This window comes from Apium graveolens, chromosome 10 (genome assembly GCF_009905375.1).
Source record: "Apium graveolens cultivar Ventura chromosome 10, ASM990537v1, whole genome shotgun sequence".
In the NCBI taxonomy this organism is placed as follows: Eukaryota; Viridiplantae; Streptophyta; class Magnoliopsida; order Apiales; family Apiaceae; genus Apium; species Apium graveolens.
In genome coordinates, this window is record NC_133656.1 from 145,650,543 (window position 1) to 145,722,631 (window position 72,089).

At 37.7% G+C, this 72,089-nt stretch overlaps 4 protein-coding genes and 1 pseudogene across 4 annotated transcripts; 3 read left to right on the forward strand and 2 right to left on the reverse strand.

Moving 5' to 3' along the window:
* Positions 1–13,525: 13,525 nt before the first annotated feature.
* LOC141691100 (uncharacterized) lies at positions 13,526–14,632 on the reverse strand. Its single transcript, XM_074495843.1, has one exon. The coding sequence runs from the start codon at positions 14,630–14,632 to the stop codon at positions 13,526–13,528; it is 1,107 nt and encodes a 368-aa protein (XP_074351944.1).
* Positions 14,633–15,888: 1,256 nt separating this feature from the next.
* On the reverse strand, positions 15,889–16,221 carry LOC141691102 (uncharacterized). Its single transcript, XM_074495844.1, has one exon. The coding sequence runs from the start codon at positions 16,219–16,221 to the stop codon at positions 15,889–15,891; it is 333 nt and encodes a 110-aa protein (XP_074351945.1).
* A 14,635-nt stretch (positions 16,222–30,856) lies between these two features.
* On the forward strand, positions 30,857–33,620 carry LOC141689033 (uncharacterized). Its single transcript, XM_074493192.1, has 2 exons — positions 30,857–32,242; positions 32,345–33,620. Exons 1-2 carry the CDS (start codon positions 30,949–30,951, stop codon positions 33,517–33,519), a joined length of 2,469 nt encoding a protein of 822 aa, XP_074349293.1. The 5' UTR covers positions 30,857–30,948; the 3' UTR covers positions 33,520–33,620.
* A 6,834-nt stretch (positions 33,621–40,454) lies between these two features.
* Positions 40,455–43,463, forward strand: LOC141693171 (receptor-like protein 9DC3; annotated as a pseudogene).
* A 2,455-nt stretch (positions 43,464–45,918) lies between these two features.
* On the forward strand, positions 45,919–49,904 carry LOC141689322 (uncharacterized). The gene is made up of 3 exons (XM_074493581.1): positions 45,919–46,545; positions 46,690–48,492; positions 48,582–49,904. The coding sequence occupies exons 1-3, from the start codon at positions 45,921–45,923 to the stop codon at positions 49,754–49,756; spliced, it is 3,603 nt and encodes a 1,200-aa protein (XP_074349682.1). The 5' UTR covers positions 45,919–45,920; the 3' UTR covers positions 49,757–49,904.
* Positions 49,905–72,089: the final 22,185 nt, after the last annotated feature.

Below are 72,089 nucleotides of genomic sequence, written 5' to 3' on the forward strand. Positions count from 1 at the left end.
TTTTCAGAGATACCAGAGGGGGTTTTCTTTGATTTGGATTTTTAAATTTTTGATGGTTTAGTAGCTTGGGTAGGCAACTGTTGGGTCATTGACACAGTTGCCATAGCTACACTAGAATTCAAAGAAATCTGTGAGGTTGGAAGAGTAGGGACAGATGAACTTACCTCACTTACTTGAGGTGCTTCCATTACAGGGAAATAGAAGAGTGGCACCTCCTTGTGATGGTTTGCCCTGTTTAAATCTGCAATAATTCTTCTCTCTTGAACCCAACAATCTAATTTGTTGTTTGGGTTCTCAAGCACAATTTCCTCATAGAGGTGGTTAGCTAGCATCATGAAAAATCTAGCATAGTAAATATTTTTACCCCTCTTGTTCAACTCCCCTAATTTAAACCCCAACTCAAACAAAACAAGATCACTAAAATTAAAGAACTTATCTGTAACTAGCATGTAAAGCATGTTAAGCATAGAAATATTGACATAATCAAAATTACTGATTTTACCAGAAAAGACCTTGGTAACTACATCACACATGAAACTCCATTTTTTCCTAAGAACCAACCTCCTAATATCACTTAACTTAGAAGTAGAGAGTGCATAGTTCATGGAATTAAGCATATTAACAATATCAGTATCTGTGTGTGGTGAGGTCACAATATTATCAGGAATTTTGAAACATGCTTTAATAACATCACTATTGATACAGAATTCCTTACCTTTAATCGCGAGTGTGATGGTCTTATCAGTAGAATTGTATGTAGCAGTCGTCCATATCTCTTCAACAACCTCACATAAGATGGTGGGTGATTCTAGCATTGCATAGCTGAGTTTACAGTTCTTCACAAAATCCATCATTTTATGGTAGTCACTTGAATGTTGAATCCCCTTGTTTACTAGAGCCGTGAAGTTGTTCTTCTCATAGATGTATCCAGTTTGTGACATGATCTTGACTACTGGTGCCATTGTTAGAGAGTGGAAATTGCAGAGATAGAGATGATAGTTGCTTTGGAGAAAGAGAGAATTTAGAGCAGACGATTTGAGAATGATAAAAGAAAAGCAATGAAAATGAATTAAGCTTTTATACTATCTCAAAAACAATTGTCAAGAATAATAAAGTAGAATAAAGTAACCAATGAAAATTGCCCAAAATAGCCATTTAAAAATAAACTGTAAAAATTTCACCAATCATCCGTCGTGTTATGCTTATAAACTGTAAGTGTACTCGATGGATAATGTTCAGGAAATTAACGGCTAGGATTCAGACAATTCGACGGATGAGGATAAACTGTTATCCCTCGAGTCATAAAATATTCCAGAAAAATAATTGATTTTATTGACAAAACGTATACCGACGGATGATCAAACTCGGTGGATAATGATCATCCGTCGAGATGTAAATTTTGACTTAGCCAAAGTTTCATCCAAGACTGTAAAATCAATTAAATTTTTGGCTGCAATACAACTTGCAAATTATCTAAAAAGATTTAAGAAAAATTTAGCATACCCAACTCACTTACCAACCTTGAAAAGGTGGATTCATCCAGTGGCTTGGTAAATATATCTGAAGCTGCTTTTCACTTGGAAGAAAATGTAGTTCCACAGTACCATTCATTACATGTTCCCTTATAAAGTGGTACTTGATGTCTATGTGCTTTGTCCTTGAATGATGTACTGGATTTTCAGTGATGGCAATTGCACTTGTGTTATCACAGAAAATGGGGATTCTTTCCACTTGCAGACCATAGTCTAGCAATTGGTTTTTCATCCACAAAATCTGTACACAGCAACTGCTAGTAGCAATATATTCAGCTTCAGCTGTAGAAGTAGAAACTGAATTTTGCATTTTACTAAACCAGGACACAAGCTTGTTTCCTAGAAATTGACAGGTTCCTGTTGTACTTTTTCTATCAATTCTACAACCTACATAATCTGCATCTGAATAACCAGTTAGATTAAAACCAGAATCTCTAGGGTACCAAATGCCAAGTTTTGGTGTTCCCTTGAGATATCTAAATATTCTCTTAATAGCTACTAAGTGAGATTCTCTAGGATCAGCCTGAAATCTAGCACACAAACATGTATCAAGCATTATATCTCGCCTACTAGCTGTTAAGTACAGAAGTGAGCCAACCATGCCCCTATAACTTGAAATATCTACAGACTTTTCAGTAGTGTTTAATTCAAGTTTAGTTGCAGTGGCCATGGGAGTTTTTGCAGATTTGCAATCTATTAGATCAAACTTCTTTAAAAGATCATAAATATATTTAGTTTGACTAATAAATATTCCATCACTAACTTGCTTAACTTGTAAACCAAGAAAGTAAGTTAGTTCTCCCATCATGCTCATTTCATACTTACTTTGCATCAATTTGGCAAACTTTTTGCAAAGTATTTCATCAGTAGAGCCAAAAATAATGTCATCTACATAAATTTGAACAAGTATACTAGAGCCATTAACATTTATAAAGAAAAGAGTTTTGTCTACAGTACCTCTAGTGAAGTGATTCTCTAAAAAAAACTTTGACAAAGTGTCATACCAGGCTCTAGGTGTTTGCCTCAGTCCATAAAGTGCTTTCAAAAGATAATAAACATATTCTGGAAAATTTGGATCTTCAAAACCAGGAGGTTTACTGACATAAAATTCCTCCTCCAAATCTCCATTTAGAAAGGCACTTTTGACATCCATTTGATAGACTTTGAAATTGGCATGGGCTGCATAGGCTAAGAAGATTCTGATGGCTTCAAGTCTTGTAATAGGAGCAAATGTTTCATCAAAATCTATTTCTTCTTGTTGACAATAGCCCTCAGCAACCAATCTAGCTTTGTTCCTGACTACTATGCCATTTTCATCCATCTTGTTTCTGAATACCCATTTGGTGTCTATTGGATTCTTTCCTTTAGGCTTGGGCACAAGCTTCCATACCTTATTCCTCTCAAATTGGTTTAGCTCCTCCTGCATAGCTAAAATCCAATCAGGATCCAACAAAGCTTCTTCTACCTTCTTTGGTTCTTCCTTGGAAAGAAAGCTGCTATATAGACATTCTTCTTGAGTTGCTCTCCTTGTTTGAACTCTAGAAGAAACATCACCAATGATGAGATCAAAGGGGTGATCCTTTGTCCATTTCCTTTGTTGAGGTAGATTAGCTCTAGATGAAGAGTCCTCATTGTTGTCTTGATGTGTGATTGAGTTTTGATTGTTAAAAACTCCTCCCGAGTTAATGGATCTTTGATTTGAGAAAGGGGAGCTTTCTGTAAGTGATCTATTCTGACTTCCAGCTTCTTTTGATGACCCGACGGATAGTGAATTTTGAGTACCAATGGATGAGGCTGGTTGTCTCCCGACGGATAAGGCAGATTGTCTCCCGACGGATAAGGCAGATTGTCTCCCGACGGATGAAGCATTTTGCAACTCGACAGATTTTGAATTTTGTGCTTCATTGGTAGTGGATTTTTCTGCATTATCCTTTGATACTGTTTCTTGATCACTTTCATCATCACTGCCATCATTAACCATCTCCACATTGTCAAATTTGAGGCTCTCATGGTAATCTTCATCTTGCAGTCCTTCAATCTTTTTATCATCAAACACAACATGTATTGATTCCATAACAATGTTGGTTCCTAGATTGTAGACTCTATATGCTTTACCAACAGCATATCCAACAAAAATTCCTTCATCTGCTTTAGCATCAAACTTCCCATTCTGATCAGTTTGATTTCTCAAGATATAGCATTTGCAGCCAAAGACATGAAGAAAATTTAGAGTTGGCTTCTTGTTCTTGAACAATTGATAGGGAGTCATGAATTTTTCTTGTTCTTCCTTTCCACTACTCCATTTTGTTGTGGAGTTCTTGCTGCAGAAAACTCATCCAAAATCTCATTTTCTTCACAAAATGCTCTCATGATAGAGTTCTTGAACTCAGTTCCATTGTCACTCCTGATTCTTCTAATTTTGAAATCAGGATGATTATTGACTTGCCTTATGTGATTGATGATGATTTCACTAGCCTCATCTTTAGACTTTAGGAAATATGTCCAAGAGAACTTTGAGAAATCATCTACAATTACTAGGCAAAATCATTTCCTTGAGATGGACAACACATTGACTGGTCCAAACAAATCCATGTGTAGCAGCTGCAAAGGTTCTTCAATTATTGAATCAAGCTTCTTTCTAAATGATGCTTTAATTTTCTTTCCCTTCTGGCAAGCATCACACAGTCCATCCTTTGAAAACTCCACTTGAGGAATGCCTCTAACCAGTTCTTTGTTTACTAGGTCATTCATGGTCTTGAAGTTTAGATGGGATAGCTTCTTGTGCCATAACCAACTTTCATCCTGACTTACTTTGCTGAGAAGACAAGTAACAAATTCTGCATTTGATGAGTTGAAGTCGGCTAGGTACACATTTCCTTTTCTCACACCAGTGAGAACCACTTTGTTGCTCCTCTTGTTAGTCACAATACAGGCTTCTGAGTTGAAGGTTACTGAGTTGCCTTTATCACAAAGCTGGATGATACTCAACAAATTGTGCTTGAGACCATCCACTAAGGCAACCTCCTCAATGATGACATTGTCTTTTGAAATCAAGCCATATCCCACAGTATAACCCTTGCTGTCATATCCAAAAGTAATACTTGGGCTAGTTCTCTCCTTGAACTTTGTGAGCAGGGTAGAATCACCAGTCATGTGTCTTGAACAACCACTATCCAAGTACCATAGATTCTTTCTGTTTCCCTACACACATCAAAATCAAATCAAGTTGATTTTGGTACCCAAGTTTCCTTGGGTCCTGCCTTGTTCGCTTTCTTTTTATGTTTCTTAGGTTTGATCTCATTTGACTTGGGGATATCAGATTCATCCTTAGTCATTTGCGTTGCACCTTTGAAACCATTCATTACAGCAGAATTATCATGCATATTTTGATTAACAGGGAATGGCATGCTATTAGTAAACATGTTATTCCAGTAAGGCATGCTAAATGGCATTTGTGGCATACTAAATGCAGCATAATAGAGATTAGGTCCAAATGGCATATTAGCAAATTGTGCATTCATATTCTATGAAGACATAGCATTCATAGGCATAGAAGGCATGGCATTTATGTTGGGAAAATGAGGTGGCACAGATAAGGAAGTAGGCATGGCAGTTTTGCAATTAACAGACAAATGATTTACACTACCACACTTGACAGATTTTTCTAGGAGCATATTTATCAGGTGTGTAGTTGTTATGCTTGTTAATTCCTACTTTACCATTTCTATTGTTTTTCTTTTTAGCCTATATTTTAACCTCAATCTTTTCCAGTCTGTCACTCAATTGCTTGACAGTCATATGACCAACATTAGCCTTTTTCTCCTTCTTCACTTGACTGGATTCTCCTGGAACAAAATTCTTGGAAACTGGTCCATATTTCTCATTTAACTTGACAAGTTTGGCTTTACTGACAAGCTTGCTCACATCGATGGATGAGGATTTATATCACTCGACGGATAACCCTTTTTGTTATCCGACAGATGACCCTCATCATCCGTCGAGTCTACATCTATTAGCAATCCTTCCACCAAATTGGATTCCAGCTTCTCCTTGTTTTCTTACAGGCTGCATCACAAAAGGACTCAATACCTTGAACTTTGGTGATTTGAGCATGAACATCTCTAGATGTTTTCCATACCTTAATCACCTCCTGTTCTCGTTCAAGCTGCTTCTTTAAGATCTCTTCTTTCTTCAAGGACTCGGTTAATTCATACTTAGCAATTTTACACTCAATTCTTAATTTTTTAAATTCAATGAACTGAGACTCTAGCACATTATTCCTCTCACTTAAAAACAAATTGTTTTCTTTGATTTTAGCATTTTTCTTAGTAAAAGACTTAAGTGTAACACGCAAATGATATAGTTCTGTAGACATGTCATTTATTGCATCATTACACTCAGCTTTAGATAAATGTGCAAGGTTAGTGGTGATTACCTGATTGCTTGAAGAACTTGTCTCTGTTTCATCAGACTTGGCCATTAGGGCTAGATTAACATAGCTGACATCCTCATCCTCATCCAGACCATCTTCTGCTCAGTCATTCTCTTGTGTAATGAAAGCCCTTTCCTTTTGTTTGAGCAACTCAAAGTATTTCTGTTCATAATCCACAGGCTCAAACTTCTTTTTGCTGGAATCTGTCTTTCTACACTCACTGGCAAAGTGCCCTGCTAAGCCACATTTGAAACATTTGAATTTTGATTTATCCACCATGTTTCTATTTGGCTTAGCTGCTCCAAAGTTCTTTTTGAACTTGAGCTTGGAAAATCTTCTGGAAAGAAATGCTAGATGTTCATCAATATCTTCCATGTCATCTTGGCTCAAAGAATCATCATTTTCTGCTATCATCCTCTTGCCCTTGTTTTCACAGACCTTTGAAGTTGATTTAACAGCTTCCATCTTCATCTCCTTCTCTTTATCTAACTCAGCAACTAGTGCAATGGATCCTCTGTTCTTCTTTCCTCTCTCCATCCTCTCATCTTGCTCTATTTCAAGCTCATAAGTTTTTAGGATGCCATACAGTCTCTCCAGAGTAAACTCCTTGTAATCTTGAGAGTTTCTCAATGAGACTTTCATAGGTTTCCATTCCTTTGGAAGAGATCTAAGGAACTTAAGATTGGAGTCTTTTGTCTGATAGACCCTTCCATGCAACTTCAGAGCATTTAGTAGTTTTTGAAACCTACTAAAGATGTCAGTAAAAGACTCACTTTTTTCACTATGAAAATGCTCATATTGCTGAATAAGTAGCTGCATCTTATTTTCCCTTACTTGCTCAGTGCCATCACATATAATCTGTATAGTATCCCAAACTTCCTTGGCAGTTTTGCAATTGATGATGTTGTCAAACATGTCACCATCAACTCCATTAAACAGGATATTCATGGCCTTCTTATCTTTCCTGACTTGTTCAATATCAGGATCAGACCATTCATGCCTTGGCTTGGGGACAGATGGCTCATTTCCAGTTGCAGCTCTCATTGGTACATGAGGGTCTCTTTCTATGCAATCCACATAGGCCTCATCTTGAGAAAGTAAATGAAGATGCATTTTTACCTTCCAGTGATGATAATTGTCTTTGTCCAGAAAAGGAATCTTGACTCCAACATCCTTCTTGTTCATCTTGCTATTTTGTTGTGATATTTAAACTCTTTGTTTATGAAGAGCTTGCTCTGATACCAATTGTTAGTCCCTAACAATGCAACAAGAATTACAAAAGGGGGGTTGAATGGAATTCTTGAAACTCTTTCACAAAGATATAAAATGTTCTCTCTTAATAATATATAAGAGAATAATATCTTGATGGGTGAATTGATTTGCAAAGTGCAGAATAATATCTTGAAATGAATCAAGACACAAGTAATTAAAAACACAAGTCTTTAAAAACTTTCTTATGGATTTGAATGTATCCACAAGAGATATATATTATATTAAGAGAACTCTGTGTAGCAATTAGCTCACATCTGCTTACAAATTTGAACAACTAAGTTTACAGAGAAATGCTAAGAATACAGCTTACAAATGTTTCTCTGAGAATAATTATCTTGCTCAGTTGCATTTTTTTCTATTTGCTACTTCTTGGTTTATATAACACCAAGATTACAAAGTAATAAGACAAGATAATAAAACAAAAACTATCAAGTCTAATACTGTGCTACTTCATTACTCTATTCCAGCATCTTTGAATATCTTCATAATAGCATGGAAATGGAAATGCTTCTTTGTTCTCTAAAACCCAGTTAAATAGGCTTCCACATTCCATTTGCGTACACTCGACGCATGTGACTTTGTTGTCACTGTCAACAGATGTTTAAATTCTTTATCCGTCGGGTTCATAATCATCCGTCGGGTTGCCTTGTTGATCATCCGTCGAGTGGCATTGTTGTTTATCCGTCGGGTAGCTATCTGGCACTTGACTTCATTTCATTTATGCAGAATTACAAGATATCATCTATGTACAATTAATCAACCTATTCTGCATATCTAGTTAAAGTCAACATGACTTGAGTACTACTACAGAATCTAAACAATGTGTATGCAGAAATGTGCTACAGACTTATTGTTACACAAGCTACTCACTCGATGGATAATAAATCATCATCCGTCGGGACTATATTGAGTCATCCGTTGGGACTATAATCCTTATCCGTCGAGTGCTACATTTTTCACTGAGTAAAATCTACCAAGGTATTTTGTTAATGAAATCATCAAGTTCACAACATATCCACAACACAGCATATGCAGGGTGCAAAATAGACTGGAAAAGCACAAATGGGACATGTCAGTTTCTAGGAAACAAGCTTCTGTCCTGTTTTAGTAAGAAACAAAATTTAGTCTCTACTTCCACAGCTGAGGCTGAATATATTGCTGCTGGTAGTTGTTGTGCACAGATTCTATGGATGAGAGATCAACTATTGGATTATGGTCTACATGTGGAAAAGATTCCTATTTTCTGTGACAACACATGTGCTATTACAATTACTAAAAATCACGTGCAACATTCAAGGACAAAGCGCATCGACATTAACCACTTCATTAGAGAACAAGTAATGAATGGTACTGTAGAACTTCATTTTGTTCCAAGTGAGCAGCAACTTGCAGACATCTTTACCAAGCCACTTGATGAATCAACTTTTACTAGGTTGGTAAATGAGTTAGGTATGCTTAATTACTCTTAAATCAATACCGTTGATGCCTTTGTAGTTTGAAATGCAGTCAGAAATAAGTTTGACTTTATTAAAGTTACAAATCAGGAATTACAAGTTGTCAAATCCTGACATCTAAATCATGATTTTCTAGTTGACAAATCCAAACACCAAAATCAGGATTTGCTAGTTGACAAATCTTGACACCAAAATCAGGATTTGCCAAGGGTAAATACTGATGAAATTTAACGGATAAAAATTATCCGTTGAAAGTTCTTATCCGTTGAAAGTCAAAAATATTTATAGGTATTTTATCCCTCGACGGATAATGGTACCTTGTGTATCCGTCGAACTGCTCCAATCATAGCTGTTACTTCTAAACCCTATATGTCGAATACTTACATTATGTATGTATATGTCGATGGATAACGTTTGGAATTTCTACAGTTTACTTTTTTTAAACGGTTATTTTTGGCAATTATCATTAGATACTTTATTTTACTTTTAGTTATCTATTTGTCTTTTTCCAAGAAATTATAAAAGCCCCTTCCATTTTTACATTTTACTTCTATCTTTCTCTGGATTTATAAAGAAAATTTCACTCTCTTCATCTCCAAAACCCCTCTCTCTCTGTAACTGCATACTAAACAAAAATGGCACCAGTAGTCAAAATCATGTCTCAATCTGGGTTCCTCTATGAGAAAAACAACTTCGTAGAACTTGTGAACAAGAGTGTTGCTTCTGAAGACTTTCACAAGATGATGGACTTTATTAGCAACTGTAAAATTGAAGTACTCTATACTTGAGTCTCCTGTGATTTACTGCGAGGTTGTGGAGCAAGTTTGGATCACAACCATTTTCAACTCTACAGACATGACCATTGCCTTCAGTCTCAAAGGTAATGATTTATGTGTAACTGTGATGAAGTTCAAGCTTGTTTTAAATTTCCTGAGAATAACACATCTGTTCCGCACACAGAACTGATGTGAGTAACATGCTTAAGTCTATGGGTTACTCTCTTGATTCTGCTAATTTAGATGGAATCAGAAGAAAGGGCCTTAGAAAAGAATGGAGCTTTCTCTGTGATTCTTTTATAAAATTATTTTCTGACAAAATAAGTAATTTTGATGCAATTACTTCTTCCATGCTTAATATGTTGTACATGCTCTTGAATGACAAGTATTTTAATTTCAACAATTATGTCATGCTAGAGTTAGGGTATAAGTTAGGAGATATTAATAAAAGACCAAAGAATGTGTATTATGTTAGGTTTCTTATGATGCTAGCTAATCATGTATCTAAAGATCTTTTAATTGAGAACCCAAAAAATAAGCTTGCTTGTTGGATCCAAGAAAAGAGGATGCTTGCTGATTTATGTAGGGACAATCTCAATGATGAAGTGCCTCTTCACTACATGCCAATCATGGAGGCACCTCAGGTAAGTGAGGTAAATGTTCATGTCTCTAACTCTTCCCAATCTACTACTTCTTTGAGTTCAATTGTGGCTATGGAATCTGTGACTGTGACCAAACAGATTCCTACCCAAGCCACTAAACCAAAATCTTTTAAACCAAATCAAAGAAGCCACACTCTAGTTTCTCCCAAAAGAAACTAGTTTTAAAAACTACCACAGCACCTGAGGGGAGTGTGAAGGGGAGTGAGCAAGGTGAGGGAAAGGGTGAAAACCAAATAAGCCCTAAGGATAAGGTGAGAGAGGTTAGTGTGTCCCATCCAAGCCACTCCAAAGTCTCCCAAAAGGTTGTGGTGCTTAATAAGGAAATTAGCACATTACCAGTTGTATCCTCCCAAAAGGATTTGACTGTTGAAATAAGATCTTCTCCAAGAGCACATAACAAAAGAGGTAGGGACTGTAACAACCCAAATCCGGGGTCAAGATTTGGTGTCACTAAACAATCTTTACATAAAACAAAAGAATATTCGATTAACCACTTGAATCCGCATCGTTTACAGGTTATGGTATTAAACAAGAATCTAACCCTTTACACTTACAATAACTAAAATACAAGTGTAGATACCTTTGAACTAATGCTCTTGTCACATTCTTCTAACACCTTCAACCTCTCACATCGGAAATTTCTCTAACTTCTACTGTCTATCAAAGCTATTCACTTTTATCCTTATCTGTTTCTGGCAGAAATAAGAATGTACAAAGCAAGAGTGAGCCAAAAATGCCCAGCAAGTATATAATTTGAGTTTTAAGCATTAATATCAAAAGAAAAACTTCCGGACAAAATCTTAAAACAATTTTAAACAATTCTATTTATTTGAGTGAGTTGAGCGAATAAGCGTTGGTTGTCACCAACCTTTAACCATAAAATCAAAAATGTCAAGCGATTCCCCGATTCATCTCCTAAATCAGAGTTCTGTCCGGTTTTGGAATCATAAAACCTTTCGAGAAAGAATGTCGTTAATGGCGATCAACAATAAATTAGACTGGACACTAGTTCGCATCTATATCCTGCTGATCAGTCAGGATACAGTGCAGATCTATACCTACATGTATAGATCCAGTCGGGTCCCCAGGCACTACGGCCCATCTCAAGGCACCGGTTATGTCCCGACCCTTAGTATTAAGTAAAACTCAATCCCCAAAATATCATTATCCAGCCCGTGGAGTATTTTGATATCAAATCATTTTGAATTCAAAACATCCCAATTCAGGGTTCGCAAATAACCCGAAAGAATGGGTATTTTACCCGAAAGAATGGGTAAAATTTGAGGGTTCCCGTTTATAACGAGCGTCCAACACGAAATTCCCCGATTAATTATTTTCCCATACGAAGAAAGTATTTATATCACAAATATTTCTTTAAATAATTTCTGCAGAAAAGGAAAAATAAGATTAATAAACAATTTCAAGCCAAACAAACACGTGCACCGCAGTCTAACCGGAAACAAAAGGAGCACAGCCGGAAAAACAAATGGAAACGCAAGCAGCAACACAAACAACAGCCCTCAGGGCCCTTACACACACACACCCAAAACACACACACACACATAACGCACACACACGCACAACCAGGGACACCCCACGCACCACCACCCTCACCGGAAACGGAGAGGGGCGGCGGTGGAGCAAGAATAACAAGAAGAAACAGCATGTACACATATATATAATTATATACATGTAATCGAACAAGAATAGGCCGAAGTAATTACCGGAAAACGACCAGAGAAGCAGGGGAAATCGGAGAAGAAAGGGGCGGCGGCGATAGAATAAATAAACGGGGAAACAGAGAAGAGATAAGAGAATATAGGAGGAGAGACAGAGAGGGAAGAAAGAAAGAGAGATTGGGAGAGATTTCAGAGAGAGATTGAGAGAACAGCGAGAGATGAGAGCGAGAGAATTAAGAGAGAAGAATTGGGGTCGCGTAAGGGAAACGGGAAGTACAGGGGTGAATGTTTTTATTATGTATATATATTTTTCTGCTCAACACTTAGCATTTTACTGCCTGCCCGCCCGGTTTCTGACCCGAATCCGATTATTAAACGATATCATTGCAAATCAAAGCACGTCGGAGTAATTCCAAAATATTTTTAAAATTCTCAAAATATTTAAAAGTTAATAAAATAAGATTTTCATGATTTTTGAAACATTCCGGAATTAAATACTGATTTTACAATTAAAGGAAATCAGAAAATCATTTACAGATAAATAATTAATAAAATATTGATTTCTAAATTTTATAAACCCCTAAAAATAATAAATAAAATTATAGAACAACAAAAATAATTTTGGAAACAATTTTAGCATTTATAAGAATAAATATTCAATAAAATTACTTTAAAAAATGAATTACGTTCATACAGCTAGATATTTAATTATAAAATTAATCTCCGCATCCAGCAAATCACAAACAATAAATAATACAGCATCACATAGCTGACAGAACCATCACATATTATACTTGTTTAATAATTCGATAATTATATTTACATATCAGATCCGAAAATAGGTTACTTAGCCGCTAAGTAACAGAAAAGACGATATGATTTTAATACCAAACTTAGATAATTATCAAAACAGAGCTTCCTATAAAATACTTTATACGAAATTAAGGTAATAATGTCTCGCCTTTTGAAAATATGGACTCTTATCGATATATAAAATGATTTGTGTATCGAAAATTTCACCCTAGGACTCGTACAGGTCAAACCGTACCCCGGATCGAAAAAGTCAAAATATGAAAAGTGTTCAGAATTATCAGATTAGGTTAGGAAGGAGTTTTTGGAAGAGTTTCGGGTTGTAAAAACGCAAAAACGATTGAAGTGAGATGATTTCTGATTCCAAAAAGTAATTTTATAATTATGTAAAAATAATCATTATTAATTCTATAAATCCTTATAAAATCATATAATATTCCAAAAATTACCAGAAAAATACCAAAATTATCTAGATTTAATTCTAGATAATTAAAGATTAACATATTTAACTTGTTATCAGAAATACACATCCAAATATTAATATCCATCATCAAATAATTTACCAAATTCACAGAAAAATTACATAATAAATATTTATTAATAAAAATAATTACATAATATTTCCCAGACGTTACAGGTTCACCAAAGACCAACTGTAGTCAAAGACTCGGTTACAATACTGTTCGCACTAAAACACACGCGAAAATATATGCAAACGTACGTGATCACAAGTAGTATGAGATTTAAGTCAAGTTTGTTCCCACAAAGATTGGTTTAGGTTAAGTTCAGATCATGCACTTGTGCAAATTGGGTTAATGATGTTAAATTTTAGGAACTACTTGAACTGGGCTTACCTATTTTGAGTCAGAAATTGGGTAAATGATACCCGCATCAAGTAATTTTAAGACTTACTTTTTAACAACCTCTTGCATGTTAGGGTTCAAATGGCATTGTTCCTGTATGCAAGGCTTATGATCCTCATCTAGATGAATTCTATGCATACAAAAGTCGGGGTTAATCCCTTTAAGATCATCAATACTATACCCAATCGATTTTTCATGCATACGAAACATAGTAAAAAGCTTAGAAATTTGATCATCATCAAGATCAAAACTGACAATCACATGAAAAGACTCATTATCATCAAGAAACACATACTTGAGATTAGATGGCAGAGACTTTAACTCTAATTTCTTTACTTGAGGTTTATCACAAGAAGTAATAGTGTTTGTTACCTCACAACTTTGGATTGGATCAGCCTTACTATCCAACTCAAGAATCAACGGGTCAACTTCAGCATGTCCTTCCCCTTCCAAAACTTCAAGCATAAGAATGGCTTCCAACGCATCATTCATTAAAACTTGAGGTAGCTCATCATGAACAATTTCATCAATGACATCAATCCTGCAACAAGTATTCCCAAGTAAAGGGGACTTAAGGGCAGAGGTTAGAGTGAAAGTAATTTTATCGTCACCCACACTTAAAGTTAGAGTCCCATTTTTAACATCAATAACAGAACTTGCATTACAAAGGAATGGTCTCCCCAAAATAATGGGAATTTGGCTATCTTCTTCCATATCCAACACTACAAAGTTTACAGGAATATAAAATGTTCCAACCCTGACAGGCACATCCTCTAAAATACCCAAAGGATATTGTATAAAACGGTCAGCCATTTGCAGTGTCATTTGTGTGCATTTCAACTCTCCCATATTTAATTTTTGAAAAATCGAGAGAGACGTGACAGAGACGCTAGCGCCTAAGTCACATAAAGCTTTGTCAATAAATAATGCACCTAAATGACAAGGAATTGAAAAACTTCCAGGATCTTTAAGTTTAGGTGGTGACTTATTTTGTAAAACAACACTACACTCTTCAGTAAAAGCTACTGTCTCCACCTCACAAAAAGATCGTTTCTTTGTCAAAATATCCTTTAAAAACTTTGCATATGATGGAACTTGAGAAATTAAATTAGTGAAAGGAACAGTTACCTCAAGATTTTTGACAAGTGTCATGAACTTACCAAATTTTTGATATACCTTAGTTCTATTCATCCTGCTAGGAAACGGCAACTTAGGCACAAATAGTGGAGGAGCATTTACAATCTTTTTATTATCTGCTTACTTGTTTCCTTCAATTCCACCCTTATTTGTTTGATCAACATCATCCAATTTATCATCTTTGCTGGTTTCCTTCTCTTTCTCATTAATCACATCAGCAGTAGATATTGAAGGACCATCATAGGTAAAACCACTCCTAAGAGCAATGGCATTCAAATTCTCTTTTGGATGAGCTGGTTGTGATGGTAAAGAGCCAGGTTGCCTTATTGCGGAAGAACTAGCCATTTGTGCAATCCGAGTTTTCAACATCTTCTTATGAGTTCTCAACTCTTTGATCTCCCTCATGTTGTCTTCTTGGTTCCTTTGCACTTGTAGCAATATCTTCATCATATCACTTGATTGATCAGGTTTTGCAGCTTGAGGAGCATAGGTTTGAGAGGGATTCTGAAATCCAGGGGGATTTTGAGGTCCTTGAGAAGGCCTATATTGCTGCTGATTAGGATATTGATATAATTGTTGATATTGTTGCTGCTGATTAGGAGCAGATGGATTCTGAGCCTTGTTGTTCCCGTATGAAAAATTCGGATGATCTCTCCAACCAGGATTGTAAGTATTGGAGTACGGATTGTATTGCTGCCTTTGCTGAAAAACATTTGCTTGCTCCATCTGAAAATTTTGTGAATTTTGAATATTGTACGAGCATTCATTACCAAAGTGGCCTTGAACACCACACACTTCACATATAGGATTAGTCATAGGAGCCATGGATGACAGTGCATTAATTCTCATAGGAGAAGTAGATGATTGTGAAGTCTTCAATGAACGAATTTCTTGAGTTAATGAAGCGAGTTGAGATGATAAGAGAGAATATGCCTCCACTTCAAGTTTACCTCCCTTCTTAGGTGTTCTCGGGTTATTAAAGTGATTTGCAGCCAAATTTGCAAGAAAATCATATGCATCATCAACTCCCTTGTCTAGAAAAACACCACTTACAGCATTATCAACAGTACCCTTTGTTTTAGGATCAAGACCATGTAGAAGCGTTTAATCAGAAACCACTTCTCAAGACCATGAAGAGGGCATGCACGTTGAAGATCTTTGAATCTCTTCCAAGAATCTTTAAGAGACTTTCCATATTCTTGTTTGAAACCCATCATCTTATCGATCAAGTCATCAATTCTGTTATGAGGGAAATACTCAGTTAAGAAAGCCTAAGAAATTTCATTCCACTCAGTCACATTGATATCATTCAACCATTTTTTAGCTTTATCACGAAGAGAAAACCCAAACAACATGACTTTCAGTTGGTCTGCAATGACACCCCGATGTTTGATGGTAGAGCAGAGTTGTTGAAACCTTTGCAAATGAAGTGTAGGGTCTTCAGAGGGAAGACCAGCAAACTGATTCTGCTGGATCATAGTGAACAATGCTGGTTTGATCTCAAAGTTTGTTGCTTCAATAGTTGGCATAGTAAGTCCAGCTGTCACACCACTCGAAGAGAGTTGTGAATAGTTTTTCAAAGATTTAATAGGAAGTTCTGCCATTATGATCTTTGAATCACCGAGATTTTGCTGCCTTTCTTTCCTTACTCGATCTATGTATTGCTAACAAGTAATCCCAGACTAAGAGGAGTTATTTCTGCTTCTTTTTTGGACCTGGGCATCAACAACTAAAACAAGAAAAAGCAGTAAAATATGCCTCAATTGGAAGTAAACCTCCAATGAGACAAAGGAAACAATCTAAAATAATTAAACTAAAATCTATATAAACTAGGCGTCTCCCCGGCAGCGGCGCCAAAAACTTGATGTGTTATTTTATATCTAACCGCAAGCGCACGGTGTCTATTATTAGTACAAAGTGGCAAGTGTAGGTCGTATCCACAAGAAGACTAAGTTTTAAGAATTTAAATTTAACTGTTATGAATTATTTCCAAGAGAAGAACGAATGTTGAAGGTTTTTAACTAGCTTACTAATGCAAATTAAATATGTTTTAAATCAATTAACTAAAGGTCTAGGACGATGCAGGTTCACCATGTTTACACCAAGCTAATCATAAAAGCATAGAAATTCAGTGGGTCAAGTAATTAAAGTAAAAGTTAATCTTTCCCAAATATTAACATTTTCAGAAATCCAGTGATGCTCCCGCTCTCACTTTCAATTCTGCTATCGTATGTGTGCCTCTAGTGAGTAAAATATCCCGATCTATTACCCCTATTGCATACAGATAATCTATGATATTGGCCAATTACACAGATTAAGTATTAAAACATATCGACTAGTATTACTTTTTACCCATTAAACTACTAATCAAATTAAAGCAAATTCATGGTGCAAACATGGCTTCCCTTTGCGCCCTAGAATTAAACTACTCACTCATGCTAGATGTAAAAGAAATAAAAATAATGATGAATGCCATGTAAAACATATACTAATAAAATGAGAATAGATCGGAATACCTTTAACTTTAGATCAATGAAGAAATCAATATCCAAGCTAAAACAAAGTGCTATCAAAGAGATGAAGAAACTGAAAACCCTAGCTCTGTAATAGTACGTACGTATGTATCTCTGTGTATCTGGATAATAAAACTGAAGTCTATCTAATAATTAAAGTATTTTATTTTTCAAATCAAATTCCAAATGAGAATTCTAGACTGAGTAGGATTTTGTAATTAAAATTCGTAGTTGTCTGTTCTCTATAGTTTTTGGGCTATACTCATTTTATTCTCCTTACAGGGCCATTCCTGAATTAAATAGAATTCCATAAGCTTCGTGTGGGCTGGAAGATCATTGAAAACATACTTCTGGAACTCAAGATACGACCCAAACAGTATTTTGAGCCCGTGTAGTCCAATATTACGAATTTTCATCTATTTTCACTCCAAAATAGGACTCTTTGCTCCAAATCCTTCCGAGTCTAGAATTTCCTTGTAACCTACAATAAAATATCAAAACCTATCAATTAAATATCCAAATCAGTGTAAAACAGAATTAATATGAGAATAAAATCATATAAAATATATATAAAAATATATTAAATCACCCGGATATCTCTTGTACCAAATTTTGGTTATAATAACTACCCCCAAATTTCATATGTCATTGGAAATGGGATTGGAATTTTGAACTTTCTTGGCTTCAAAAAATTTGTACGCACTGTTCTCTTAATAAGGTGCATCTATCTTGGTTTAGCTTTCAAGGCGCTGCCAAAGAATTTTAAATGATCAAAACGTAAATCATGGAAGACATTTGTCCCCATAATCTTTGAACCTAAGCATAAATTTATGATATTCTTAATTATAAGGGCACGTCCTCTCCAAGAGGAATGTCTAACCTCGTCAAAAGTTTCTATCCTTGAAGGAAGCGTCCCATGTAAAGGAGCATCTACCTTGACAAGGTCTTCATCCTTGGAGGGCGCATCGTGTGTAAGAGAAGCATCAACCTCGACAAATTCTTCATCCGTGGAGGGAGCGTCTTCTGTAAGAGGAGCATCTACCTCGACAAGGGTCTTTTACAAAATTTTCATGTAACAAAACTTCATAAAAATATCTCCAAGGTTAATAATTTGGAGGGATGTAGACTTCATCTCATGGAAAAAATATCACTCAGCGAGACATTTCTCTCGGAGAAATTCCCTTGAAGTCATGCATTTTTCCGAGCTTGGGCATTTCTTTGATTTTGAGAAAATTTGCTTATCTTCCATTGTGGTACTATGTGAGGCCACAGAGACAATTAGATGTATCCTATCCCCCGAGGGTGCATCATGATGGAAATACATTGGTTGATCCCTTGCTCCTTGCTGATTAAACCTATTTCAGTTACCACTTTCATAATTTTGGTATTGTCTTCCAGCAAAATCTTGATGGATTTTTTGCGCGATGAAGTTCCTCTAATGTACATTCAGATCTATGTGGATGAGGTGTTATCCTATTCTCGATCAAAGTCTTCGCTAGGATGCGCCTTGCTCCTTCGCTTGTTAATTATTTTGCACTGTTCCACCTCACATGTCCTTTGCTGGCTGATTATTTACTAGTGTTCCTTCTCTTATTTATTTCTTAAATATGTAGCTTATGGTAAGAATCCAAGGTCATGCTTCGACTTTAAACTTTTTTCCCAGGGCGCCCCGCTCCTCTTTTTTTTGTCTCACAAACAATCATCAACTACAAGATAATCTTGCTGATTTTTTTTTGACGTATTGATTCGCAACAAATTCAAGCCATCAACTGTGAATTAATGTTGTGTTCCTCGCTATCAAGATTTTTAAAGGAGATTGGCCATTAATCTGATCTTTACTCCATGCACATGTCAAACTAGGAAAATTCTTTTTACCCAATGCATGAAAGAAGATTTCATATCGCTTCTGATGTTGATATGTTGTTTGTCCTACAGGATCATTCATAGCAATCCAATTTTTCCTTGAGAGTTGAGAATAATAAGGTAAATTATTTTATAATGTCTCCCGATAACGAAGCTTATGATTTCCTTTCTTCACCGAAACTTGCCACTGTTTCGTCCAGGCTGCACACAGAGGGCGCGTCATGATGTCATCATTCTCACCACTGAACCATGACATTATATTGCCCCATATGCATATGTACTTGGACTTTTGTGTAACAATCTTCTTGTTTATTTCATGGATACCACCTCTTAACTTTTCCACTTTTCACAACCATATATACCTTGGAGTTAGTACTCCTCCTTAATGTGTCACAACATCAATGAGGGGTCTACTACGCTTCTTTTGTAAATTTCTAAATATTATAACGATGGGTCATAGGCAATTGTCAATATTGCTTCCTTCTTCTTTAGTTAAAATAGGTGCGCATTTATAATATTTTTATTTTATAATAAATTGTTTTGATCAATATTACTGTGCCTCAATGCCAAAATAGTAAGGCACACTTCCATTTTGTCTTGTCAAATAAAGCAGCACCTTCCCAACATATCATCTCCAAGCTTTTTTGTTTTCTTTTTAATTTGAGGGTGTGCCTTCTCTATCTTGATTTACTTCTACCCTTTCATCGTCAATTTATGTTGACACATTTTTACCATAAAAAACTGCCTTGAAGGCACCAAATTGGATACTTGATGTAATCAGTACTATATTAAAAATGTCGCGCATTGGTCATACTTTTAGTTGTTTACAAGTTATATGGTTGCAATGTGACCCGATCGATGATGTGAGCTCACAACTTCATTTTGATTCAAATCTCAACCACCAGAACTTATATAAAGTATAGGTTGCGTCTTTTAATATATCTGTTAAGGAGCGCCCTCTCCCATGCACAACAAATTTTTACCTTACTAATTTATGATCCCACTTCTTGTTTCTCATGCTAGTATTTCTCTCATCTTGTTTCTCAATAGCCTTATTTTTTCAAGGCTGGTCCTTGTTGCTTTGCTATTCAAATATTTTTCCGAGCTTCTCTCAATTATTCTTCTTTTTTGAAGACTCCATTTAGCAACTACAAGTTACAATAATTTATTCTTATTCACTAATTCATAAAGCTGCAGTGCACCATACCACTCTACATAAATTTTATATCAGCCACCACCAAAGCTGTTACTTGGTTTTTCATATATGTGGTACAAATTCCTTAAATTATTATTAGGACCCGTGATATTATGTTAGTGGTGGTAACTTGGAACATTAACACCCATCATTTCCAATGTATTAATCCTTATTTATCTTCCATTCATTCATTAATAAGGCCCCATTAAATAATTAAGCCATCAAATTAATTTCACAAACTTCAACTTCTTAATTTGCACTCACGGAAGGCTTCATGCATGTTAGTGTTCTCCTTTTCCATTCATCTAGCGGGTCCCGCGTGATTTAACTCCTCGCCATAATAATTCCCTGCACATAACTTAAGTCATATGCACATGGACAAGCTTAACAAATCTTATAGTAGAATTAATACTACTTTTCTACTACCATCCCGTAGGTCCCACTATTTATCACACTTCGATCCTTGTTTTTCTTCCTTTATTTAAAAATAGCACCATATTGCTCACCTACATTCATTTTCTTATAGCATTCACCCTCTCAATTCTATGGAGACATGCCTTCAAATCTTTCTTATTTAAGTGAGAACATCATCATTTCACATTTCTTCGTTTCTATTCACAAGGACGCATCATGTTGCGGCTGGAGGGTCTTTTTCATTACTCCCGCAAACAATTCCTTGTTATTTATTTTTAAGTTCTGTTTTCCTGAATATCAAAGAATCAGCTCATGCCTTTACTTCATAACTCAATACCTATGTGGACCCCATGAGCATTAATGTTTATTTCTACAACTCCCACGCAATACACCAACTTCTTTCTTCTTAATTTATCTCAAGTGTAACTGCATGTTACTTTGTAAGTAATCAAGCATAAAATTTATAAAATCCAAGCACGTACTTCTTTTATTCGACAGGGCCTATTATTTCATTTTAATTTTCATACTATCGTAACATATTAGCTATGGTGTGCGCCTTCACTATAAGTGTGATCTCGGGTCAAATGGCTAATTCATTATATAAATCCTTCGCACATTTACACACCAATGCTTATGTTGTAACACCTGTATTTTTTTTATTTAAAAAATACTTGGAGCTCCGTTACTCATCCTTGTAGCTTTTAAGTTCGTAAAGAGATCTACTCGTATGGTTCTTATTTGCTTAACAATTCACAAGAAACCATGAACCATAGACCATAATTTTTAATTTCTAATATACAAGGAGCGTCCTTGTATATTGTCAGCAAAATTGATAATTAAACGTGAATTCTGTTACGGCTTGGTCTTGCTACTTTAACTTTATAATTCCATTCATTTCATTTTCTTTTCTGTAATCCCCATAGATCCAAGCAAAAGCCTTGCACCACATATTTTAAAAGTATCAATAATTTCTTACTTGTACAATAAAATAACATTTAATATTATGTATTGGTACGCTATAGATGGCTCAGCCAACACGAGGCCACATCCTTGTTAAACAGGGGGCTCTATACATTATTCCTGAAATCATGCCTCGTTCAGGCTCTTTATTACCGTATTTTCTAATCATCAGGATTTTGTAGCATCGCGGTTTTACAGCACTGTGTAAAAGTTCATGCAGCCATGTACATTAAACCATTAAGCATGTGCACGTCTCACAACTAAATGTCCCCATTTGTGTTGATCGGTACTCAAATACCAACGTGCTCGCATCACTCATTCACCCTTTTTTCTTTATTTCATTGTCTATGTTCAAGTAACCACCCTCTACGGGATCACAATTTGCAAGTCAAGATATTTCTCTGATCATGTACGTACCTCGAGGCGCGCCCAATCTTTTTTGCATGTAAATGCTTTTTATCATATCGTGTACACATGATTTGTGTACAAAGCACCACTTCTTTTATTAACGACAAGTCCTTCAATTGATATAGCAAAATTGTTGTATTTAACTTAAACACCACAACCTGGTCCTGCCATCTTTTATTTTCAAAAAGTAATACTTTTTTTAATTTTCTTTTTGGTTGACTTACCAAGCTAAACTTTAAAATGATGTGCGCTCCATCGCAAATAACTTTGCTTTTGAAATGATGTAGATGACTAGATGTTATATGCCCGTATATGGTATAAAATCAAATAATTGCAACCTTAGTCCTCCTTTAATTGACGTGGGTCCTGATAGTGGTTTTTTATCTTATAGTATAAATAAAAACCATATTCCTTTCCTTTTATATGGAAAAATCGATCACCACTTTCTCATCCTAGCTCCCACTACCTTTATTTTCATTCTCTTTCTTGTTCTATCACCAAACTTTCTTGTTTGGTGACTTTCCTTTTATAAGTCACCAAACTTAGTCAGCATTCCGTCAAGTTTTTAACGGAATGTAACGGCGAGTGACCTGGATGAAAAATTTTAAGAGTAAAATTATGTGATTGAAAACTTTTTAAGTTGGATGACCCAACTGCAAGTTTGCGGTCAGGTGAGTGACCAAAATGCCATTTAACCCATTCTTTATCCATCGATTTATGTTATACACGACACACATGCAGGCAACCTCTCTGTCATATTTTCTTATCAACGTATTTTTTCATTGTTGTCCTTCGTAGTGCGACGTCCAATGCCATATGATATAATGTTGTATGCTTCTTCTTAATCCCCCATATCGACCATCCTTAGTATTTTTATTATGTCGTGAAATAACAGAAACATGGGAACCTCACCATTTTACTGTTATCAAGGTTTAATTTCCCATCACCTATTTGTTGTCAAGGCGCGTCCTTAATTTGTATACCATAATTATATGCTTCCATGCCCATGCAATAAACGAGTAACTTTGTATTTCCAATTGATGAACATATAATAATAATATGGTTAAAGCAGGAGAACCTCGAATGTTCATCACCTTTACTTCCTCTCTGTGTGAATTCATCGATCACCACTCACCAATTCACTAATTACAATAATTTACGTGTAGGACCCGCTGCCTTCACATCTCATTCATCCACCAAGTTCTTAAATTACATTTTTTTTTCTTTTTCTTCTTAGCTTGTAAGGACTTCGCTAAAATAATAATTTAATTATTTTACGGTAACAGGGGCGCCAAGCTAATTGTAGGCAGAAAACTCCCTACATCATTTTATTTTTTATTTTCTAATTATCAGGGCGTGCCTTATAAAGAATATTAGTTATATCATATCTCCACATTTTGGTTATACAAGCCATAGCACTAAGCGTGCTACAAAACATAACCCTGAGGAGAGATTCGTAACCACAGGATCTTCTTCCTCACATTTTCTTTCTTTTCTTCATGTGCAAATGTGTTCCCTCTATTATTGTTTGGGGAATAGCTGCCTGCATGTTACTATTTTATCAATATTTACACTAGCATTTTCTATGTATTTCTTATTTTTTTTGTTATTCTCCTTTTTTCATTAGCACATCCTTGAAACTCAACATAGAAGTCTATGAATTTTACAAGTTCACCTTTCCAGGAAGGGCTCATTCGTGAACGTGGGATCTCATCTTGTACTTCTCGAAAATACAAGGGATACTCTCTTGGGTCATGAGACCTCTTTTCTATTTCAAGATCAAGTTATAATATCAGCTGTTGTCAAGACCTATACTCGATGCAGCATCGGGTGGAGCATTATGGGCTAAAAGCTATGAGGAAGCTTTTGAGCTGATTGAGATGATGGTTGCGAATGAATATCATAATCCAACTCAGAGGCTACCACAAGGCAAGGTAGCAGGAATTCTGGAGGTGGACACAGCTACAGCTATCACTGCTCAGCTTAAGGCATTGACGATGAAGGTCGATTCTCTGACCAACTATAGTGTTCATCAGATAGCTAGTGTTTGTGAGCTTTGTGCAGGTTCGCATGCGATAGAGCAATGTGTTATATCAAGTGAATCAGCTCAGTTTGTGAGCAACTTTCAGAGGTTGCAGCAACCATTTCCTGCATTTATCATCCTAACAACCGCAACCACCCTAACTTCAGCTGGAGCAATAATCAGGGTGGTATGCCACAACCATACCAGCAGTTTGGGAACAAGCAATTTAATCCTCCTGGTTTTTAACAACAATATGCACCAAGACAGCAATTTCAGCCACAGGGGATGCAACAGCACTCTCACGGAGGTGCGGGTCAATCTTCTAATGAAAAATCTGAATTGGAGGAGTTGAGGCTTGTGTGCAAGAGCCAGGCGGTTTCAATCAAAACTATGGAGAATCAAATAGGGCAGATTGCTAACGCCTTATTGAACCGACCACAAGGAACTCTTTCGAGTGATATAGAGGCTAATCCAGGAAAGAGAAAAGTCAAAGAATAGCTTAAGGCAATCACTCTGAGGTCTGGAAAGGTCGCGAGCCCTCAAAATCCTCAAAATTGAGATTCTGAATTTTTTCTCCAGAAGGAGGGCGCGCCCGCGCCCTATAGCAGTGCGCCCGCGCCCCTTCCAGTTTCAGAAAGTGAAAAAATTGACAAAAAGGCTTATCAGAAGGATGGCGAAGCGGAACCGAAGAAGAATGTTGTTGAAAACACTACTCCTAAGGATAATACAGGGGATAAACAGGCCTATCCACCTCCTCAATATCCTAAAAGGCTTCAGAAGTAGAAGTTCGACAAGCCGTTTGTCAAGTTTTTAGAGGTTTTCAAGAAGTTGCACATTAACATATCTTTTGCGGAAGCTCTAGAACAAATATCGAGCTATGCTAAGTTCATGAAAGGTATTCTATCTCGGAAGCTAAAACTTGAGGAGTTGGAAACCGTAGCTCTAACGGAATAGTGCAGTGTTGTGCTGCAACAGAAACTTCCTCCTAAGCTTAAAAGATCCAGGAAGCTTCACGATATCGTGTACCATTGACAATTTATCTTTCGACAGGTGTTTTTATGAACTGGGAGCTATCATCAATCTGATGCCCTTGTCCATTTTCAAGAAACTTGATCTGCCTGGTCCAAAACCTGTAAACATGTCCTTACAACTGGCTGATCGATCCATCACTTATCTGCGAAGAGTAGTGGATAAATTCATCTTCCCTGCCGATTTTATCATTCTGGACTTCGAAGAGGATAAGAATATTTCCATTATCTTGGGAAGACCATTCTTAGCTACAGGCCGCACTTTGCGATGTGTAAAAGGGTGAGCTTACTATGAGGGTTCAGGGTCAAGACATAACTTTTAATGTCATCAATGCAATAAAATTCCCTACTGATGAAGATGAGTGCTTTAAAGTAGAGTTGGTCGACTCTGTAGTGACTTCGGAGCTTGATCAAATGCTAAGGATTGATGCCCTAGAGAGAGCCTTAACAGGGGAATCTGATAGTGAAGATGAAGAGGGGGCAGAGCAGTTGTAGTATTTGAATGCTTCTCCATGGAAAAGGAGATTAGATTTTCCATTCGAGTCTCTTGGATTAGCAGAGCTTAAGAATTCTCAGGAGCGTCTCAAACCATCTATTGAGGAAGCTCCCACACTTGAACTAAAACCACTGCCTGATCACTTGAGGTATGAATTTTTAGGTGATGCATCTACTTTTCCTATTATTATTGCATTTGACCTTTCAGGTAGTGACGAAGACAAGCTCTTGAGAATTCTGAGAGAATTCAAATCAACAATTGGATGGATTATAGCAGATATCAAGGGAATCAGCCCTTCTTACTGCATGCATAAAATTCTGCTTAAAGAAGGAAGTAAGCCAACAGTTGAACAGCATAGAAGACTCAATCCTATCATGAAAGAGGTTGTGAAGAAGGAAATTCTTAAATGGCTGGATGCATGGATCATCAATCTGATTTCTGACAGTTCATGGGTGAGCCCGGTGCAGTGTGTGTCTAAGAAAGAAGGCATTACAGTTGTTCCTAATGATTAGAACGAGCTTATTCCTACTCGGACAGTCACAGTGGAGGGTATGCATGGACTATAGAAAGCTGAATAAAGCCACCAGGAAGGATCACTTCCCGCTTTCATTCATCGATCAAATGTTTGACAGTTTGGCGGGTCATGAGTATTATTGTCTTCTGGATGGGTATTCGGGCTATAATCAGATTTACATTTCCCCAGAAGATCAAAAGAATACCATTTTTACTTGTCCTTTTGGCACTTTCGCTTTCCGTCGAGTTTCTTTCGAACTTTGTGGGGCACCCGCTACTTTTCAGAGATGCATGATGGCCATATTTTATGATATGATTGGCACTGATATGGAGGTGTTCATGGATGACTTCTCTGTGTTTGGGACTTTATATGACGAGTTCTTGCATTATCTTGGTTTGGTGCGGAAAAGATGTGTTGAGACCAATCTGGTGCTCAACTGGGAAAAATGTCACTTTATGGTGCAACAGGATATCATTCTTGGGCACAAGGTCTCTAGCAAAGGTCTGGAAGTGGATAAGGTCAAGGTGGGGGTTATTGAAAATCTTCTTCCATCAATCTCAGTTAAAGGAATCCACAGTTTTCTTGGTCATGCGGGTTTTTATCGGCAATTCATCAAAGACTTCTCCAAAATCTATAAACCCTTGTGCAATCTGTTAGAGAAGGATGTCCCTTTCAAATTCGATGAAGAATGTCTAGATGCTTTTGAGAGCTTGAAAAAGAGTTTGACTACAGCACATGTTATTACTGCACCTGATTGGGGTGAGCCCTTCGAGATGATGTGTGATGCTAGTGATTTTGCAGTTGGAGCTGTTCTTGGCCAGAAGAAGAAGAATATTTTCCATGTGGTTTACTATGCTAGTAAAACCCTTAATGGTGCTCACCTGAATTACACTACTACAGAGAAGGAGCTTTTGGCGATTGTCTATGGTTTCGAGAAATTTCGATCTTACTTACTTGGGACAAAAGTGACAGCTTTTACTGATCATGCTGCTATTCGATATCTCATCTCGAAGAAAGATTCAAAACCTCGATTGATTCGATGGATTCTCTTGTTACAGGAATTCGAGCTGGAAATCAAAGAAAGGAAAGGTACAAAAAACTGGGTAGCAGATCATCTCTCTCGTTTGGAAGATCACGGCAAAGCTTCACAAGATAAGACGTTAATCAATGAATATTTTCCCGATGAGCAACTCTTTGGGGTGCAAGAAGAAGAACCATTTTTTGCAAACATTGAGAACTATCCTATGAGTAATGTTATTCCCCCAGAACTCTCTTATGCTCAAAAGAAGAAGTTCCTACATGAGGTGAAGTGGTATCGATGGGATGAGCCGTTTTTGTTCAAACAGGGAGCAGATCAGATTATCAGGAGATGCATTCCGTATAGTGAGACGGAGGGTATTCTGCGAGATTTTCATTCTACTGTGTATGGTGGCCATTATGGCTCCTAGATGCAAATCTTGATCAGCCCCTCCTTCTAACGCTAATTTGTTGACGGAGGATTTTGGTATCAACAAGGTTCGAGGTTCGTAGCCGGAAACAAGATCTGTGATGGTGGTTCTTCGTCAGAAAATGTGAACAATAATCGTCGGATTTTATGAACAGTGTTTGGTTTTTGTGATTATTAGTGGCTGAGATTGCTCAGGGTTAGTGGTGGCTCATTTGCGCTCTTGCTTCTTCCCCCTTGCAATTTTCCTACGTATCCCTATTTATAAGGAATCAAGCCAATGTAGTTCTTGGGGAATAAGAAATCTAATGGGCTTAGATCTCTTGTCCCGAGGCCCAATAGGAAACCTACTGGAAATCGTCTTCTACTAGTTTTAGGAATGTCCACTGATGAGTCCTAACTACAAAGGCTCGTCCACTGATGAGGCCTAACTTCACAAATAAGGCATCTCCCACCAAGGATAACCCTCCGGTACCACCTGTTTCTCTAATCCGTGGGCGCAGGTATAGTCGTGGTTCACCCCAAATATTGGACGCATCCTTGTCCCCGGATAAGGAGCCCCTACTAGATTGCTAGACAAGTGATCCCAAGCTTTTGGGTGCAAAGTGCAGGATACTCCAAAGTCTTCCAACGAGGACACCCGTTGACTACAGAGACAGAGCTCCCAAATCACAAACCAGAGTTTACCCCACATCCCCAATGAGGACACTCATTGACTACAGGAGGAAGCCTTCCGTCCAAGTATATGGTATAAATACAAGGTTTAAGCTTAGGCCATCTCCAACCATTACTCTATTTTAAAACAACTCTATCACTAAATTTTCACTTCAAATCACAATTTCTTCTCTAAGCATTCCATCAAATTTTACTTCAAACCTATTTTATATGCATATAAAACTATAAACATACACACAAGTATAACTATATTATGGAATAACAAGTGGAATGGATATGTGTCAGCCGTTAATATATTATTTTATATGTACGGTGCACCTTCAAATATAGAGTTGAACGGTGTATTACTTCATAAATAAAGATGAAGTTATCTATCATTGGAGATGGAATTTAAAGACTTTAACTTCAAATATAGAGTAATAAAAAGTGAAGGGAAATTTTAAAACAACCATTGAAGATGCACTTGGTCTATATATTATCTTCTAACAACTAATTGCCTATTTTTTTTTAATTTTTAGAGCCCCTAATTTTAATGCTGGATTCTCAAACAAAAGCTGTTTTTTAATTATTATTATTTCTTTTTTTCGAAAAGAAGGGCCCTTTCATTTTTTTATTTAATTTAATTTGATCCACTTCTTCGATTGATTGAATAGTATCTCAATACATACAAACACACTCCTTAAAAAGTTCCCCTTGCTTTTCTATTGAATAACATATGTGCTATATTCCGGCGATAAATCACTAATTATACTTACAAGAATCACTAAATTTTAGTTAATTTAACTAATAATATAAAAAAGAACAGAGAGTTATATTGAACTTTGTTGGGCCTGGTCCACTTATGTGGGCTATGATTTTATTAAACCCAAATAAATAAATAAATAAATAATACAAGAAAAGGTCCGAGAGCAGAAAAAGAAATTAAAAAGGGGGAGACAAAGTGTTGCTGTGAGTATGATATTCATACTGATATACTCTTCAATCACTAAATCGTATAACGACAATCACTAAATTATACATAATAATCACCAAATTACACATAGTAATCAATATATTGTACATAGAATTCACTATTTACATGGTCTGGTTTCTAGGGTTTAGCCCTAAACCCTAGACTAAGTTAGGGTTTAGGCTTAGACTCTAGGGTTTAGGGCCCTAAACTCTACATCCTAAACCCTAAATAAATGGAATGTTTATTAACTAATTTCTTATTATTAGAAAGAGCTAAATATTTTTAAAACCAATTTAAGGAATTGGTGAACCCTAAAAACTTAAGAATTACTAAATTAAGTTCCAATTTAAATTTTAGATAGTAATTTATAGATCTTAAATCACTAATTATGCTTACAAGAATCACTAAAATTAAGAAAGTTTTAAAATTATAGTAATTTCGGTTTAGTGATTCCGTTAAGTATAAATAGTGATTATCGTCGGAATATAGCAAATATGGTATGCAAATTGATCGTTGGAAGATGGAGAAAAATATAGTGAAGTCAGATTTAAAAAAATGTCGATTAATGAAAAAATTAAATTAAAAACAGGAATAAAATTATTTACGCCATTGAACAAAATACACAGAGGATACACAGGGAGTCACGTGAATTGGTGGGAGAGGATACCCAGGGAGTCACGTGAATTGGTAGGAGAGGATACACATGGAGTCACGTGAATTGGTGGGAGGAGAGAGAATGAGTGTATAAAATTAGGGATGGCAAAATAATCCAATCCGACGGATACCCGATCTGAAATCCGAAATTTTGGATTTACCGAACCCGATTTTTTGGATTTGGATATGGCTTCAATTTTTAAACCCGAAATTTTTTGGATTTGGATATTAGGTATACCGATCTGAAACCCGATCCGAAATTCGAAACTCTATCGGAACCCGAAATCCGAAAAAAACCCGAATTATTATATATATATATATTATTAGAATTATATAGATAACATATAATATTATATATATATTATTTTATATAATATACATTATACATATTATTATATAATATTTAGAATATATGTTTTTATATTTATATTAAAAAATAATTTATTATAAAGTTTAAAGAAATATAATTATTTAATCATTTAAATGGGTGATAAGGTTTATAAGGTTAACAAAACATCTTTTAGTGATAAATCTAAAAAATTGGGTATCAATTGAGTTGATTTCTTAAATACTAGCTATACATATAATAACATAATTAATAATGTGATAGTGGTGGAAAATGGCACGTTAAAAACTCTTTCTCTGCAAGTTGCGTGTTCAATCCAAGCACTTGTAATATCAATAATTATATAAATTTTCAGATTTCGGGTTCGGGTTCGGGTTTCGGGTTCGGGTTTCGGGTTCGGTTATGTATATCCAATTTTAAAAAAATTCGGGTTTCGGGTATACCCGAATCTGATCCGAAATCCGATGGATCGGGTTCGGGTATGGATAAAATTTTCGGATTTGGATATGGATTCTGCAAAATCCGATCCGACCCAATTGCCATCCCTATATAAAATTTATGTGGGGAAGATTCGATTCAAGTTATATTTCTAGTTTTTAGAATAATATTGGTTTTTATTCGATCATCTCCATATATATATATATATATATTTTGTGCCACGTGACAATGACTTTTGCTTGACTGCTATAAAAAGCTGGGCATGCAAAAATATACACGTTGACCTGATTAATTCTTGTATATCAATATACATTTATTATCTTCTGGTGTGAAGTATCTTTCAGCAATTTGACATTTCAATGGAGGTTTTGCATACTTATACAAGTGTGCAATGTAATATTTGGATTAATGATAAATTTGAGGAGAAACATGATACACTTTAAAATTTCCAATCACCATTTTATACTTGTTCTCATCTTCTTTTTACTTCCATCCACCCTCACAACAGAATCTACAAGACAAGGTGAAGCTCTATTGAAGTGGAAGAGTAGCCTAGCTTCGAGTTCGTTACTCAGTTCTTGGTCACTTGCAAATCTCACTAATCTTTGTAACTGGACTGGTATTATTTGTAACTCTGCAGGTTCAGTCTCCGAGATTAACCTTTCGAGGAAACAACTCAAGGGAACACTTGCCAAGTTCGGTTTCACTACTTTTCCAGATCTCAACCAGTTCATTATCAATAATAACAACCTCACGGGTCCAATACCGCCAGATATTGGAAAGTTGACAGAGCTTCAATATGTAGATTTTAGCTTCAATCATCTCAATGGTTCTATTCCATACCAGGTGAGTCATCTTCAGAGGTTGCGCACCCTAGATCTCTCAGCTAATCTCTTGGAAGTTCTAAACTGGTCCGATTTTCGCCCCATGCCATTTTTTACTAGACTTTATCTCGGTGCCAATAATATTGCGTCGAAATTACCAGAATTCATATCCAATAGTCATAACCTAACTTATCTTGATCTTTCATCGAACTCGATAACAGGTGATCTGGTGAATGAATCAGTTTTGAAATATCTGCACAACCTTGAACACCTCAACTTAGGTAACAATTCTTTAAAGGGCCCGTTTCCACCAGATATATTCAAGCTCTCCAAATTAAGATTTCTTCTCCTATCATATAATAGATTTACAGGTTCTATTCCAGATAATATAGGGAGGCTTCGTGATCTTGAAGAACTTCATTTGACTAATAACTCTTTTAAAGGTTCTATTCCTTCTGGTCTGGGGCTCTTGACCAAGCTCAAGTTCTTAGAACTTAATTTCAATCATCTTAGCGGCAAAATTCCTTCTGAGCTTGGGCTTTTAACTAAGCTCACCTCGTTAAATCTTGAATCGAATAATCTCAGTGGAAATATTCCACGGGATATTGGAAACCTGAAGCTACTGACTTCTCTTGGTCTTGGCTATAATCAATTGAGTGGACCGCTTCCAAACACCGTCTCAAATCTCAGTAATCTAATTGTTATACACCTGCATGATAATAGGCTATCTGGAAATATTCCGAGTGACTTTTGGGAGAACTCTGTATCCTTAGTTGCCATTGATTTTTCGAACAACAATTTTACAGGAAACATTCCAAGGAAATTTAATGTTCACCCGAATCTTGATCACATCGACTTAAGTGGTAACACATTTACAGGTCATTTTTTCTCCTTTATCTTTTATCCGCTTAGCATGTAACTTCAGCTTAACGACTATAATTTGATTACATAATATTTACCTAAGACGTGAGTTTTACCAGGTGAGGTTCCCCCAACGATTTGCAAGGCCACATCCCTAAGGATTCTTCATTTGTCAGATAATAGATTAAGCAAAACACTTCCAAGTTGCTTGGCAAGTCTTGCTGACAATCTGATTTCCTTGAATCTTGGTTATAATCAATTTCAAGGAACGATACCAACAACATTCAGCAAAAACTGTCAACTGTCCTTTGTAAACATGCATAACAATCACTTTGAAGGACCATTGCCCCAAGCTTTCGCAAACTGTAAGCAGTTGACAATTCTTGATGTAGGAAATAACAAAATAAGTGGGACATTTCCGTCATGGCTAATTACTCTTGGACAGCTAGAAGTACTCGTCATGCGATCAAACAGGCTTCATGGTATGGTAAATGGAAGAGCTACGGCTCATCCATTCCCCAAGTTACGAATTGTGGATCTCTCCAACAACCAGTTCACCGGCCATTTGCCAATACCATATTTTCATAATATTAAACCAAATGATCAGCCGTACAGTTACTATCCTCTAGTGAGTCCCTATTATCCACCACCTGTCTCAATAAATGTGAAAGGGAGAAAGTACGAAGTGAATAAAATTCTTCATCTTTATACAGCCATTGATTTGTCGTCCAACAAATTTCAAGGAGAAATTCCAAAGGTCACTGGAGAGCTTAAATCGCTTGCATTGCTCAATCTATCTCATAATAGTCTTAGAGGACCTATCCCGTCACTTCTGGGAAATATGGAAGCGCTCCAGTCTTTAGATTTATCTTCAAATCAGTTGACAGGTGGTATTCCTAAACAGCTTACTAGTTTGACATTTCTGCAAGTATTAAATCTCTCCGATAACTATCTTACGGGGGAAATTCCTCAAAAAGGACAATTTGGCACTTTCAGTAATGATTCTTACCTAGGCAACTCGGACTTGTGTGGATCTCCTTCGACAAAGAAATGTATACACTCAGTGTCACCGCCAGGAGTCAAAAATGATCATCATGACGGTGAAGATAATGAATTCCACTGGGAAGTGATCGTGATGGGATTTGGAACCGGATTGATATGCGGATTTTCTGCAGGATACATTGTTTTTACAATCGAAAGACCTTGGTGGTTTGTGAGATACATCCGAGGACTGCAGCAGAAGTTGATGAGAAGATTCAAGAAGAAAAATATCCGATCAACTCGAACACATTGAATACCAAGTTATCTTGAGATGACATGTTCTGTTACATTAAGATAATATGTTAAATTTGTGGTGTCATAAAGAATTTGCCAGTTTATTATGTGTGAATACAATCTGCGATTAATACATATAAATCAAATAAGTGTCTGCGTGAGTAAACGAAATCAAACAGAGAAAGAAAGGATATAACCAAAGGGAGATCCTCGAGTCCAGTTGAAACTGTAACCTTAAAGCTATTTCGCCTCTCACCGTATGTGCTGGTCGATAGCCTCCCAGGATAAAACAAAATACTAGTATAATCGATATATCGAATATACTCTCGGCGAACTTGAACTAAGCCCGAGAACTATCACCGGAATATTGGAAAAATTTAAGACTAAAGAGACCGAGAATGAAAGAGATGACTCTTATTTCCTTGACTTAATAAAACTGATGCCCTAAGACTCTATTTATAAAGAGAGGCTTGAAAGGACTTGTTTTTCTTTTCGATGTGGTACATGGTATTTATAAGAAAAACTAAGGAATATGTTTGTGCTACTTTCAATGTGGTACAAAACCACTTTTCATATTAAAAGGTAAAACTTTGTAACATCAGTTCTCATTCACCTTTTACTCATTTTGAGCATGTAAATATGCGTTGAAATCCGCTCGAAGAGGAGAATACGTTCCAATAAATACACACCACTAACACATAATGTGTCTCACTCATATAGAGTCTCAAAATGATTCACAACTTAGTCTAAAATACTAAGTTTGTCCAACAATCCCCCACAAATGAGATTGATGGTCCAGTAGCACGCACCACATAGACAGACAGACGCGGAGCTTGACTTGGTGATAGTTCCGGCGGTCAGATATAGCATACGATAGGTAGAGAATGCTCCTTGAACCTTCGCTCAAATAAGTATATCGACTTTACTGGTAAACAGTATGACGCGATGTCCTTGAACTGTTCGACCGTTTGTGTAAACGATGACATACTCATCACTATATCTTTCCTGACTCATTCAGTTCTCATGATTATGTCCATTTTGGCCATGGAACATCGTCCTGGTTCTGCAGGAGTTTCTAAAGAATTGTGCCTCGCAATTCTCCTTTGAAGCGGCCCCACTTCTCTCCCACATAGGTGATCTTTATCTTATAGAGTAACCCGCGTTTACTCAACTGAATTCCATGTGTACACTCCTGAACTCCATGTATTCATCAAAGATCATTAAAAGCTCAAAGCTTAACCTCGTACCTTACGGATCTCACTATTTCCTCATCATAGGAACAGGCCAGGGGTTACCCCATAATAATTTGGTCATCATGATTTAGTTTTCCCATTGAACCAAGTTCTTGGGATCTCCAGTCAGCAATGGTTGGGTGTCCACCATGATGCCATTAAGCAATAGGCTTAAGGCCCATCCCTCTCGATGATATCTCAACCACTTCTCTTGATAACCCTTTGGTTAGTGGATCCGCGATATTATCTTTTGACGGTATATAATCAATAGTGATAATTCCGGTTGAGATCAATTGTCTAATGGAACTGTGTCGTCGTCGTATATGACGAGACTTTCCATTATACATCGTGCTCTGTGCTCTGCCAATAGCGGATTGACTATCACAGTGAATCCCTATTGCAGTTACAGGCTTTGGCCATCTTGGAATACCCTCCAGAAACTGACGTAGATATGCAGCCTCTTCGGCGCATTTATCTAGTGCCACAATCTCAGCTTCCATCGTGGAATGAGTTATCACCGTTTATTTTGAGGATTTCCATGATATTGCCGCTCCAGCTAATGTAAACACATATCCACTCGTAGACTTAAGTGTTTTCTTGCTAGATATCCCGTTTGTGTCAGTATATCCTTCTAATACTGCTGGGTATCCTCCATAGTGCAGTCCATAGTCTCGAGTTCCCCTCAAGTACCTTAGTACCCTTATGATCGCTTTCCAGTGATCAGCTCCTGGATTACTCGTAAACCTACTCAACTTGCTAATTGAGTATGCAATGTCTGGTCTTATACAGCTCATGAGGTACATCAGACTACCAATTATCCTCGAGTATTCCAATTGGGAAACAGCTACACCTTTGTTCTTGGATAGGTGCAAAGTCATATCCACAGGTGTCCTAGCTTTCTCAAAGTCATCCTTAAGAAACTTCTCAAGGATCTTGTCAACATAATGTGGTTGACTTAATGCGAGACCCTCTGATGTTCTAAAAATTTGAATTCCCAGAATTACATTTGCTAGTCCCATGTCTTTCATGTCGAATCTTGATTTCAACATATCCTTGGTAGATTTGATCACTTTATCATTGCTTCCGACAATAAGTAGATCATCTACATATAGTGTCATCATGACATAGCCACTCTCATTATCCTTGTAATAGGCACAACTATCACATTCATTAATTTTGAAGCCATTTGCCAGCACGACCTCATCAAATTTTTCATGCCATTTCATAGGCGCTTACTTCAAACCATACAATGATTTCACCAATCTACAGACTTTTCTTTCTTGTCCTGGGACAACAAACCCTTCGGGTTGTTCCATATAGATTTCCTCATCTATGTCTCCATTTAGGAAAGCTGTTTTCACATCCATTTGATGTACAGTTAGATTACGCATTGCAGCAATAGCAAACATCATCATTATGGACGTTATTCTCGTTACAGGAGAGTATGTATCAAAGTAATCAAGGCCTTTTTGTTGCTTGTATCCTTTAATTACAAGTCTGGTCTTATACTTTTCAATAGTGCCATCAGTTTTCAACTTCTTCTTGAAAACCCACTTGCTACCTAATGGTTTGCAACCAGTAGGCAAGTCCACTAATTCCCAAGTATGATTCTGCATAATTGAATCAACTTCATTCTTGATGGCCTCTTTCCACATAGGCCCATCAGGTGAGGTAACCGCCTCCTTATAGGTTTTTGGGTTACCTTCTTCGAGCAAATAGGTCATAAAATCAAACCTATAGGATTTCTCTGTTCGTTGTCTTTTGCTCCTTCTCACTACCCCCACATTTTCGTCTTCACTTTCGTCACTCTCAATATCGTCATCTACAAACTCATGAGATCGTTTAGACGTCGTAGGTTGTTGGTTTCCTGGATTACAGGGAAACATCGTCTCAAAGAATGAGGCATTCCTTGATTCCATAATGGTATTATTTTGAATATCAGGAATCTTGGATTCATGAACAAGAAACCGATATGCAGTACTGTGTGGAGGATATCCGATGAAGATACAATCCACAGTCTTAGGACCTATCTTCACCTTCTTCGGTGTAGGGATCAGTATCTTTGCAAGGCACCCCCACACTTTCAGGTGTTGGTAACTTGGTTTCTTTTTCTTCCACATTTCATAAGGACTTACATCCTTATTCTTGCGTATCGTAATATTTAAAATATTATTTGCGCTTAAGATGGCTTCTCCTCACATCGATTGTGGAAGCCCAGAGCTTAACAACATCGCATTTATCATCTCTTTCAGAGTGCGATTCTTCCTCTCAGCCACACCATTTGACTGAGGGGAGTATGGTGTAATAACCTCATGGATTATACCATGTTATGAACAGAATTTCCCAAACGGTTCAACATATTCACCTCCACGATCACTTCGTATCGTTTTGATTTTCTCAGTTTGTTGTGTCTCAACTTCTTCTTTATAGATTTTAAATTTTTCTATAGCTTCGTCTTTGCTTTTCAACAAATATACATAGCAGTATTTTGTACAATCATCAATGAATGTAATAAAATACTTGTTTCCTCCTCTTGGTGGAGCGAATTTTAAATCACATATATCGCTATGTATTAGGTCTAGCACTTTAGTGTTCCTTTCCACACGTTTAAATGATGATCTCGTTAATTTTGCCTCAACACAAGTCTCACACTTATGTTTTGAATCAATAGTGAGTTTTGGTATGTATTCTTTTGCACTTAAACGTCGTAAAGTGTCATAATTTACATGTCCTAATCTAGCATGCCATAAATTAGGAGACTTAAGCTAGTAAGCAGAAGAATTCTTCATTTCATTATCGTCCTTAACGGACATCAAATTGAGCTTAAAAAGCCCATCGGTTACATAACCCTTGCCTACAAACATACCACTCTTAGACAAAATAACTTTATCTGACTCTATTACAATGCGAAAGCCATGCTTATTCAACAGAGAACCAGACACAAGGTTCTTGCGAATATCAGGCACATAAAGTACATTCTTCAAAGTCAGATTCTTCCCAGAGGTCATCTTCAGGATCACCGTGCCTTCACCCTCAATGGTAGAAGTTGCTGAATTCCCCATGTAGAGCTTCTCACCAGCATTGGAAGCTTTGAGGCTAGAGAAAATTGCCTTGTCTGAGCAAACATGCCTAGCAGCACCAGTATCAATCCACCATTCACGCGGATTAGAACCGACCAGGTTCACTTCAAAGACCGTAGCACAGAGGTCTATATCACCCATCTCCTTGGAGATATTATCAACCATGTTTGCTTCTTTCTTCTTGTTGGGCTTCTTGGGCTTCTTGCAGTCAGAAGACCTATGACCAACCTTATCATAGTTGTAGCACTTCCCTTGAAATTTCGACTTTGAAATCCCTCCCTTGGGTGCCAGCTTTGCCCCTTTACCAGAACTAGTCTTCTTGGGCTTGGAGCTTTGAGCATGCTCCACCATGTTTGCCTTCTCAGTGGCAACATTAACTTTCTTCTCGGACCCTCTGTTGTCTTCTTCAATACGAAGTCTAACAATAAGATCCTCCATAGATATCTCATTTCGCTTGTGCTTAAGGTAGTTCTTGAAATCTTTCCATCCAGATGGAGGCTTTTCAATAACAGCAGCAACTTGGAAAGTCTCACTTATGACCATTCCCTCAGCATGAATGTCATGAATGATCACCTGCAGTTCCTGCACCTGACTGACCACAGTCTTAGAGTCTGCCATCTTATAATCAAGAAAGCGGCCAACAATCCACTTCTTTGCCCCAGCGTCCTCGGTTTTATACTTATGGTCAAGTGACTCCCATAAGACCTTAGCTGTTGGCTTCGCGCTGTATACGTTATACAACGAGTCAGACAAACAATTTAACACATAGTTGCGACAGATGTAGTCGGAGTGCTTCCAAGCATCAGCAGCATACACAGTCTGCATGTTACTCTCAGCAGTGAGCAACAGTGGTTCTTCCTTAAGGAAGCGATCCATATACAACGTGGTCAGATAAAAGTGCATCTTTTGTTGCCAACGTTTGAAGTTCGTTCCGTTGAACTTCTCAGGTTTTTCAGCATGTGCAGCAGGCACAGTTGGCATAACAGGTGCAGCAGGCACCACAGGTGGAACAGATGGTACGTGCGTCTGTACTACAGGTGTATGCACACCAGTAGGCACCGCAGGTATGATCGGAGGAGTGAATCATGCCGATATATGTCCAAGAGGAACACTAAATTGTCCAATGACAGTGTGTCCCACAGGCACATGTCCCGAAGGCACATGTCCAACAGGAGTTTAACCCCCATCAGATCGTACGATCTGTGCGTTAGGGTTAATCGGCTGCTGGTGAACCCCATCAGATCCAGTGATCTGTGCGTTGGGATCAGCCGTCATGTTCATCAGATCATTCACAGTTTGGTTCTCCATCGATCTGTTACTCAACAAAACAAGCAGTACAGATGTATCAGTCACAGATGTATAAAATAAGATAGCTTTAAGATTGTGAATACAATCTGTGATTAATACATATAAATCAAATAAGTGTGTGCGTGAGTAAACGAAATCAAACAGAGAAATGAAAGATATAACCAAAGGGAGATCCTCGAGTCCAGTCAAAACGGTAACCTTAAAGCTATTTCGCCTCTCACCGTATGTGCTAGTCGATAGCCTCCCAGGATAAAATGAGATACTAGTATAATCGATAGATCGAATATACTCTCAGCGAACTTGAACTAAGCCCGAGAACTATCATCGGAATATTGGAAAAATTTAAGACTAAAGAGACCGAGAATGAAAGAGATGATCTTATTCCCTTGATTTAATAAAACTGATGTCCTAAGACTCTATTTATAAAGAGAGGCTTAAAAGAACTTGTTTTTCTTTTCGATGTGATACATGATATTTATAAGAAAAACTAAGGAATATGTTTGTGCTACTCTCGATGTGGTACAAAACCACTTTTCATATTAAAAGATAAAACTTTGGAATATTAGTTCTCATTCACCTTTTACTCATTTTGAGCCTCGAAGAGGAGAATACGTTCCAATAAATACACACCACTAACACATAATGTGTCTCACTCATATAGAGTCTCAAAATGATTCAAAGCTTAGTCTAAAATACTAAGTTTGTCCAACATTATGTACATAAGTTTGTGGTGCCATAATTCTTAGTAAATGATTTCTTATTATGCCAAGGTAGGCATTAGTCTGGTACTTCGGTTCTGATACTAAATTCACTTTACTTTCAGGGATCATTAGCGCTTCCCTCGTTTATGGAAAAAGATTTCAAACAAATGCAGGAATGAGGAAACCCTCTGCTGTCGTATCAACTTAAAAGTTATACGCCTCCACCAAGAAAAAAATGAGAGAGGTTTTACCGCGTTGGATAGAGAAACGCCAAATCTATGTTTAAAGCAGAGATCCAAGATGTGCAGAACACATATACAGAAACTAGAAAACTATGGCAGCAGGGGCGTAAATTTCATTAAACTTGTATACAATAAACTTGAACAAAAATGTGTGCTACATAAATGAAGGTAATTTAGACCATATCACCTGTTACACCATAGCTCAATAAATTAATTTATACTTGTGTATTAATTCATACCAAAATAATACTCTGTTTAGACTTGTTTACAAAGAGAGACAGACAGAGAAGTGCATAGTTCAACATCTTTGAAACATATGGTTAGTTGTGAATACTAGTTACAAAATATCTCCAATTTCAAAGTCTTCAAGAGCATGCAATGACTACACAATGTTCCTAAATGCAAACAGTAGGGGCTGGGGCTACCTTCCAACTACTAAATTATGCATAAATGCCTTCCTACTTCCTTGATCTTCTTGTATTTTCATACATTTTGTTTTCTACTGTAGCAGGTATATATTTTGCTGTTTGATAAAACTAATTGAAGTGTGCACTAAAGTGTTGGATCGTTATGTGACGTCTGACGAACATGATGAGCAGAAACATGGTACACTTTGAAAGGCCTTGGCACCTTCTACTTTTTGTTTCCTTTCTCCTTTTACTTCCATCCATCCTTACAACACTACCTACAACAAGACTTGAAGGAGAAGCTCTATTGAAGTGGAAGATTAGCCTAACTCCATCTTCGTTCCTCGATTCTTGGTCACTCACCAGTCTCACCAATCTTTGCAACTGGACTGGCATTATCTGTGATTCTGCAGGTTCAATCACTGAAATAAACCTCTTAGCAAAACAAATCAGTGGAACGCTTGCTAACTTCAATTTTACTTCTTTCCCAAATCTAAATAGTTTCACCATTGCAGATAACAAGTTCACCGGCTCAATACCACCAGGCATTAAATATTTAACAAAGCTTCAATACCTCGATTTTAGCTCTAATCATCTAAACGGTTCCATCCCATACCAGATTAGCCATCTTTAGAGGCTGCCCATCTTAGACCTTACAGATAATCACTTGGAAGCTCCAAACTGGTCCAATTTTTCCACCATGCCTTTTTTGCTTAGCCTCAATCTTAGTTTCAATAATCTTGCATCAAAATTCCCAGAATTTATATCTCATTGCCATAACCTTGAATCCCTCAATCTTCGTAACAATTCTTTTGAGGGGCCATTTCCAGAAAATGTTTTGAGGCTATCCAAATTAAAAGATCTTTCCCTATCAAGTAATAAGTTTTCAGGTTCTATTCCCTCTGATATAAGGGTACTTCGTCATCTTGAAGTTTTTCGTTTGGATGACAATTTATTTAGAGGAGTGATTCCTTCTTCCGTGGGTCTACTTACGGAGCTTCAATACCTCGACCTTGGATATAACCATTTGAATTCGAGTATTCCTTCTGAGCTGGGATTCTTGACTAAGCTCAACCACTTAGCTCTCTGTTCTAATAGTCTGACCGGCTATATTCCTTCTGAACTGGGGCTCTTGAGTAAACTCGACTACTTAGCTCTCTGTTCCAATGGTCTAACAGGCAACATTCCATACGAGTTAGCGCTCTTGACTAGGCTCAAAAGATTACATCTTTATTCCAATAATCTTACAGGCAATATTCCTTCCGACATTTGGAATCTGACGTCACTTGAATTCCTTAGTCTCGATGATAATGAATTGACTGGAATGCTTCCAGAGACCAATTCTAATCTTGGTAATCTATTGGTTCTTGGCCTGAATGATAACAGGTTTTATGGGAATATTCCAACTCACTTCTGGAAAAATTCTACATCCTTATATTCCATCGATTTTCCAAACAACAATTTCTCTGGAAACATTCCCAAGGAATTCAATGCTCCGAATTTGGATTATATCAATTTAAGTGGAAACCATTTTACAGGTCATATTTTTGCCTCATTTATCTTTTCTTTTGTATGCTACTTCAGTTTAATGCCAGTAATTTTTTACTGAAAATTAATTAGAGCTCTTACATTTTAACAGGTGAAATTCATGCAATTTGCAACGCCACACTTCTTGAGACTCTTGATCTGTCAAATAATGGATTCAGTGGCGCTCTTCCAAATTGTTTTGGAAATCTTGCTCGTAGACTGTCTTCTGCTAAACTTGGTAATAATAAATTTCGAGGACTAGTATCCACAAACTTCACCATGAGTTGTCAGCTGAAATTCTTAAGCATGTACAGCAATCACTTTGAAGGAATGCTGCCCCCAGCATTGTCAGACTGTAAGCAGTTACAAATTCTTGATATTGGAAACAACAATATAAGTTGTACATTTCCGTCATGGCTAATCTCTCTTAGAGAGAGCTACGAGTCCTTGTCTTGCGATCAAACAGATTTCATGGTACAGTAAGTGGAATAAATGGATCACATTCCTTCCGCAAGTTGCCAATCATGGATCTTTCCAACAATGAATTAACTGGCAATTTGCCAATTCAGTATTTTAGTACTATTAAACAGAGTGAAAAGGCTTTTGAATATAATTATTACTATTTACGGGCACAGCCCTATAATCCAGCATCTGTCTCAATTATTGTGAAAGGGACTGAGTATGAAGTGAATAAAATCCTTCATATTTACACGGCCATTGATCTGTCGTGCAACAAATTTCAAGGAGAAGTTCCACAGATCACCGGAGAGCTTAGATCGCTTGCATTGCTCAATCTATCTCATAATAGTCTTACAGGTCATATCCCGTCAGTGCTGGGAAATATGGAAGCGCTTCAATCTCTAGATTTGTCATCTAATCAATTGACAGGTCCTATTCCTCCTGAGCTAACTAGTTTGACATTTCTGGAGGTCTTGAATCTCTCGGAAAACCATCTTACTGGAGAAATCCCTCAGAAGGGACAATTTAGCACTTTCAGTAATGATTCATACCTAGGTAACTCTGCCTTGTGTGGATCTCCTTTGACAAAGAAATGTAAGCACAAAGTGTCACCATCACAAGAAGTCGAAAATGGTAATCAAGATCATGCATTCGACTGGAAAGTGATCCTAATGGGATATGGAATCGGATTGGTATGTGGATTGTCTATCGGTTACATTGTGTTCAAAATCGAAAAACCTTGGTAGTTTTTGAGATACATTGAAGCACTGCAGCAGAAGTTGATGACAATATCCAGGAAGAAAATTGGTTGGCCAAGACAAACAACTTGAAGACACTGTTGTTTTGGGTTGATGCGTTCTGAATCAGTTGTATCTTTGGCACATAACATTTGTGGTGTCATTTATATATTTTTATGCAAAGTTTAGTACTAGTAGTTTATGTCTGGTAATGAAATTACTTTTGTTGCAAATTTATTAGTCTTAACCTCATTAACTAAATCAAACCATGTTGAGAGGAATTGTTGGATACAGAAACACCAAAATCAAAATCGAAGGGAATATGAGAACGCAACTTGAACTATGTCGTGGTTTATATTATTGCAGGGGGTCTGAATTTAGACTCTAATTTGTGTTACATAACATCTCATTGTGTAATTTACTTATTTGAATTTAGACACAGCAAGTTTCAAGGGAATTTGATTCTATTATGTTGAATTAACCGGTGCACTTCCACATTGTTGGGGAAATTTTTCTGATGCACTTCTTTCTCTGAAACTTGGTTATAATCAATTACAGTGAACAATACCAACAACGTTCACCGAGAGCTGTCAGCTGACATTTTTGTACATGCACGGAATTTACTTCGAAGAGCTAGAAGTCCTTGTCTTGCAATCAAATAAACTTCATGGTACATTTAGTGAAACAAGAACCCTGAGCCCTTTTCAAAAGTTGCGCATAGTGGATCTCTCCAAGAATGAATTCACAGGCAAATTTCCAATTCAATATTTTAATACTATGATACCGAATAATAGGGCATATACTTCTTGTGAGATATGGAACTGGATTGATATTCGGACTATCTGCAGGGTATATTGTTTTTAAAAATCAGAAAGCCTTGCTGGTTTTAGAGATGCGTAAAAAGACTTCAGTAGAAGCTGATGAGGAGATCCACGAAGAACACTGTTGATCAAGACTAACAACTTGAAAAGAATTTATCTTATGATAATGTGTTCTAATGATCGGGTGTATACAATGCACATATTATTTGTGATGTCATCTAATAATTTGTTATGCTATGTTATGTAGTAGTCTGGTTCCAATAATGAGCTCACTTGTGTTCTACTAATCACCAGGTAGTAGTTTAGAACTGATGAAATACCAAACTTATGAAATAATTCCTAGATAAGCAAGGCTTTTATTTTTATGTGAATGGTTGCTCGTGTGGTTCGTCTGCCACCTGATAATAGTTAATAAGGGCAATCTTTGGTAATTGTATAGCGAAGTGGTGTTTGACAGTGTTAGAGTAAACTCATATTAGGCCTGAATTTTCAAAAGTTATCCACGTGAAAAAGTTGTGAACAATAGAATTGTCCGGTTGATTATTGCATCTTTATCAACAATTTGAAGAAAAAGAATTGTGAAATACCAAACAAAATTATTAAAGTTTGGACGAAACGTTTACTGGTAAAAGATGTTCAGTTTCCAGATTGAAAGAAAGCTGCTTTCAGTTGTCTCTGCCATTGCCTGAACTAGAAAATTCAGAAATAGAATGATTCCAAGTTGGCATGTGGAATGGGTTATTATGATGCATTAAATTGGACAGAGCCATCTTTGAAAGTGGTCGTAGCTAGTTTGCATAGGGTTAAACATATGCAGTTGACAGCTTCTTTAGGCTGCTGTTTAGACTTTGCCCTTACTATGAAACCAGGGAATGTGTATCACTCATTGTATCAAGCTGTTCATCAATCAGTTCATGCAAGCTTTCTCAACTTTCATCTGCATATATAACGCCTCTGTGATCTCCGTACCCCTCCTACCATAACAGGTCTAAATTAATTTTAATAGCTCAAACAGCACCAAGAAGTTGAAAACTGAGAAAAGAATACTGCTAGCTACCAAAAGAATTTATCAGATACAAACATTTTTATCAACTCTAACACGAAGATAAGTTGAGTAAGATTGAACAGTAACATAAGAACTTTCAATACTAATACGGAGGTAACCTTGACAAAGAAATGTGTAGATTGTGTTCACAGGTGGAAAGCCTTTGTGGTTTTCCATAAATCTATTCGAGGAAAAGTTGATGACAAGGACATAAAGAACGTTTAAACCACGGCAGGGGTGTGAATAGTCCCATAACTGGGTTTGTTACTTTGTAACATGTAAGCCAACCATTCTATTGAGGTTCTTGGAAGATGATTTAAGGATTCTAGACGGCCGCCTCGTTGATATTTTAGCTTGCTAAATCCTTTTATGCTTACTCTAATCGTATTTTTAGTTCAAATTGATGTATCATTCTTAGCTATTGTAATTGCAGATAGCTCTTTTTCTTAGATCTATTCCTAATAAAAAAACTACCACTCGAACAAACCAGACGATGTAGCTGTAAGAAGATTAGTTAAGTTATCAAATTAAATAGGAGAATATATCATAGAGGTCTTGTTGATTAGTTCTACAGAGTAAAGCCTGTAGGGTTGCACTCCAGTATGAAAGTTATTGACCAACAATTATCCACACACTAAGCTTTCACCGTTTGAAAAAATCAAAGATATAATTACTACTAATAATCACGTCTTTCCAACTAATTAAACATAATTACACTGCATGCAGACGAAGTCTTTGATCTGTTCCAATTAATATTTGTCAATAAGGGAAGCGCAGCTGTGCAGTGTTATCCGAATACACATATAAATAGAAAGAGCTAGTGAGCTACAATTCTATTGAATATATTATTAAAAAAAAATTATGGTGCACAATGGAGAGCCTTGTCACCTTCTTTCCCTTTTCTTTCTCTTCTTACTACCAGTGAGTCTCACTCATCTCAGTTCAGTATCAACAAGAAGGGAAGGAGAAGCTCTTGTGAAATGGAAAAATAGCCTAGCCCCGTCTTATGTACTCAACTCTTGGTCACTCACTAATCTCGATCATCTTTGTAATTGGACTGGCATTACCTGTAACTCTGCAGGTTCAGTCACTGAAATAAACCTTTCACATAAACAACTCCATGGCACACTTGCCATGTTTGATTTCACTTCATTTCCGATTCTCACCAGTTTTACCATCCCAGCCAACAACTTCAGCGGTCCAATACCACCAGACATTGAACATTTAACTGAGCTTCAATACCTCGACTTTAGCCTAAATTATCTCAGCAGTTCTATTCCTTACCAGGTTAGCCATCTTCAGATGTTGCGCACCTTAGACCTGTCAAGCAATCACCTGGAAGCTCCGAACTGGTCCAATTTTACTCTCATGCCTTTCATAGCCATCCTCGACCTTAGTTCTAATAATCTTGCGTCAAATTTCCCAGTATTCATATCCAATTGCCATAAACTGATCTACCTTGATCTTTCATCTAACATGTTCACAGGTAATCTGGTGCTAAAATCAGTGTTTAACGGTTTGCATAATTTCAAATCCCTCGATCTTCATGAAAGTTCTTTTGAGGGGTCGTTGCCACATATTCAATTTTTCAAATTTAAGATATCTTGACACACGAGTAACAATTTTTTAGGTTCAATTCCAGATGATATAGTAATGCTTCGTGAATTGGAATATCTCTATCTTGATGAGAATTCTTTTGAGGGATCGTTAACATCAAATTTATTCAAGCTTTCTGAATTAAGATATCTTGGCCTATCAAAGAACAACTTTTCAGGTTTAATTCCAGATGAATTAGAGATGCTTCGTGAATTGGAATGGCTCTATCTTAATGAGAATTCTTTCGAGGGATCGTTGCCATCAAATTTATTCAAGCTTTCCAAATTAAGATATCTTAGCCTTTCAATGAACAGCCTTTCAGGTTCAATTACAGATGAGCTAGAGATGCTTCTTGAGTTGGAATGGCTCTATCTCGATGAGAATTCTTTTGAGGGGCCGCTGCCACCAATTATATACAAGCTTTCTAAATTAGTTCATCTTGACCTATCAAAGAACAACTTTTCAGGTTTAATTCCAGAAGAACTAGAGATGCTTCTTAAATTGGAATGGCTCTATCTTGATGAGAATTCTTTTGAGGGTTCGTTGCCATCAAATTTATTCAAGCTTTCCAAGTTAAAATATCTTGGCCTATCAAGGAACAACTTTTCAGGTTCAATTCCGGATGAACTAGGGATGCTTTCTGAATTGGAACGGCTCTATCTTCATGAGAATTCTTTTGAGGGGCCGCTGCCACCAAATTTATTTAAACTTTCCAAATTAAGATATCTTGGTTTATCAAATAACAACTTTTCAGGTTTAATTCCAGAAGAATTACGGATGCTTCGTGAATTGGAATGGCTCTATCTTGATGAGAATTCTTTTGAGGGATCGTTGCCATCAAATTTATTCAAGCTTTCCAAATTAAGATATCTTAGCCTGTCAAGGAACAACCTTTCAGGTTCAATTCCAGATGAGCTAGAGATGCTTCTTGAGTTGGAATGGCTCTATCTTGAAGAGAATTCTTTTGAGGGGCCGCTGCCACCAAATTTATTTAAGCTTTCCCAATTAAGATATCTTGGTTTATCAAATAACAACTTTTCAGGTTCACTTCCGGATGATATAGGGATGCTTCTTAAATTGGAATGGCTCTATCTTGATGAGAATTCTTTTGAGGGTTCGTTGCCATCAAATTTATTCAAACTTTCCAAGTTAAAATATCTTGGCCTATCAAGGAACAACTTTTCAGGTTCACTTCCGGATGAACTACGGATGCTTTCTGAATTGGAACGGCTCTATCTTCATGAGAATTCTTTTGAGGGGCCGCTGCCACCAAATTTATTTAAGCTTTCCAAATTAAGATATCTTGGTTTATCGAATAACAACTTTTCAGGTTCACTTCCAGATGATATAGGGATGCTTCTTGATCTTGAAGAACTTTTGTTGAATTCTAATGCATTTGAAGGAAGTATTCCTTCTTCTACAGGACTACTTGGGAAGCTTCAACGCCTAGACATGTCAGTCAACTATTTAAGTTCTAGTATTCCTTACGAACTGGGGCTTTTGAGTAACCTCAGCTACCTAGATCTTAGCTACAATAATCTTGCTGGCTATATTCCATCAGATATCAGAAACCTGAAGCTACTGGAAGTGTTTTGTCTCAGGTTTAATCAACTGACTGGACCACTTCCAAAGACCATTTCTAATCTCACTAATCTGATGTATCTTGATTTGAGTATTAATAGGTTTTCTGGAAATATTCCAAATGACTTGGGGAAAAACTCGGCATCCCTATATTTCATTGATTTTTCCAGCAACGATTTCTCTGGAAACATATCTAAGGAATTTATCGTTCATCCAATTTTTGAATACATCAATTTAAGTGGAAACCGTTTCACAGGTCTATTTTTCTCCTTGTTTATTTTTCTTTTGTATGCAAGAACAGTAATCCGATATTACAAAATTACTTAACTCCAATTTTTTTAACAGGTGAAATTCCTGCAACAATTTGCAATTCCACATCTCTTAGGTTTCTTGTTCTCTCAAACAATGGATTTAGTGGTGCACTTCCACGTTGTGTAGGAAATCTTTTTGATAAACTGATTTCCATTGATCTTGGTAACAATCAATTGCGAGGAACATTCCCAACAATTCTCTCCAGGAGCTGTCAGCTGACATATTTAATCATGTATAACAATCATTTAGAAGGGCCGTTTCCCCAAGATTTGGCAAACTGTAAGCAGCTAAAAATTCTTGACATTGGAAACAACAAAATAAGTGGTACATTTCCGTCATGGCTAATTACTCATGGAGATTTAGAAGTCCTTGTCTTGCGATCAAATAAATTTCATGGTACAATAGTTGAAAAAAACAAAGCACATGCCTTCCCCAAGTTGCGTATAGTGGATCTCTCCAACAATGAATTCACAGGCAATTTGCCGATTCAATACTTCAAAAATATGAAATCGATTGATAAGACATATTCTTATTTTATTACAACAGGAGTGTACATTTACTACTATGAAGCTTCTGCGTCGTTAACTGTGAAAGGGACAGAGTACGAAGTGAAACAAATTCTTAATCTTTACACAGCCATAGATCTGTCATGCAACAAATTCCACGGAGAAATTCCAAAGGTCACTGGAGAGCTTAGATGGCTTGTATTGCTCAATTTATCTCATAATAGTCTTACTGGACCTGTTCCACCACAACTGGGAAATATGGAAGCACTCCAATCTTTAGATTTGTCTTCAAATCTATTATCAGGTGCCATTCCTTATCAGTTAACTAGCTTGACATTTCTAGAGGTCTTGAACCTCTCTCAAAACCATCTTACGGGAAAAATTCCTCAGAAAGGACAATTTATCACTTTTAGTAATAGTTCATACCTGGGTAACACTGCCTTGTGTGGATCTCCTTTGACGGAGAAATGTGAGCAGCCAGGGCCACCGCGACAGAAAGTTGAAAGTGATGATAAAGAAGATACAGGCAATGGATTGGGTTGGGATGTAATCCTTATGGGATATGGAATTGGATTGGTATGCGGATTGTCTACAGGTTGCATTGTGTTCATTATTGGAAAGCCTTGGTGGTTTCTGAGATACATTGAAGGACTGCAAGAAAAGTTGATGAGAAGAACCATGAACAATATTATTCGACCATGATGACCTTGAAACGCTGTGTGTTAATTTGGTTTGATGTTTTCTGAATAAAATTTGTGTGTGATATAATATTTCTGTATGCCAAATTCGAGTAGTAGTTTAGAACCGGTAATGAAGAAGTCACTTTGGTTTCACATTCATTGATCTCCACTCTTTATCTTATTCATGTTAAAATAGTTATATTGTAAAAATCAAGAATTAACACGTCAAATGAAATTCAAGAGAGCAACTTGAACTATATATTGTAAAAGCCTGCAGGGATATTACAGATGTGTTCAAGTCATTTGCTGTTAATACTATGGCTTAATGGTTCATGATTGAGTAATGAGTTAGTAACTTGAAAGCTAACCAGTATATTGAGACTTTTGGAAGCTGATCATTTAAGGTTATTTAAGGACTTCTATCTTTTCCAAGTTATGAATCAGTTTGCTGGAAGGATCACCAGAGATGTTTCAGTTAGATCACTGAATATCGATTTAGGCGGCAGGACGGACTCAGGATTTTGTTGATCATCTGGGTTAAAAGAAATTTTACTTCTTATTGCATTCAAGTAACATGTACAAACAAAAAAAATTACCTCCGTCTCTTTACGTTTGGTTTGGGGGAGGTTAAGAAATATGTATAAAGTAGAAATATGTATAAAGTAGTGAAAAAGAGAAAGAAAAGTGGGAGAAGTGGTGGGACCTATTGATTTTTAATGTATAAAAAGGAGATATTGGGGTTAAAAGTAGTGTGAAAAGGAAGGAAAAGTGAGAAAATGGTGGAACCGTCGACTATTTTTGGTAAGTTTTGAAATGTAAAGAATTGGATGTGACATCAAAAAAGGAAACTGCAAAGAAATGGTTGGGGCAAATGGAGTATTTCTATAAGGGATGTAAATTGAATTGAACTATCCGGTGTTTCGGCTTATATACGACTCGAAAATATCATACATGTCTCCTATTTATTTTATAAATAATTCGGAAAAATTAAATTCGGAAGAAATATGATCACGGATATGAACACTCGTATATTCGCTCAAATTAGGTCTCATATTATTTTTTATAAAATGATCATACTTGAATATTCAAATTTGATCCATAATTCATATTCTATTTAACCTCATATGGAAAATATAGTTTTAGCTCATTATATTTGTAAATAAATAACCATTTATAATTCTTAATACCGTACATAAGTTTTAATTTCCTACAAAATATGACTTATGTTGTTATTATTTTTACAACATTATATTTATTTTATATTAAATGACAATCATGTGAATAGTTGAATAAAAATTATGGTTAATATTAATCGATCATATTTGACTCGTATCCAACGAAACATAAATTACTCCGTTGGAACATGAAAATACGGTACCGGCTTGATAGGGATAAAATAAACCCTGATTATGTAATTAAATATTACAGTAATTATACATGATTTGGGCTGCTAGGCCCAATAAGAAGATGTATGACATTCGGACCAAAAAGGTTAACACATTGATCATGCCTGATGGACCAGATCAGGCCTGATGGAACAAAGAAGACCCAAAAACCCTGAATATTAATTAATTTCGTAATTAATTAATAAGGGAAAAATCACCTATTGAAAAGAGTCCCAATTAGGATATAAATCCTTGCAGATTAGCCTCTAAGGGACTTAGAAGGATAATCAATCAGTTTCCTACTATTTAGGACCCCAAAGTCCTTTCTAATTCAGAGACTTGATCACCAAGTCTCCTATACCAAGTCCAATTCAAGGACCACCAACATCCATATAAGGGGTCTCACCCCACACATCAGAACTACATTTTTTGGCTTGATTCTCTAATTCACAGAGATACGTAGGCATCTCGTAATGGCGGAATTAAGCTACGAAATACGAGAGCAGCAATTAAAGGCCTTGAGCTCCCGAACCTTAGCAATAAATACAGCAAATAATAACCTTATTTTTTTATCCATAACATTTGGCGCCGTCTATGGGAAAGCACAAAAATAACCATGGCGAAAACACGGAGAACAGTTAGAGCCCTTGGAGGAGGAACACCAACGGGGACAACCCAAGTGATTTCGTCAACTGTGGAGGTACCTCCTCATTCAACCTATGCAACCACGTAAGGAGAAGCCCAGATAGGGGCAACTGAACCTCAGCCACAAGGGACGATTCCCTCAGCTACTCAAGGTACGAATCCCCAAGTTCAACAACTACATGCACCTGTGAATTCTCGACCCATCGGGTACGAATATTCAACTGTTGTGACTACTAACCCCCCTTATGGGATGCCCCTTTACCCCAAGGTTGGAGGAAGTGGACATGTTGGACGTAGTGAAGCACGAGGGCGCTCGCCCCCATACATACGAGGTTTGGCTCCTATCCATGAGGATCAAGAATTTTCTGGTCCTTACACTGAGAGAGACTCTGAATCTTCGGATGATGAAGTAGCCCCAAGTAGGAGACGTGCTGGCAAAGAGCCGATGGCTGATGGTAACCAACACCCTCAAAGCACCCAAGGGGCGAATCCCCAAGAAGTGCAGGAAAGAATCAGGGCTCACGAGGCTGAGTATCAAAGACTGAGGCGCGACTTGGAGGCGCACCAAACCACCAGACCCCCAGAACCTCCTAGGGGAGAAATCCTCCTCCTATCATAGACCTGGATGGTCCAGTGCAGAGAAGGGCTGTTGTCCCAAGGGCTGATCCAAGCAATCTTCTTCCCCTTGGAGATCCTGATGATCCTACTCCGCCCTTCACTGAAGATATTATGAATGCCCATATCTCAAGGAAGTTCAAGATGCCAACAATAAAAGCTTATGACGGCACGGGAGATCCCGCTAATCATGTTAGAACATTCTCTAATGCACTGCTGTTGCAGCCCGTGAATGATGCTATTAAGTGTCGAGCCTTTCCTCAAACCCTGTCGGGTATGGCTCAAAGGTGGTATAGTCGTTTGCCCCCGAACTCTATTGGGTCGTTCAGAGAATTAAGTCAGGCTTTTATTAAGCAATTCATCAGCGGGAGAGTACATGAGAAAAGTTCAACATCTCTTATGAGCATTGTGCAGGGAACAAAGGAATCCTTGAGAGACTACCTGAATCGTTTCACAAAGGAGGCTTTAAAAGTCCCAGACCTTGAAGCCATGATAGCACTGCAACAAGGAACTAAAGATGAGTTTTTCAAGATGTCCTGAGCCAAACGCCCCCTGAAAGCATGTTGCAACTCCAGGATAGGGCAGGGAAGTACATCAAGGTGGAAGAGAGCATGAGGAAGACCGTAGTGAGTAACGAGCCCACTGGAGGAAAGAAGCGGAAAACTGATCTGGAGTATATCGCTAAGGACAAGTATCCTAGAACCGAGCAAAACCCTGATTCAACCCCTAAGAAGGGAGGACCTGGGCAAAAGTTCACTGAATACACTAAGTTGAATGCTCCTAGAAGCCAGATCTTGATGGAAATCGAGAAAGATAGAGATATTCGTTGGCCTAAGCCCTTGAAGGCTGATCCTGTAAAGCTAGATAAAAGCAAGTATTACAGATTTCATAAAGATGTTGGCCATGACACCGATGAGTGTAGACAGCTGAAAGATGAAATTGAGTTTCTCATTCGAAAAGGAAGATTGAACAAATACACTGGAGAAGGAGGGGATCGGAATAACAATGGAAGAAAGAACTTTGAAGATCGTAGGAGGGACCAAGATGATCAGGGGCGGAATCGCCAGCCTAGGGGACCTGTGATAAATACAATCTTCGGAGGACCCCGACCCCGAGGGCCTGTGATAAACACAATCTTTGGAGGACCAACTGCTGCTGGGTTATCCAAGAACTCCAGGAAAGCGTATGCCCGAGAAGTTATGCATATTGTTGGGGAAGCCCCGAAGAGGGCCAGGACAGGAGTAACAATGTCTTTTGATGATTCTGATCTGGAGGGTGTGAAATTTCCCCATGACGATCCGTTGGTTATAACCCCGATAATAGGGAACAGCCCAGTGAGAAGGGTCTTTGTGGATAATGGTGCTTCAGTGGATATCTTGCTCCATGACACCTTTTTGAGGATGGGATATATTGACTCCCAATTGACCCCAACCGACATGCCAATATATGGGTTCGCAGGAGTGGAGTGCCTCGTAGAGGGGATAATCAAGTTGCCAACAACCATAGGACAGGAACCAAGGCAAGCCACTCAGATGTTGGACTTTGTGGTGGTGAAGGCTAGTTCGACTTACAACGCTATTATGGGAAGAATAGGGATACACGCCTTTAAGGCAGTCCCTTCTTCCTACCATTCAGTTATGAAGTTTCCAACCCGGGATGGGATTGGAGAAGAGAGAGAAGACCAAAAAATGGCTAGAAGCTGTTATGTAGCCTCTTTGAGGGCAGATGGAGTTGGGGGCAGGTTCTTCCTATTGAAGATCTGGATATCCGAGAGAATGATGAGAAAAGAGGAAAGCCAGCAGAAAACTTGGTTTCAATTTCTTTAGCCCCCGAAGATCTTGAGAAGGTGACTTTTATTGGAGCAATGCTCGAAAAGCCCCTTAGAGGGAAGTTGGTGAAATTTTTGCAAGAAAATAGTGACATTTTTACATGGTCAGCAGCTGATATACCAGGCATAGACCCGGAACTGATTACTCACAAGCTGAATGTGGACCCAAATCGGAAGACAGTGAAACAAAATAAAAGAAGTTTTGCTCCAGAAAGGCAAGAAGCTATAAAACAGGAAGTGGGGAAGCTCTTGGAGGCTGGTTTCATTGAGGATATTCAATTTCCAGAGTGGTTAGCAAACCCTGTAATGGTGAAGAAGGCCAATGGAAAATGGAGGATGTGTGTGGACTTTACTGATCTAAATGATGCCTGTCCCAAGGACTGTTTCCCGTTACCAAGGATAGATACTTTGATAGATGCCACTGCTGGGCATGAAATGTTGAGCTTCATGGATGGATTCAGTGGATATAATCAGATCAAGATGCACAAATGTAACACCCCCAGATCCGGGGTCGGGGATCCGGGTCGTCACGGTCTCTCTTTCCATAATATCACTTAAATTAATTAATAATAAATAACCTCATGTTGTGACCCCACACTAACACACACCACAACCCGTTATAGTCTCAGAGATGAAATTGAAATAAGTACAAGTCCTTGAATCCACAATTTAAAAGTTATTACAACCCAAAATGATTACTTGATAAGTTTACAGTTAATTGTCATTATTTGCCACAAGTTATAATTATACAATATTTGGTTCCCAAAAGTAGAATGCCTGATCTACTAATAGATCTACCTCTGCAGCTATAGCAGCTACAACATCAACGGGAAGACGCGGGACGCTTCCCACGCGCTTGCACTGGGTCTATTTGAGTCTGGCCATCTTTCCTAACTGTTGTTGTGTGATGAAGAAATGAAGCAAGAGTGAGCATTACAGCTCGCAAGATAATATATATAGTGTAAACAATAATGCAAGTATCTAAATGGATATCTTACTGGAAACCTTTATCAAGTGTAAGGTAGATACTTACTGGATATAAGCTTAAAGGAAGATGAAGTTACCAATTACTTCTCTATACTTATACCATTTTATAAAGCTACTTGAACTACCATTGTTCAAAGTATTATAGGTTTCAAAAGGTCATCCATGGATGAGACCACAAGTTAAGACTTGAATAGATTCAATCTTTGATATATTATTGAATGAAATGAAGTTACGAGATACTTTATTCAGTCCCGATATATATATCCACATATATATCTTTTATACATTTCCTGGAAACCTCTGTTATGTAAAGTATGAACAGAGTTTGTAATATCCAATTAATTTTGGAAAGGAAAAGAATTTTGGCATAAACCCGATATATTGCTGATCAGGCAAAGATACCGATAGGTAACATTTTCTACTAGTAGATGGACGAATTCCCCACTGGTCATCACCCTGGTCGCAATAGGACCTTATGCTGGACTGCCACTCAGCCACTTACGCATTTGATGGACTCCCACTGAGCCACTTACACTTTCACGGACGCCCACTGAGCCCATATTGCTTATGCCGACTCAATAGATGGACTTACTTCCCGAACGTTGGGTAAGTAATCAATTCATTTACCAAAGCAGCAACCTCGTTGCGAATATAAAATACACCACAGAGCCGGATCCCTCAGATTTTGAGCGAGTATTTAAATCCTCTTTAAAAGGAAGATCTTAAATATAAAAATGAGTTTTGGAATCCGCTCTAACTTTTAAAAATCATTTTGAAGACTCGAAAACACTTTAAAGAGTGTTTGGAGTAATGCTGATTTAATGAAATAAATCAGTCCCGATATATTAGAAAATATCTGAATATTATTATTTAAATAATATTCCCATGAAGAATAATCTTTATAAAAATAATTGAAGTAGAAGTTGTAAAACTTATACTTGAAATGACTATTAAATAACCAAAGATATACTTATACGAAAGTAATATCTTTATTTGAATAATCAAAAGTGAGTTTGATTATCGACACATTATTCTTTAATAACATAAAGAATATTAATTAGTAAATGATCGGAGTCATGAGTCCTCAAATGAATATTCAATTAATATTCATTAAATAATATAAACTGAGTCATAAGTCCTCGAATGAATATTCAAGATAATATTCATTAAATAAAATAAACGGAGTCTTAAGTCCTCAAATGAATATTCAATTAATATTCATTAAATAATATAAACCGAGTCATAAGTCCTCGAATGAATATTCAAGATAATATTCATTAAATAAAATAAACGGAGTCTTAATTCCTCAAATGAATATTCAAAGTAATATTCATTAATAAAAATAAAGTTATCGAATAAACCTTATTCGATTAATAGTTTTGAAAACTATATCTATATATATATATATATTATACTCGGGAACATCGACTCCCGGTTTTAGAAAATGTTCACCTTTGGGTCCCCTATACTCAGGGTATACACAACTACTGCTTATCTCTAATAGGTATTATGCGACTAATAAGCATTTGAATCAACAGATATATATCAAAATTACGAAACAGACATGCATATATATATATATATATACCATATCAGCATGCTTCAATATATCGCAAAATTTGCTAATTAACCAACATGCATCTATCACAAGATAATGCATATACATATATACATCACAACAACAGTATAATGGGTAGAAAACTTGCCTGAGCAACTGGGGGTGAGAAATGACTTGGGACGAGTCTGGTAACCTATAAACAACATATAAGTTGGAATTAAACCAAAATCGCTTATGAATCTATACTTTAACCAATTAGACTCTAACACTCGCTTTGCGCTCAACGATTCCCTTAAGTCGCTCGAGTACCCTCGGCTCCACCATTTTTAATAAATTAACCATTAAGGGTTTTAAGGCGATTCTTTCGTGAGTGCCTTACCAACTGCCTAATACACTTTACATAAATGATTCATACCCCAATTAGTCCTTTAAGGTCTTTAACCTATGTTTCAAAGTAAGGCGAGGAGTAATGGTTCGTTCGCGAAACGTGGTTATTTAAAACGGTCGTTTCTCCTAAACCGTACATCGGATTCAAACGAACCACATATCAAAACGAAGCTCGTAACATGAACTATCTAATCATTGCAATGGTTAAATCCTAACAGTGAGTTCTCGGGTTCTGATATTAAGAGCAAAAACAGTCTAAAGTAAATCGGACATTACAACGACTATGTTTACGCGATTACTAATTTTTATTCTACTCCAAACCAACCACCAATCAACCACAATTCATTCATACAACCAAAATCCATCCATATCATACTACAACAGCCTCAACACCTCAAGTTCTCCAATTTATATTATTCTCAAACATGAATTAAAACTATACTAAAGTTCATTAATCAATAATCCAAGAATTACAACTCCAACTCATTACAAAACAAACCACACTCTAAGTCTACAAGAATCATGCTTCTCATGAACCATAAAAACAAAACTAAACCTAATACTCAAAGTAAAGTTAGGGTTTGGAGGGGTTATACCTTCCTTGGAGAGTGGAGAATCAAGTAATTAGCTTGGAATCACCCTTAAAAGTCCTTATCCAAGCTTAATCTAAACAAAAACTCAAGAACAAAAATTTAAGTTCTTGAAAAACACTATTCACCCTCTTCTTCCATGATTTTTAGGAAGAGATTGTAAATGAATTAGAAGCTCAAACTTATAGGATAGCTATATCTATGCATAAGGAGTATTAGATAATTACCTCACTAATTAACAAGGCTTGGATCTTAGATTTTGAATTTTTCCTTCTTGAAATAAAGAGAAGGCCGAGAGCTTCCTTTGAAGAAATGAAGTCAACTTTGTGTTTTTGGTGAAATGAATGGTTGGTTGGTTGTTTTTTTGGTTTTTGTTTTGATTTATTACTTTTTACCATGGTAAGTTTTGTGTAGTTCTTAATCAACCAACAACACACCTTTCTTTGTCATGCTTATGTCACCTTGTTATGTCATCCTCCCACACTTGTCCTCCTCTTATTGGTTTGATGATATCATCCTCACTAACCTCTTTGATTAGCTTCTAATTACTTGGCTAATGACCGCTGATCTGTTATACGGTTCGCTTAACTTTCGTTTTCGTTTATCGTTTGAGGGATCATACCCGGGATCTTATTACTTGGGTTTCCTTAACCTTTCTCAATACATTATATTCCCCTTTTGTTTTTATCCTCTCTTATAATCGTTTAATTTAAATCCTTTTTATCCTGTTGCCTTATACTCAATTCTTTCGATATCTGGTAGATTTTTGGGAAAAATCAAAATGTTTGAATTTGGATTCTGACGATCTTTACATACACTTATATATATCATATAGAGTGCTAATAAGATCTCAGAATAACAATAAAAGAACCCCTTCATAGTGTGGCATGAAAAATTTTCTTATTCAGCAGTATCAGCAAAAACACTATTCATAAGGGTTAAAAAAAGTTCAAAATTTTGGGGTTATTACAGTCTCCCCTCCTTAAAAGGATTCCGTCCCGGAATCAAATAGAAAACAAATGGGGGTACTTTTCTAGCATTGCGCTCTCTAGTTCCCAAGTTGATTCTTCCACATTATGATTCTGCCATAGCACTCTGACTAGCTTGATCACTTTGTTTCGAAGCACCTGCTCCTTCTTATCCATAATCTTTACTGGTTTCTCCACGTAAGTCAGATCTGGTTGCATATCCACATGCTCGTACTCCACTATGTGTCTGGCATCCCGATGATACTTCCTTAGCATTGACACATGGAACACATTATGAACTTGTTGTAGGTTCGGGGGTAAGGCTAGCTCGTAAGCCAACTTCCCAATCTGTCTTAGTATCTCCAAAGGTCCAATGTATCTTGGGCTTAGTTTTCCTTTCTTTCCGAACCTCATTAACCCCTTCCAAGGGGATACTTTTAGTAGTACTAAGTCCCCTACTTCATACTCCTTGTCCTTTCGGGCTAGGTCTGCATATTTCTTCTGTCTGTCTTGGGCTGCTACCAGTCGTCCTCTGATAAGATCCACTATGTCTTTGGTCCTTTGGACCACTTCGGGTCCAAGCATCTTCCGCTATCCTACTTCATCCCAGTATAAGGGAGATCGACACCTTCTTCCGTACAGGGCCTCATAAGGCGGCATTTCGATGCTAGCATGAAAGCTATTGTTATAAGAAAATTCGATCAACGGCAAGTGATCATCCCAACTTCCTTTAAAGTCTATTGCACAGACTCTCAACATATCTTCTAGTGTCTGGATGGTCCTTTCACTCTGCCCATCCGTCTGGGGATGGTAAGTGGTACTCATATATAACTTGGTCCCCGCACATTCTTGAAAGCTCCTCCAAAATCTGGAGTTGAACCTGGGGTCTCGGTCTGAGACAATGGACGCTGGGACTCCATGTCGCGTCATTATTTCCTTAAGGTAAATGTCCACCAGTCTATCGATTGTGTATCTCTCATTGATAGGAATGAAATGAGATGACTTTGTCAGTCGGTCTATAATCACCCATATGGCATCATGGTTGTCTTTCGTCCTTGGTAAACCGACAACAAAATCCATGGCTATCTGTTCCCATTTCCATTCGGGAATCTCCAGGGGTCGTAAAAGTCCACTGGGTCTCTGGTGCTCTGCCTTTACTCTCTTTTGCAAGTCAAATATTTGCTTACCCATTCTGCTACGTCCCTCTTCATGTTGGGCCACCAGTAATACTCCTTCAAATCCCAATACATCTTGGTGCTTCCCGGGCGAATGGAATATCTTGAACTATGGCTTTCATCCAAAATCTCGTCTTTAAGCTCTTGAACGTTCGGAACCCAAATCCGGTAGGAGTACCTCATTATCCCTTTATCATCTCTCTCAGTATGGATCACTTCTCCAGTCATTGATTCTCTGCCTTCATTCATTACTTTCTCTTGGCACAATCTAATCTTTTCCAATAACTCTGGCTGCATCAAGATCTCAAACAGCTTTTCAGTTCCGGTTCCGGTTACCTTTACTTCTATTTCCATTCTCTCGAAATCCTTTATCAATTCTTCCGAAGTCATTATCATTCTGAGTCTTTCCTTTCTACTAAGGGCATCAGCCACCATATTGGCTTTCCCCGGATGATAGAGAATCTCACAATCATAGTCCTTGATTAGCTCTAACCATCTCCTCTGGCGCATGTTGAGCTCTTTCTGCGTAAATATGTACTTGAGGCTCTTATGGTCTGTGAAAATCTCGCACTTCTCTCCATACAAGTAGTGCCTCCAAATCTTTAAGGCAAAAACTATTGCCGCGAGCTCAAGGTCATGAGTAGGATATCTAATCTCGTATTCCTTCAGTTGTCTCGACGCATACGCAATCACCTTACCATGCTGCATAAGCACACACCCTAATCCTTTGTGTGACGCGTCACTATATATCACAAAATCTCCTTTTCCGTCTGGCAATGCCAACACCGGGGCCGTTACCAACCTTTTCTTTAATTTTTGAAAACTGTTCTCGCATTTTTCCGTCCATTCAAACTTCTCTGTCTTACGAATAAGTCGTGTCAAAGGGGCTGCGATCTTCGCAAAGTCCTGTACAAATCTACGATAGTAGCCGGCCAATCCTATGAAACTCCTTACCTCTGTGGGTGTGGTTGGCCTTTCCCAATTTGAGACCGCCTCTATCTTGGAGGGGTCGACCAATACTCCTTCTTTATTGATCACATGTCCTAAAAACTGTACTTCATTCCGCCAGAATTCACACTTCGAGAATTTGGCATATAACTGTTCCTCTCTGAGTATTCCTAGAGCTATCCTCAAATGCTCTGCATGTTCTGCCTCAGTCCTTGAGTAAATTAAAATATCATCGATAAAAACTATCACACACTTGTCCAAGTACTTCTAAAATACTCTGTTCATTAAATCCATGAAAGCCGCTGGGGCGTTGGTTAATCCAAAGGACATTACCAAGAACTCATAGTGCCCATACCTGGTACGGAACGCGGTCTTGGGAATATCTTCGGATTTAATCTTTAGCTGGTGATATCCAGTTCTCAGGTCAATCTTTGAAAAATAAACAACATCCTTTAGCAAGTCGAACAGATCATCTATTCTAGGTAACGGGTACCTGTTCTCTATGATTAGCTTGTTCAACTCTCGGTAGTCGATGCACAGCCTCATGCTCCCATCCTTCTTCTTAACAAATAACACTGGTGCTCCCCACGGAGACACACTGGGTCTTATCATACCCTTATCCAAGAGTTCCTGCAATTGAGTAGCTATTTCCTTCATTTCTAACGGGGCTAACCGGTAAGGTGCTTTTGAAACTGGCGCCGTCCCTGGGGCCAACTCAATAGCAAATTCAATCACTCTATCGGGTGGCAATCCCGGAAGGTCTTGTGGGAATACATCTTCAAATTCGTTGACTAACAGAATATCTTGTAAGTTGGGCACCTCCTTCTGCGTGTCCACCATATAGGCTAGATAAGCCTCATTTCCTTTTCGTAGCATCCTTTTGGCCTGGGCCATGGTCAAAAATTTATGCGTCTGCCTCTTTCCCCTAAATATGACTTCTTTCTTTCCTGGGATATTCAACTTAACTTTCTTCCCCTTACAGTCTATCTGTGCATCATTGCTAGATAGCCAGTCCATTCCCAAAATTACATCAAACTCCCCTAATTTAAAAGGAATCAGATCAACACTAAAAGATTGTTCCCCTATGCCTAACTCACAGGCGGGGTGAATCTGGTTAACAGGAATAACTTCATGATTGGCTATTTCTACTTGTAAGGGTTCTATTAAGGGTTCAGCCTTAAGTCTTAATTTACGCGCAAAGTCCTTTGATATAAAAGATTTAGTTGCTCCCGAATCAAATAAAACGTTTGCACTGACTGAATTTAGAGAAAGGGTACCTGCTATCACATCTGAGTCTTTCATAGCATCCTGGACTGTCATGTTGAATGCCCTCGCAGTAGGTGGCTTATTGGAGGCAGCCCTGCTGGCTCCTGAAGCTGCTGGTTTGTTCATTGGGCATTCCCTCTTCCAATGACCCGGGCGTCCATACTGATGACATGTGGTGGTTGGAATGACAGCAGGGGTTGATGAAGGGCACTTAGTTGAATAGTGACCCTCTCGACCGCACTTAAAGCAGGTTACTGGCTTTCCTTTACACTCCCCAGTATGCATCCTTCCACAAGTGTTACAGGCTGGCAATGGGGTCGAGACTAGTTGGAATAGGACATTCTTGACTTCTGGCCGCTCTGGCTCACATTCACTCTCATTGGCCGCTTAAACCCAGTGTTCCTTCCCGGTAGGGACACTGCTCCTCGATTAAATGTAGTTGGGAAGCTCCTTCCTGCGGAACCTCCACCCATGCTCATACTTTTCCTCTTTATTCCCTTCTTCTCTCTTTCCTTCTGCATCTGTTCACTTCCGGCTTCTATAATTGTTGCCTTTTGCACCAGAGTGGCATAATCAGTAAGCTCAAGGATTGCCACCCTATTCTGAATCCACGGTTTCAGTCCCTGCTGAAACCTCCTAGCTTTCTTTTCCTCGGTGCTCACAAACTCCGGAACAAACCTTGATAACTCAGTAAATTTCACTTCGTACTCTGCTACAGATAAGTTACTCTGCTTTAGCTCCAAGAACTTGAGCTTCATCTGGTTTTCCATAAACCTCGGGAAATACTTTCCCAAAAACAACTGACTGAACCTCTCCCAGGTTATAATAGCATCCATTTCCATGTTTTTCTTGGCCTCCCACCAGTAGTTGGCCTCTCCTTTCAGAGGTAGGAAGCAAATACAGTCTTCTGTGCCTCATCGGTACTCAGAATCTCAAAGGATTTCTCCATCTCCTTTAACCATGCCCTTGCCTCAACGGGGTCGGCTGATCCGTGGAACTCAGGGGGCTTAAGGGACTTGAAAGCCCTGAAGGAGTTTGCCACAGCATTGTTATTTCCTTGAGGGGGTGGGTTGGGTTGGCGTTCCAAGTTCTGCCTTAGTAGTTGCATGAACTGGCCCATGGGATCCATGCCTGGGTTTGGTACTGGTTGCTCAACCTCAGTTTCTCCTTCTTCAGCCTCTATCTCGAATCCCTCAACATCATATGTTTCCTCCTCCTCTTCATACAGGGAGTCATCCTGTTCAACATAATCCTCGTCTTCCTCTTCACTGTGTTCCTGGTTCCTATCGTCCTGGTTATGGCTTCCCTGGTCCTCAGATCCAGGGTTCGCCCTAGTTCCAATTTTTCTTGGCGGCAAGATACTGATAAAAAAAAATTGGGAAATTCAACGTTAGGTCATAATCATACACAACATTATGCCTTGCACAGCTCTATAATGGGGAGAATGTATCTCGCAGTTCTATTATATTATGACAGTTCTAGAAGAAGTGCAGTAATAATAATGATAAAAACAGTGATCTCGTCACTAAGGAACTGAACTGAAAGGAAACAAATATATACATAATGCGAGAAATACATAGTTTGATCTGGTCAAAAGTACAACAGTGCTACAACCATCTGCCCAAAAGTGATACACAAGAGTCTATCTATCTAGTCAGAAAAAGGGATGCTATATACAAGTCAACTATCCCGGAAAATTGGCTCTTACTAAGGCCTCAACTAACTAGACAACTAGACTATCCCATCGTCGGTCCTGAATTATACACCGGAGCGGGTCAGCTCCCATACCCTTTCCATCGCACGACGGAAGATATAGTCGGCCTGCTGCCTGGAGATCCTACCATGCCTATCCCCCTGGAGCGATCGGAGTCTCACTCGGGATGTGAGCTCTATCCCCGTCAGCTCCCTCCTCAAGGATCGGAGTATAGTAGCCCTAGTCTCATAAGCTCGGGCACGCCTACCCGCCCTCTCCGCATCTAACTCCCTCCTGACCTCATCCAGCCGGGCCTCAGCAACAGCCACTCGGGTCCTCAGTACATCCTGAACATAGTCGTGAGCTAACAAAGACTGCCTATGGGCAGGGTCGAGAGGTGGTGAATCCGGAGCCGCTGGGGGTGCCTCCTAGGTCTGCCTAGGCTCGGGAGTATGGGTCTCTGAGCTGTCATCATAGGGGCTCCAAGATAGTGGTGGAGGGGTAGGAGCTCTGACCACCGGGAGTGAGGGTAAAGGGGTACCAGTATACTCCACTATAGCTCCGACATGCTCCTCAGCTACTGGGACCTCATCCGGGTCCTCCTCATCTGAAATAACAATAACCTATGTCTCTGACTCCTCTGAGGGGTCCTCCACATCCTCCTCCATCTCAGGCTCCTCCTGATCCTCGGCATCTAGCAGTGCCTCATCATGCTCACGCTCGAACATCTCAGGGTCCTCTATCTCATGTGCCTACACATTAAACGAGCTAAGTTACTATCATGATACTTATAAGGGTTATCGTAAGGGTTTTAACTGTCAGCGCTACTTTAAGTAGTCCGACCATGAACTTGGCAAGAGTTCTTATTATCTTTGTGAGTTTATTATTATATCTTTGCATCATCTCTGAGGTTTATAACGCTTAGCTCTGATACCATTTCTGTAACACCCCCAGATCCGAGGTCGGGGATCCGGGTCGTCACGGTCTTTCTTTCCACAATATCACTTAACTTAATTAATAATAAATAACCTCATGCTGTGACCCCACACTAACACACACCACAACCCGTTATAGTCTCAGAGATGAAATTGAAATAAGTACAAGTCCTTGAATCCACAATTTAAAAGTTATTACAACCCAAAATGATTACTTGATAAGTTTACAGTTAATTGCCATTATCTTCCACAAGTTATAATTATATAATATTTGGTTCCCAAAAGTAGAATGCCTGATCTACTAATAGATCTACCTCTGCAGTTATAGCAGCTACAACATCAACGGGAAGACGCGGGACGCTTCACACGCGCTTGCGCTGGGTCTGCTTGAGTCTGGCCATCTTTCCTAACTTTTGTTGTGTGATGAAGAAATGAAGCAAGAGTGGGCATTACAGCTCGCAAGATATTATATATAGTGTAAACAATAATGCAAGTATCTAAATGGATATCTTACCGGAAACCTTTATCAAGTGTAAGGTAGATACTTACTGGATATAAGCTTAAAGGAAGATGATGTTACCAATTACTTCTCTATACTTATACCATTTCATAAAGCTACTTGAACTACCACTGTTCAAAGTATTATAGGTTTCAAAAGGTATTCCATGGATGAGACCACAAGTTAAGACTTAAATAGATTCAATCTTTGATATATTATTGAATGAAATGAAGTGACGAGATACTTTATTCAGTCCCGATATATATATCCACATATATATCTTTTATACATTTCCTGGAAACCTCTGTTATGTAAAGTATGAACATAGTTTGTAATATCCAATTAATTTTGGAAAGGAAAAGAATTTTGGCATAAACCCGATATCTTGCTGATCAGGCAAAGATACCAATAAGTAACCTTTTCTACTAGTAGATGGACGAATTCCCCACTGGTCATCACCCTGGTCGCAATAGGACCTTATGCTGGACTGCCACTCAGCCACTTACGCATTTGATGGACTCCCACTGAGCCACTTACACTTTCACGGACGCCCACTGAGCCCATGTTGCTTATGCCGACTCAATAGATGGACTTACTTCCCGAACGTTGGGTTAGTAATCAATTCATTTACCAAAGCAGCAACCTCGTTGCGAATATAAAATACACCACAGAGCCGGATCCCTCAGGTTTTGAGCGAGTATTTAAATCCCCTTTAAAAGGAAGATCTTAAATATAAAAATGAGTTTTGGGATCCGCTCTAACTTTTAAAAATCATTTTGAAGACTCGAAAACACTTTAAAGAGTATTTGGAGTAATGCTGATTTAATGAAATAAATCAGTCCCGTTATATTAGAAAATATCTGAATATTATTATTTAAATAATATTCCCATGAAGAATAATCTTTATAAAAATAATTGAAGTAGAAGTTGTAAAACTTATACTTGAAATGACTATTAAATAACCAAAGATATACTTATACAAAAGTAATATCTTTATTTGAATAATCAAAAGTGAGTTTGATTATCGACACATTATTCTTTAATAACATAAAGAATATTAATTAGTAAATAATCGGAGTCATGAGTCCTCAAATGAATATTCAATTAATATTCATTAAATAATATAAACTGAGTCATAAGTCCTCGAATGAATAATCAAGATAATATTCATTAAATAAAATAAACGGAGTCTTAAGTCCTCAAATGAATATTCAATTAATATTCATTAAATAATATAAACTGAGTCGTAAGTCCTCGAATGAATATTCAAGATAATATTCATTAAATAAAATAAACGGAGTCTTAAGTCCTCGAATAAATATTCAAAGTAATATTCATTAATAAAAATAAAGTTATCGAATAAACCTTATTCGATTAATAGTTTTGAAAACTATATATATATATATATATATATATATTATACTCGGGAACATCGACTCCCGGTTTTAGAAAATGTTCACCTTTGGGTCCGCTATACTTAGGGTATACACAACTACTACTTATCTCTAACATAGGTATTATGCAACTAATAAGCATTTGAATCAACAGATATATATCAAGATTATGAAACGGACATGCATATATATACCATATCAGCATGCTTCAATATATCGCAAAATTTGCTAATTAACCAACATGCATCTATCACAAGATAATGCATATACATATATACATCACAACAACAGTATAACGGGTAGAAAACTTGCCTGAGCAACTGGGGGTGACCAATGGCTTGGAACGAGTCTGGTAACCTATAAACAACATATAAGTTGGAATTAAACTGTTAGTCCCTTAACAATATAGCAAGAATTACAGAAGGGGGGTTGAATGGAATTCTTTATCTTTTTCTTGAAATAAAAATGTTCAACTCGATTATAGATATATCTGTTTTGATTAGCACAATACGAAATATAAACTTTAATGAATTAAAACAAGAGTAATTAAAAACAAGAGTCTTTAAAAACTTTCTGGTGGATTTAAACAATTCCACCAGAGATATATATTAATATATCGAGAGAACTCTGTGTGCAGAAATGCTCACAGCTGCTTTTACAAGATAGAACAACTAAGAACACAGGAAATGCTAAAGATAGTGCTTACAAAGATTTCTCTGTGTTTGTTTCTAAGCTCACTTAGTTTTCTTAGTTATTTTATATTTGCTACTCTCTTGGTTTATATATATTACCAAGATTACAAAGTCAAAAGAACTGAATAAATATAAAATCTAACAGTCTTGATCTTTGCTGCTTTTCGTCCTCTATGACCCAGTTAATAGGCTTCCACAGTGTTTGTATCCAATCTCGATGGCTGTGTGTCAGCTTTCACTGTTCAACTGATGTTTGAATCTTGATATTATCATCCGTCGACTTTCAGATCATCCGTCGATGACTTAATTGATCATCCGTCGACTGCTATTTTGAACATCCGTTGAAAGTCATTTGATCATCCGTCGAAGCTTTGTTAAGCATCCGTTGATAGCTATTTTGGCACTTGACTTCATTTCACTTATACAGAATTACAAGACATTGCTTATGTACAGTTAATCAACCTATTCTGCATATCTAGTTAAAGTCAACATGACTTGTATGCTACTACAGATTCTATACAAAGGTGCATACAACACTGTGCTACAAACTTATCATCATATAAGCTACTCACTCGATGGATAATAAATTACTCATCCGTCGGTACTCAAACTGAGTTATCCGTCGGGACTATAATGCTTATCCGTCGAGTGCTACATTATTTCACTAAGTAAAATCTACTTAGATGTTTTGTTTAGGTAATCATCAAGTGCACAACATATTCACAACAATCTCCCCCAATTTATGTCTACTGGAATTGTAGCCATAAATTAAGAGACACTTGATGATAACAAAACATCCTAAACATATATCTTTAAGGATAAGTAGATAAAACTGAAAGTGCTTCAATTTAAACAAGGTATACAAGGTTTGGCTCACAGTCAATTCAAGAGGCTCCTCTAGCCTGAGCAGATTTTTCTAGTTTCTTGAAGGTCTGGATCTTCTTCCAAGCTTTCTGTTATTTTCTTCAATTTGATTCTGGAGCTGTTTGTGGAATTCTAATTCATCAGATTCTGAGAGATCTAACATTTCTTGCATTTCCAAAAGAGTCTCATTGCTAGAGATACTCAATTGGTCTTCTAGTCTGAAGAATCTTCTCACACCCTTGTCATCCATGAATTCCATCAGCCAGTAGGGCCTTAGATGCACTCTTCTCCCTGTGTATGGGATGATAAGTGTTTTGGGTAGTGCATCTTTGGCTCTAACACTCCTTAGCTCTTCAATCTTCTTCAATACTAATCTTCTTGCAGTTACATTAAACCCAAAGTTTTTCTTGAAGGATGAATAGACTTTGATCAACACATCTTGGCTTTCTTGAAGTATCCTGTGAAGAGGCCACTGAATCTCCCTTCCTCCTTTGTACTTGAATACCAACCTTTCAGGTAGGTTTCTGTATGCATCAATTGCCCTTACCTCATCCAGCTCCTCCAGATAAAGGTTTAGGTCTGAAAATTCCTTGATGTCACACAAGTACAAGTAGTCTCCCTTGTTGATCTTGGGTTGAGCTTTGACTACTGCCTTGGATTTGAGAGGTGACAGCTTCACTTTCTTGACTGCCCTTGATTTTGTCCTTCTTGGCTTGGTGAGAATTGGCAAGTTGAAGTCAGGAATTGGTAATTTATCCCACTCTATTGGCTCATCCTTTGGCACAATAGGCTCTCCATGTATGTTCCTGTAGGGGTCTACCACCCTTATGTCTTCAAATACCACAGAGGGCTTTGATGCTTGAGTTTCAGCTTTAGTGGATTCCATTGGAAATTGATCTTCCAATTCCTTGTTAACAATATCCAACTTTCTTTTTGTTCTTTTAGCCAGTTCTTTCTTTCTTGGAGATTTCTTCTGTTCTTCAATCTTCTTCTTTGATCCAGTAGCTTGAGTTGGTTGAGAGGGAATTTGTTGAGAAGAGTTCACAGCCTGTAGCTTGGTCAAGATAGCAAACTGTTCTTTCTTTTGTTTAGACTTCTTTGCATCTAGAGCAGCTTGCCTCTTTTCCTGCTTCAATCTGGCTTTTTCTTCTTCCTTTGATTGAGCAAATTGTGGATGTCCAGCTACCACACAAATTTCCTTCCCATTTCTGAATATCTTTGTAATTCTCTCTCTTGAGGCTGAATCAGCTGGATCTTTGTAGAGAAGAATAGATCTTGACATAAGCTTCTTTTCATCAGGCTTGGGTGTCTCATACACAGTATCCATAAGGTTCTTCAAAGATGACTTTGTATAGTTTGCCCTTGGTTTAAGAATCATCTCAGCCTTTGTAGTCTTGATGCAGGAAGATTGTCCTTTCTCCAGATAGTTCATGCTCATCTCATTCACATTGATTGGCTTGACATGAGAGTGATGGATTGCTGACTGATCTGGTTCCTTGACTAATTGAAACTTTCTCTGTATTTCCTCATCAATCTTTTTCCAGTTGATCAGAGTCAACTCTTCTTTATCAGCATCTTTCAAACTTGTTGCTGCTGCATTTATAAGATCTATACCATCTGCAACTGGTGGCTTGGAGATAGTAATTGAAGGTACAATTACTTTGCTGATTTGAACTACAATGTTCTCCCCCTTAGTTGGTCTTTTCTCCCCCTTGATTCTCTCTCCCCCTTTTTGTTATCATCAAGTGAAGGAGTTAGGCCTTGTGCTTTAGCTAGTTGCATGAGAAGATTTGTCTGAGTCTGTTGATTTTGAAGAAGTAGGGCCACTGAATTCTCAATAACTTGAACTCTGGTCTCCAGCTTGGCTATCTTCTTTTCAGAATCTGATTCTCTTCTCAACCTTTGTAATAAATCATGCATGGTACCATATGGCATTATTGAATCCAGTTTCTCAGAGTTGTATGTCTTTAAGTCAGCTATCTCCTTTTTCAATTCATCCACACTGATATTCTGTCTGGAGTGTTGGATCTTCATTAAGTGCAAGGAGTCTAGATGAGCTTTAAGAACAGCCTTGGTACCAGCATCTGAAACTTCCTGAAGGGCTTGCTGAATAGCTGTTACTTGTCTTACCAAAGACACCTCAAATTGTCCTGGTGTAAAGTCCTTTGCCCATGCCCATTCAGGTAAACTTAAAGCAGAACTTTGGCCTTCAGCTCCCCCTAAGTTCATGCTTCCATTCAAAGAACTAGAGTCATCATCATCAGAATTTACTCCAAATTCTTCAGATGGCTCTCCAGCTTGAGGAGGCATCATGTTGACAGCAGCTTTATCTCTTTGAAGAGATTCTGTGGTGTGCACTAAGTGTAAAGTCTGCTCTGCCTCCACATTACCCTGAGCAGCCAACAGTTGATAGGCTGAAACAGGGTGAGTAAAAGTGTCAGCATCCAAGGAAATGTTATCAATTACAGCTTTGTAATGTTGCTGAAATTGTCTTTCCTTTTCAGCATCATCCACAATCATTGACTCACTAGCAATGGCCGGCTCCATCCTTATTGCTCTAGTACCTGCTTTTCTCTCATGTTCTCTCTTTTGTTGCATCAGGGTCTCACCCTGGCTCCCCAACCTCACACCCTCACCTTCACCTACTAAGGTGGGACTCCTCTCACTCACTTTTGCCAATCCTGAATGAATGGATTGCTGAGATTCACTCTTTTCCTCTCCTTTTGCCTGGGAGCAACCCAGCCTCTCACTCAATACACTCTCCTCTCTCAGTCCTAAGAGTGATTGTATTACCACCAAATCTTCTGCACTTGAAATTATTGAAGTTTGAAGTTGTGCAGAGACACTCGACGGATAAATGATATCCGTCGGGTGAGTGGTAAAGCTATCCGACGGATAACTGCTGTTAAGCTTATCCGTCGGGATACAATCACTACTCGACGGATGAGCAATATCCATCGAGAGAGTAGAAATGAATGAGGTGGGAAGAGAAACTATTGTTGACTCTGTGTTGATTGAAGTTATTTGAGGCACAGATGTCACAATAGAATCAGAAAGAACTGGCAAGTGAGCCAACAAATCATCTAAAAGATGATGCTCACTTGCACTAGATTTTGGCTTCTCCAACAGAGTTAAAGAAGGGGAATCAGGAATTGAAGTGTTTATCATGTCCACTTCCAGTGAGTTGGTTGGTGAGTACTGTGTTTCAGTGGCTTTTATCAAGAGAGATTTTGGCTGTGACTCCACATTTATTGGAGCCACATCAATCTAAATTTGAGAAGGTGCAGGGACTGTGTCTTTAGCACCAGTTTGCACTAAGTGTGTGTCCTGTGCATCCCCAGTTGTTTTGGATTTCTTCTTTTTAGTATAAGTTTGGTGTAGGCTTGTATCCCTAACCCTCTTGGCCTGTGCTCTTGGATGAGAGCTTTGTTCAATAGCCACATCCTTTTGGGAGGATGCAGCTAGAAGTGAGCTTCTTTCCTTTTTAAGCACTGCAGTTTGTTGGGAAACTGCAGTGTGGCTAGGCTGGGATTCACTTATCTCTCCAACCTTATCCTTGGGGTTTCTTTGATGTTCACCCCTTCCCTCACCTATCTTACCCTCCTTCACACTCCCCTCTTTGTTTTTGGTAGAATTTTCAACTGGTACCTTTTGAGAGATACCAGAGGGGGTTTTCTTTGATTTGGATTTAAGAATTGCAGTTGTTTTGGCAGCTTTGGTAGGCAACTGTTTGGTCATTGTCACAGTTGCCATAGCTATGCCTGAAGTCTAAGAAATAGAAGGGATTGGAATAGTTGAGAGTGTAGATGAACTTACCTCACTTACCTGAGGTGTCAGCATTACAGGAAAATAGAACATTGGCACATCCTTGTGATGGTTGGCTCTGTTCAAATCTGCAATGATTCTTCTCTCTTGAACCCAATATG

Coding starts and splice junctions, on each gene's coding strand:
- LOC141691102 (XM_074495844.1), bottom strand. CDS start 16,221: ATGGCAGAACTTCCTATTAAATCTTTGAAAAACTATTCACAACTCTCT.
- LOC141689033 (XM_074493192.1), top strand. CDS start 30,949: ATGATAAATTTGAGGAGAAACATGATACACTTTAAAATTTCCAATCAC. Junction 32,243..32,344: donor AAGTGGTAACACATTTACAG/GTCATTTTTTCT, acceptor GAGTTTTACCAG/GTGAGGTTCCCCCAACGATT.
- LOC141691100 (XM_074495843.1), bottom strand. CDS start 14,632: ATGACACTTGTCAAAAATCTTGAGGTAACTGTTCCTTTCACTAATTTA.
- LOC141689322 (XM_074493581.1), top strand. CDS start 45,921: ATGGTGCACAATGGAGAGCCTTGTCACCTTCTTTCCCTTTTCTTTCTC. Junction 46,546..46,689: donor TTCATCTAACATGTTCACAG/GTAATCTGGTGC, acceptor ACAATTTTTTAG/GTTCAATTCCAGATGATATA. Junction 48,493..48,581: donor AAGTGGAAACCGTTTCACAG/GTCTATTTTTCT, acceptor TTTTTTTAACAG/GTGAAATTCCTGCAACAATT.